Here is a 72089-nt window from a genome sequence, read left to right as displayed (position 1 = left end):
GTTTTTTGTTCTTTCCCTAACTCTTTCCCTAAAGTTTCAGTGGTGTAAACATGGTTCACAGTAAATAACCCAAGCAACTTCCGAAGGTCTTCGTTTGGAGGCAGGACGAAAACTCAAGTTTGTCGGCTGACGTTTATGTTCAGTACTGCTGGGCCCATGCACAGGGAAGGACTTCATATCCTAAAGAAATGTTAATCAGTGTTCCTTCCTCCCCAGGTTGTGATGGCTCCTTCACATTCTAGGGAGGGGGCATACGTATAGAGTCATTAGTTGAAAGGATTGGTCCTCTCTCTGTCCATTTGACCACCTGTAATAGAGTGGGGTTGGGTATTAGTCAAGCTTGAGCTGGGAGTGGTTGGGGGGGGGTGGGGAGAGCTGGGGGGTGGGAGGGGGAGGTACAGGCCAAAAGACTGAGCATTGCCAGGAGAATGTATTCAGGACTCCGAGGCAATCCCTGTTGAGAGACCAAATTTTCAGCTCGATTAGTAAGGGTTTTTATTTGTCCCCAGGGGAGATCATAGGGGTGATGCCTCTGAGGGCGGTGCTTTCTGGAGATCTTTAGAGTGGACATAGCCCATATTGGGATTTCTTCTTCCTGGGGTTCTTGTTTCATCTCCATTTTGAATGCTGGGGGCCCCCTTGGGTTTAATCTTCCAAAGAGGTTAAAAAAAATTAAAACAAATAAAACTGTATTAACAATAGATATAGGTTTAGAAAGTATCTTATGTTGGAATCTAGTGAAGTCTGCTTTAGATAAGGAAGACAGTAGTGTACCTGTGTATACTCCCTTTTAAAAATTTATTTATTTGCAACTTTAGTGTCTGATGTGTTCATTTGTGTAAGTCTTGTGTCTGTGGATTATAAAGAATACCTGTAATATATTTAATAGAAAAAAATTGTAAAAATTGTTTAAAGTGTCTAGAAATATAGACAGGGTATAACATGTTGTGTAGCCTTGCCATGAAGAGGTGCGGCCCAGATAAAAGAGGAATTTGTGTCTATACAGATGTGTAGGAAGGAAAATAGAGGAAGTTCAGGGCGATGAGTTACCTTGTGCGGTGGGTCAAAGATGTTCAGTTCAGTTCAGTCACTCAGTCGTGTCCGACTCTTTGCGACCCCTTGAATCACAGCATGCCAGGCCTCCCTGTCCATCACCAACTCCTGGAGTTCACTCAAACTCATGTCCATCAAGTCGGTGATGCCATCCAGCCATCTCATCCTCTGTCATCCCCTTTCCCTCCTGCCCCCAATCCCTCCCAGCATCAGAGTCTTTTCCAATGAGTCAACTCTTCACGTGAGGTGGCCAAAGTACTGCAGTTTCAGTTTTAGCATCATTCCTTCCAAAGAACACCCAGGGCTGGTCTCCTTTAGAGTGGACTGGTTGGATCTCCTTGCAGTCCAAGGGACTCTCAGGAGTCTTCTCCAACACCACAGTTCAAAAGCATCAATTCTTCCGCGCTCAGCTTTCTTCACAGTCCAACTCTCACATCCATACATGACCACAGGAAAAACCATAGCCTTGACTAAACGGATCTTTGTTGGCAAAGTGATGTCTCTGCTTTTCAATACGCTATCTAGGTTGATCATAACTTTTCTTCCAAGGAGTAAGCGTCTTTTAATTTCATGGCTGCAGTCACCATCTGCAGTGATTTTGGAGCCCAAATAGATAAAGTCTGACACTGTTTCCACTGTTTCCCCATCTATTTCCCATGAAGTAATGGGACCAGATGCCATGATCTTCGTTTTCTGAATGTTGAGTTTATTTCCACATGTAAAGCATCCTTCATTTCCCTTTCTAAAGGCAGCAACCATTGTTTTAGCTAGCATTTGTATCTTCTGAGTTTCTGATCCTAGATTGTGACAAGCCTTCAAATAATCAGTAATAGTCCCTGTCTCATGAATTGGAGCTATAGCTTTTTGACATTCCTGATTTGCATTTTCATAAGCAAGTAATTTCTCTAGTTGCCTTTTGGCTTCTTCTCCAATTACAGTATGGGAAATAGCAGTTTCTAATCTAGCTAAAAAATCAGCATACATTTCATTAGATACCAGAACTTTAAATAAGTGATGAAGTAAAGTAGCAAAGTGATGGGGCTTTCCAGCCATTTTATCCATGTCTTAGTACTTACCGGCCTCAATAGGCCCTGAGGGCACTCTATCAGAATTTGCCTACGTATACCAAGCTCCTGTTCTGGGTACCACTTGTTGGGGTCCATTAATGGACTGGAACCTGGTGGTCCAGAGTCGACTGATAAGAAAGTAAAGGAGAGAGAAAGAGGCTGATATTCCTTGGTTTATGCAGAAAGCCAATAAAGCCCCTGCACAGGGCTTGCCCTGTTCATGAAGCCCTCAAGTGCCCTCTTGATGGGGTGAAAGCACAGAGCGCCTTCTGGAGAGGGTCTTAGAAGCCCAGGCAGGAAAGTGAACACTGAGGACCTCTGCGCTCCAAAGAAAGCCTGAGAGAGAGAGAGAGAGAGAGAGAGAGAGAAAGCAAGACACGGGGACCAAAGCTCTGATGCAGCAAAGGTGTTTTAATCAACATGGTGTGGGTATATATACGGTAGTTATTCTCAGCAAAGATAAAGATTAAAATTCCAGACTTACAAAACATGGGTGATCCATATTAAAGAGAGAGAGAGTTGTAAATAATCACTTTTACCATATGGTTCATAAAAAGGAAGAGGGTACTTATCACCGTATAGAAAAACTAATGAAGGAAATGCCTGGATTCCTCATCCCCCAGAGAGGCTTGCCTCTCCTCTTAATTCCTGAATATTCAGGAATTAATAAGGAACAGAGAATTCCTGACAGATCCAAAACAGCACGTAGGAAGCCTCCTGTTAAATGCTTCCTGACATCCTATCATACATTTTCTCTCAGTATGGCAGGAGTAGTGCAGTCTTCAGCTAAAATTTTGAGTAAAATTCTGTGTTTCTGGCTAAAGGAACAAAGAAAACAGGACTCTTATGGTGAGATGTTATCGAGAGATGGATGCTCAAAGGAAGAGAAGAGGCGCTTCTAATTCTCTGTATAGGAACATGCAAGTGTTAGTCCATACCTTGAGCTACGTCTTTGTGGGAGAGACCAACATAGCTTAACTAAGGCTTAGATGAATGAGAGAATAAAATGACACACACAAATCTTTTAGTGCAGTCTCTGAAGAGCATGCATATGGAATAAATACAAACCAAAGATGGTGAATGCTTGCAGAACTCAACTGAACTCTGCACAAGTATCTGTCTAAATTCTGAGCTGTTCAGCATAAGGCAGATTCAAACCCTCATAGCAAACACTTTGAGAATTTAACCTAATAATTGAGCCTCTTCCCACAGAAGAGAAGACACAACCTAATTAGACTGATTGCTTGCTGAAAGGAAAATAATAATATTTTTCAGAGCACTTTAAAAAGAACAGTGCCCAACAACTTAACATCCACAACATTCAGGGTGTAATCCAAAATTAATTGATTCAAAAACTAAACAAATTTCAACAGTAACAAATAATAAAATGTGACAGATAATAAAATGTCACAAAATTGTAAAGGTAAAAATAAACATATGCCAAGCTTGAGGTTAGTCCAAATGCTGGAAAAATCAGACACATGCTTCAAAACATACTTTAAATTTTATTAATATTTATGTAAAGAAAAATATTTTGAAATGAGTAATAAAAATGAGAAATTGTCAACAGAAATAAGAATTATACAAAGAACTAAATGTGAATTTTAGAGGTGGAAAACAGAATATAAGAAAATTTTTAAAAATGCTAATTGGATCCAATAATAAAATAATGACAAAAGAAGAAAGAGTAAACAAACCTGAGGGTATATCAATATAAATTATCCTAAGGCTAGAGAGAGAAAAGATTAAAAAAGAAGAACAGAGTTTTGGTTTCTTTGAATGTGTAATTGAAGTTCAAAAGAAGGGGGCAAGGAAATTGGGTTGAAATAGTATTTAAAGCAATAACAGTAGGAAACTTAAATTCTTGAAAAATATATTTATAGGTTGAAGATTGGCAAATTTCAACCTAGATAAAACCAAAGAAGATCATGTGTAGATATATTATAAACAGTTCACAACTAAAGATAAAGAAAAATGTTTAGAAAATGGCATGGCATATAGTGGAAGAAAAATTTGAATAAATTTCTCTTTAATATCCTTAAAGCACTGAAAGAAAGAAATAGAAACTCAGAATTCTATCTCCAATAAAAATATTCTGCAGAAATAAAAGTTAAATAAATAAATTTAAAAATAAACAAAATAATAAACTAAAAGAAAATTTATGAAATTCTAGAGGAATTTCTTCAAGGTGAAAAGAAAATGATACAGAGATTAGAATTTTTAGGAATTAAGGAAAAGCAAGAGAAATATCAAATAGCAGGATAAATGTAAAAATTACCTTTACTGACTAAAACAAAAATTAAATTAAAGCAAAAATTAAAACATTTTTGAAATTATTGAGGTATATAGAAGTAAAGAGTATGACAATTGAGACAATTAAGAGATGAAGATGATAGTGGTGGAGAAAAGACCTAATACAGTTGCAAAGATTTTCATTTTATATAAAGTGATACAATATTAAAGGTAAAAGATTAAGTATGTATACTGAAATCTCTAGAGAAATCACTAAAATAATGCAAACAGATATTGACAAACATTCAATAAACAAAATAAACAGGTGAAATAAAAAGAAAGTAGTAAAATTATGGATATAAATCCAATGCAATCAATGATTATATTAAGTGTTAATAGTTTAAATACCTCAATTAAAAAAAAAAGCATAAAAAATTGCCAGAGTAGCTTAAAAAGCAAGAATCCTCTATGTGCTGCCTACAAGAAATATATTTTATTTTATTTTTATTTTTTAAATTAATTTATTTATTATAATTGGAGGCTAATTACTTTACAATATTGTGGTGGTTTTTGACATACATTGACATGAATCAGACACGGGTGCATATGTGTCCCCTATCCTGAACCCCCTCCCACCTCCCTCACCACCCCATCCCTCTGGGTTGTCCCACTGCACTGGCTTTGAGTACCCTGTTTCATGCATCAAACTTGGACTGGCGATCTATTTCACATATGGTAATATACACGTTTCAATGCTATTCTCTCAAATCATCCCACCCTCACCTTCTCCCACAGAGTCCAAAGTTCTGTTCTTTATATCTGTGTTTCTTTTGCTGTCTCACATATAGGGTCATTGTTACCATCTTTCTAAATTCCATACATATATGCATTAATATACTGTTTTGACGGAGAAGGCGATGGCACCCCACTCCAGTACTCTTGCCTGGAAAATTCCATGGATGGAGGAGCCTGGTAGGCTGCAGTCCATGGGGCTGCAAAGAGTGAACACACTGAGCGACTTCACTTTCAATTTTCACTTTCATGCATTGGAGAAGGAAATGGCAACCCACTCCAGTGTTCTTGCCTGGAGAATCCCAGGGATGGAGGAGTCTGGTGGGAGGCTATCTATGGGGTCGCACAGAGTCAGACACGACTGAAGCGACTTAGCAGTAGCAGCATACTGTACTGATGTTTTTCTTCCTGGCTTACTTCACTCTGTATAATAGGCTCCAGTTTTGCCCACCTCATTAGAACTGATTCAAATGTGTTCTTTTTAATAACTGAGTAATATTCCATTGTGTACATGTACCACAGCTTTCTTATCCATTTGTCTTCTGATGAACATCTAGGTTACTTCCATGTCCTAGCTATTGTGAACAGTGCTACGACTGGGGTACACTTGTCTCTTTCAATTCTGGTTTGATCAGTGTGTATGCCCAGCAGTGAGATTGCTGGGTCGTATGGAAGTTCTATTTCCAGTTTTTTAAGATATCTCCACACTGTTCTCCATAGTGGCTGTACTAGTTTGCATTCCCACCAACAGTGTAAGAGGGTTCCCTTTTCTCCACACCCTCTCTAGCATTTATTGTTTGTAGACTTTTTGAGAGCAATTCTGACCAGCATGAGATGGTACCTCACTGTGGTTTTGATGTGCATTTCTCTGATAATGAGTGGTGTTGAGCATCTTTTCGTGTTTGTTAGCCCTCTCTATGTCTTATTTGGAGAAATGTCTGTTTAGTTCTTTGGCCTATTTTTTGATTGGGTCATTTATTTTTCTGGTATTGAGCTACATGCACTGCTTGTATATTTTTGAGATTAATTCTTTGTCAGTTGCTTTGTTTACTATTCAGAGAAGGCAATGGCACCCCACTCCAGTACTCTTGCCTGGAAAATCCCATGGATGGAGGAGCCTGGTAGGCTGCAATCCATGGGGTCGCTGAGGGTTTTCTCCCATTCTGAAGGCTGTCTTTTCACCTTGCTTATAGTTTCCTTCATTGTGCAAAAGCTTTTAAGTATAATTAGGTCCCATTTGTCTATATTCACTCTTATTTCCATTGCTCTGGAAGGTGGGTCATAGAAGATCCTGCTGCTGCTGCTGCTACTAAGTCACTTCAGTCGTGTCCAGCTCTGTGCAACCCCATAGACGGCAGCCCATCAGGCTCCCCCGTCCCTGGGATTCTCCAGGCAAGAACACTGGAGCCGGTTGCCATTTCCTTCTCCAATGCATGAAAGTGAAAAGTCAAAGTGAAGTCATTTAGTCATTCCCGACTCTTAGCAACCCCATGGGCTGGAGCCTACCAGGCTCCTCCGTCCATGGGATTTTCCAGAAGAGAGTACTGGAGTGGGGGTGCCATTGCCTTCTCCAATAGAAGATCCTACTGTGATTTATGTCAGAGAATGTTCTGCCTATGTTTTCCTCTGGGAGTTTTATAGTTTCTGGTCTTATATTTAGGTCTTTTAAATCCATTTTGTTTTTGTGTATGGTGTTATAAAGTGTTCTAGTTTTATTCTTTTACAGGTGGTTGACCAGTTTTCCAGCATCACTTGTTGAAAGATTGTCTTTTCTCCATGTATTTTTGCCTTCTTTATCAAAGCAAAGGTGTCCATAGGTGCATGGTTTTATCTTTGGGCTTTCTATTTTGATCCACTGATCCATATTTTTGTCTTTGTGCTAGTATCATACTGTCTTGATGACTGTAGCTTTGCAGTATAGTCTAAACACAGGCAGGTTGAATTCCTCCAGTTCCATTCTTCTTTCTCAAGATTGCATTGGCTATTCGAGGTTTTTTGTGTTTCCATACAAATTGTGAAAATATTTATTCTAGTTCTGTGACAAATGCCATTGGTAGCTTGTTAGAGATTGCACTGAATCTATAGATGCTTTGGGTAGTATACTCATTTTCACTATATTGATTCCTCCAACCCATGAACATTATATATTTCCCCATTTATTTGTATTATTTGATTTCTTTCATCAGTGTTTTATAGTTTTCTACATATAGGTCTTTTGAAGAAACATATTTTAAACATAAAAATAACATATTGAAAGTAAATAAGTGCAAAAAATTGCCAAGAAAACAGTAAGCCTTACTATTTATAAAATAAAATTAAAGAGTACTACCAGATATAAAAAGAAATATTTCAGTAAAAAAATTCAATATGACAAATGGGATAATTCAGAAGAAAGACATAAAAATTATTAATATACATGTGTTCAGTGATACAGCTTCAGTTCAGTTCAGTTCAGTCACTCAGTCGTGTACGACTCTTTGCGACCCCATGAACCACAGCACACCAGGCCTCCCTGTCCATCACCAACTCCTGGAGTCCACCCAAACCCATGTTCACTGAGTCGGTGATGCCATCCAACCATATTATCCTCTGTCGTCCCCTTCTCCTCCTGCCCTCAATCTTTCCCAGCATCAGGGTCTTTTCAAATGAGTCAGCTCTTCACACCAGGTGGCCAAAGTATTGGAGTTTCAGCTTCAATATCAGTCTTTCCAATGAACATCCAGGACTGATCTCCTTTAGGATGGACTGGTTGGATCTCCTTGCAGTCCAAGGCACTCTCAAGAGTCTTCTCCAACACCACAGTTCAAAAGCATCAATTCTTCGGTGCTCAGCTTTCTTTATAGTCCAACTCTCAAATCCATACATGACCACTGAAAAAACCATAGCCTTGACTAGATGGACCTTTGTTGGCAAAGTAATGTCTCTGCTTTTCAATATACTGTCTAGGTTGGTCATAACTTTCCTTCCAAGGAGTAAGTGTCTTTTAATTTCATGGCTGCAATCGCCATCTGCAGTGATTTTGGAGCCCCCCAAAATAAAGTCTGACACTGTTTCCACTGTTTCCCCATCTATTTCCCATGAAGTGATGGGTCCGGATGCCGTGATCTTCGTTTTCTGAATGTTGAGCTTTAAGCCAACATTTTCACTCTCCTCCTTCACTTTCATCAAGAGGCTTTTTAGTTCCTCTTCACTTTCTGCCATAAGGGTGGTGTCCTCTGCATATCTGAGGTTATTGATATTCCTCCTGGCAATCTTGATTCCAGCTTGTGCTTCTTCCAGCCCAGCGTTTCTCATGATGTACTCTGCATAGAAGTTAAATAAGCAGGGTGACAATATACAGCCTTGACGCACTCCTTTTACTATTTGGAACCACTCTGTTGTTCTATGTCCAGTTCTAACTGTTGCTTCTTGACCTGCATACAAATTTCCCAAGAGGCAGGTCAGGTGGTCTGGTATTTCTATCTCTTTCAGAATTGTCCCCTGTTTACTGTGATCCACACAGTCAGAGGCTTTGGCATAGTCAATAAAGCAGAAATAGATGTTTTTCTGGAACTCTCTTGCTTTTTCAATGATCCAGCAAATGTTGGCAATTTGATCTCTGGTTCCTCTGCCTTTTCTAAAACTAGCTTGAACATCTGGAAGTTCATGGTTCACGTATTGCTGAAGCCTGGCTTGGAGAATTTAAAACATCATTTTACTAGCGTGTGAGATGAGTGTAGTTGTGTGGTAGTTTGAGCATTCTCTGGCATTGCCTTTCTTTGGGATTGGAATGAAAACTGACCTTTTCCAGTCCTGTGGCCACTGGTGAGTTTTCCAAATTTGCTGGCATATTGAGTGCAGCATTTCACAGCATCATTTTCCAGGATTTAAAATAGCTCAACTGGAATTCTATCACTTCCACTAGCTTTGTTGGTAGTGATGCTTTCTAAGGCCCACTTGACTTCACATTCCAGGATGTCTGGCTCTAGGTTAGGGATCATATCATCATGATTATCTTGGTTATGAAGATCTTTTTTGTACAGTTCTTCTGTGTATTCTTGCCACCTCTTCTTAATATCTTCTGCTTCTGTTAAGTCCATACCATTTCTGTCCTTTCTCGAGCCCATCTTTGCATGAAATGTTCCCTGGGTATTTCTAATTTTATTGAAAAGATCTCTAGTCTTTCCCATTCTATTGTTTTCCTCTATTTCTTTGCACTGATAGCCGAGGAAGGCTTTCTTATCTCTCCTTGTTATTCTTTGGAACTCTTTATTCAAATGAGTATATCTTTCCTTTTCTCCTTTGCTTTTCACTTCCCTTCTTTTCACAGTTATTTGTAAGTCCTCAGACAGGCATTTTGCTTTTTTGCATTTCTTTTTCTTGGGGATGGTTTTGATTCCTGTGTCCTATACAATGTCACGAACCTCCGTCCATAGTTCATCAGGCACTCTGTGTATCAGATCTAGTCCCTTAAATATATATATCTCACTTCCACTGTATACTCATAAGGGATTTGATTTAGGTCATAGCTGAATGGTCTGGTGGTTTTCCCTACTTCCTTCAATTTAAGTCTGAATTTGGCAATAAGGAGTTCATGATCTGAGCCACAGTCAGCTCCCAGTCTTGTTTTTGCTGACTGTATAGAGCTTCTCCGTCTTTGGAAACAGCTTCACATGACAATAAATGAAAAATGACAGAAGGATACAGATAAATTCAAAACTATTGTAGCATACTTTAATAACTGTTATTTCTCATTATTTCTCATGAATTAATAAAATTAGATGAAATCAGTAAGAAAATAGAAGACCTAAAACCTCTTTCAAGTACCTTGTTCTAATCAATATTTTCAATCATTGTATCCAATAAGTGCACCTTACACATGGTACAGTCACTATAACAGATCATATATTAGGGTATAAGACAATTCACATTAAGTATAAAAGGATCAAAATCATATGGAGTATTATTACAAAAGGATTAAATTTGAAACCAATAAAAAAAATTTAGGAAAACCCACCTATCTGAAAATTAGACAGCACATTTCTAAATAGTTCATAGGTCAAGGAGAAAATCATGAGGAATGTTAGAAACTATTTTTAGTAAAAATATATGATATCAAACTATGTGTGGTATAATTAAAATATATTTGTTATTTTTAATTATTTTAGCAAAAAAAAGATTCACCTTCATAAGCTAAAATAAGCCAGGTAAACACTTATTTTACAAGAAATGCAAAAGGAATTTCTTCAGTCTAAAAGTAATGACATCAGATATTAATTAAAATCCACAGGAAGAATTTAAGAGAATTTGAAATGATAAATATGTGGATAAATATACAAGATTACATAATTTTCTTCTGTTTTCACTTCCTTCTTTCAAAGGCACACAATTACATAAAGCAATCATTATAACCCAGTATAATTGAATTTACAAGACATAGCAATAATAATACATGTGACATTAACAGTAAAAATAAAGATGAAGGAAATAAAGCTATACTGTAACAAAGTATCTATATCTTATAAGAATTCATCTAATTTGTGATAATATTATGTAATCCATAGAAAATAATTAACCATATGTATGTAATCACCAGTGAAAATGAAAATGGTGATATAGGTACATAAGTGCCATATTGCTATTTGATATACTGTTATTTATAATTTTTGTTTCTTTATCTGTTTCTCCTTTGTAATGATCTTAGCTTTTGTAAATATACATAAATACACACATACATATATACCAAATATATATAAACTATGTATAATACCAAATATACATATATAATACAAAATATATATAGAACATCATATATTATTATAACAAGATTTATATAATTTATATTAAATATGTATAAAATTATATGTATATAATATATAATAATAACAAAGGAGAAAAGGAGAATCTGAGTAACAAAGAGAGACATGGGAGATATTAAACCAAATAGTAACAAGACAGATATAAATTCAGTCACATCAATAATTATATTACATATAAGTGGATTCAGTTCAGTTCAGTTCAGTTCAGTCGCTCAGTCCTGTCCGACTCTTTGCGACCCCATGAATCGCAGCTTGCCAGGCCTCCCTGTCCATTACCAACTCCCGGAGTTCACTCAAACTCACGTCCATCGAGTCGGTGATGCCATCCAGGCGTCTCATCCTCTGTCATCCTCTTTTCCTCCTGCCCCCAATCCCTCTCAGCATCAGAGTCTTTTCCAGTGAGTCAACTCTTCACATGAGGTGGCTAAAGTACTGGAGTTTCAGCTTTAGCATCATTCCTTCCAAAGAACACCCAGGGCTGGTCTCCTTTAGAATGGACTGGTTGGATCTCCTTGCAGTCCAAGGACTCTCAAGAGTCTTCTCCAACACCACAGCTCAAAAGCATCAATTCTTCGGCGCTCAGCTTTCTTCACAGTCCAACTGTCACATCCATACATGACCACTGGAAAAACCATAGCCTTGACTAGACGGACGTTTGTTGGCAAAGTAATGTCTTTGCTTTTCAATATGCTATCTAGGTTGGTCACAACTTTTCTTCCAAGGAGTAAGCATCTTTTAATTTCATGGCTGCAGTCACCATCTGCAGTGATTTTGGAACCCCCAAAATAAAGTCTGACACTGTTTCCACTGTTTCCCCATCTATTTCCCATGAAGTGATGGGACCAGATGCCATGATCTTAGTTTTCTGAATGTTGAGCTTTAAGCCAACTTTTTCACTCTCCATTTTCACTTTCATCAAGAGGCTTTTTAGTTCCTCTTCACTTTCTGCCATAAGGGTGATGTCATCTGCGTATCTGAGGTTATTGATATTTCTCCTGGCAATCTTGATTCCAGCTTGTGCTTCTTCCAGCCCAGCATTTCTCATGATGTACTCTGCATACAAGTTAAATAAGCAGGGTGACAATATACAACCTTGATGTACGCCTTTTCCTATTTGGAACCAGTCTGTTGTTCCATGTCCAGTTCTAACTGTTGCTTCCGGACCTGCACATAGGTTTCCTCCAATACAAATAATCAGCAACTGTCAGACTGATTAAAAAGGCAATGTTCAACCACATGTTGTCTATAAGAAACACATTTTATATTTAATGACACAAACAAGTAGAAATAAAAGAATAGCAAAAGACATACCATGGAAATAATAAACCATGAGAGAAATGAAGTAGCTATATATAAATATTAGACAATATTTTGGACTTTATAAAAAGAAATCCTGCAAGAACTCGGTATTTCTGGAAGATATAATAAATATAACGTATATGTATCTATTAAGCCATGACTCCAGAGCACGTGAACGAAAATCTGATAGAAGTGAAAAGAACATAATCAATGATGATATTTTAATACTCTAATCTCAAAAAAAGAGAGAGAAATCTCCAGTGATATAAAAGACCTGAATTACTATCAACCATTTTGACCTCAGTGACAGTTATGTTATCCTTTATCTGATGACACCACAATATACTCTTTTCAAGGTGGCATAAAATATTCTTTAGGATGGACCATATGTTAGACCATAAAAGTCTCAGTAAAGTGAAAGCACTGAAATAACACAAAGTGTGCTCTTCGATCACAAAGAAATTAAATTAGAAATTAATAACAAAGATATTTGGGAAATCCTCAAATATCTAGAGATTAAATATTCTACTTGGTATTTCAGGGGTTAAAAAAGAAACCACAGGCCACTTAACCAGGGCCGGGCTGCAGCGAGTGGGGTCAGCTCCTCCGGGAAAGAGGACGCGGAGCCGGGGTAGGAGAAAGAGGATGCGCGGTGGGAATCCGCTTCCAGCTTCTCTGTTTCTGGATACCGTGCAAAACACAGGCACCCCAGCCTGCTACCCACTTCTCATCTTTCTCGGTGGATGATAGGTCGCCCATGCATCGAGGCTGGGCCTTGCGGGCTGCCCGGTTGGAGACTCACGGGACATAACACCACTGCTGGATGCCTGGTACATTTAAGAAACCTGACTGCATAAGAAGTGCTCTACATGGGCACAGGATGTTACCTGGAATCAGAACTATTTTTGAAAAAAAAAAAAAAGAAACCACAGGGATAATTAGATGAATATTTTAGATGAATGAAAAAGAAAATGTCAAAATTTATGAAATGAATCTAAAGCAATGCTTAGAGAGATATTCATATATTTAAAACAGCTTTATATATATATGTATATGTAAAACTCAATGTGCAACACCTACCATACAACTTAGCCATCTTGTAGCTCAGTTGGTGAAGAGTCTGCCTGCAATGTGGGAGACCTGGGTTCAATCCCTGGGTTGGAAAGATCCCCAGGAGAAGGGAAAGATTACTCACTCCACTATTCTGGGCTGGAGAATTACACAGACTGTGTAGCCCATGGGGTTGCAAAGAGTTGGACACAACTGAACAGCTTTCACACACACACCCCAATGGCTCAGTGGTTAAAGAATACATCTGCAATGCAGAAGATGAAGGACACACAGGTTTGATCCCTGGACAGGAAGATCCCTTAGATGAGGAAATGGTAATCCACTCCAATATTCTTGCCTGGAAAATCCCATGGACAGAGGAGCCTGGCAGTCTATAGTCCATGGGATTGCAAAGATCAGATATGACTGAGCAACTAAGAACACACACATATTTAATTCAATAATAAGTCAAACAGCCCCATCAAAAATGAGCGAAATACTTGAATCTACTTTGCCAAATAAGAGAGGAGTAGTACTGTATGTAAGCATATGGAAAGTTTAGTCATCGGGGAAATACAAATTCATACTACAATGAAATACAATTACAAACCTATTTACTTTACTGTAACCCAAAAGATTGATTGTATCAAGCATTGGTAAGGATATGCAGAGTTGATATTTCCATATGTAGCTTTGTTGGAAATGTAATGTGGTACAACTACTTTGGAAAACAGTTTAACATATTCTTAAAAATTAACCAACAACCTACCATACAACCTAGCCATTTCAGTCTTAAATATCAGAGGAAAGAAAACCCTCAAATAACATCAACATGTGAATGAATAAACACATTATGTTCTAACCATACAATAAAATAAAATATTAAGCAAAATTAAACGAAAAAAAGAAATAAACTATGAAACACACAAGAATAGGAGACTAAGGATAAGTCTTAATTATTCAGCTGTGTGAACCAAACCAGGCCAAAAAGGGAACATATTGTATGACTCTATAAATGCATACTCTGTATGATTTATTTTTTTAAAAAAGCTAGAACATACAAACAGGAAGACATTTTATGAATGTCTGGGATGGGGGTGACAGAAATGACAGATTACTACAGGTGCTGAGAAAATGTTTGGTGGTGATGGATATGTTCATTATCTGTGGTGATGGCTTCTACAGGAGTGCACTTTTATCAAAATGGATCCAATTTTACTCCTTAAATATGTGTAACTATACCTTAATACAACATACTAAAAATAGATAAGTAAAACTTTTATGGAACTCTACTGTCACCTGGAAAATTTTTTAATTTTTTAGCATGGCATGTGTCAAAGGCCTCCATATTAGCTTGAATTAGTCCTAGCTTTGAGTGGCAGAACATCTAAATGGATGGTGGTCTAATCTCAGGGTCAGCAAGCATTTTTTGTAAAGGGCCAGACAGTGAACAGTTTAGGCTTTGCCGGCCACATGATGGTAACTACTCAACTTTGCCTTTGTGACATCAAATCAGTTATGCTAAGCTGCTAAGTCACTTCAGTCGTGTCCAACTCTGTGCAACCCCATAGATGGCAGCCCACCAGGCTCCCCCGTCCCTGGGTTCTCCAGGCAAGAACACTGGAGTGGGTTGCCGTTTCCCTCTCCAATGCATGAAAGTGAAAAGTGAAAGTGAAGCCACTCAGTTGTGTCCGAGTCCTAGCGATGGACTGCAGCCTACCAGGCTCCTCTGTCCATGGGATTTTCCAGGCAAGAGTACTGGAGTGGGGTGCCATTGCCTTTTCCGTCCATCAGTTATAGATGCTATCTAAAGGAACGGCATTAGTGTGATCCAGTGAAACTTTAATTACAAAAACAGATGGTGAACTGAATTTGGAAGGGTGGGCTGTAGTTTGCCTATCTCCAGTTTGAAAAATAGCTTTTGTAAACATAGGTAATCCAAGAATATGATGATGACTCCATTTTCTTCCTGGTTTACTATCCTTAACGTGTGGTGTCTATGTCATGGCGCAAGACAGCCACTCTAGCATCAACCACATCTGTATTTCAGCAAATGGGAGAAGAAAAGAAACAAAAAAAAAAGCATGCCTTTCTCTTGGAATACTCCTAGAAAGTTATGCACACTTTAATTTATATTTGTCTGTCTTGAAATTAATCACATGGCCACACTTAGATACAAGGGAAATTGAGCAATATAGTTTTCATTCATGATGACTAGGTATCCAGATAATTGTCAGGGTTCTACTACAAAGAAGAAAGTATTAGGTAAAAATTCTCTTCTGAATTTTTCTAAATATAATATGTATAGAATCCATAATTATATGAAGGAAGCAAAAAGGAAAATATATTTTTAGATAGAAATCACAAGCTTTTATTTTGTATCATTTTTAAATATTGTAAGAAACATGCTTAAAGGATATTTGTTTATGTAAAGAAATATGATTTCCTTAATGACATAGAGATGACGTCAGACAAGCTTGTGTGTTGGATTCAGATGAGCCTGGATGAGAATTCTGGTTTTCACTTATTGTTTATGAGAAAGTTAATAAATGTCCTTTGAATCCTAGTTTGAGAATTGAAAGTGAAAATATTAGTCGCTCAGTCATGTCTGACTCTTTGCAACTCCATGGACTGTAGCCTGCCAGGCTCCTCTGTCCATGGGATTCTGTAGGCAAGAATACTAGACAGGGTAGCCATTCCCTTCTCCAGGGGAGTCTTCCCAACCCAGGGATAAAACCTAGGTCTCCTGCACTGCAGACAGATTCTTTACCATCTGAGCCACCAGGGAAGCCTAGTTTACTAATCTGTACAGTGGGCAGATATAGTTTATTTAATATATTCACATCTATGTACGAGGACAGGGAGAGTACTGCTTATCTTTTCAACACTGTAGTTATGATATTACAAGTTAGGATGATTTCTAGTGTCTGAAAGTGAAAGTGAAAGCTGCTCAGTTGTGTCTGACTCTTTGAGACCCCATGGACTATACAGTCCATGGACTTCTCCAGGCCAGAATACTGGAGTGGGTAGCCTTTGCCTTCTCCAGGGGATCTTCCTAAACCAGGGATCGAACCCAGGTCTCCTGCATTGCAGGCGGATTATTTATCAACTGAGCCAAAAGCGAAGCCCAAGAATACTGGAGTGGGTAGCCTGTCCCTTCTCCAGCAGATCTTCCCGACCCAGGAATCAAACTGGGGTTTCCTGCATTGCAGGCGGATTCTTTACCAACTGAGCTATCCAGCATCTACATTTTATTAAATCTTCATAGGCAGAGCACAGAAGAATTTGAGGGTCTGAGGATCTTAGGTGTGCCATAGACATTTTTAAAATTCACATTGGTGTATATCACTCTAAGTAACTGATAATATCTCACTTACATACAAACTGAGCCACTCATCACAATGCCATTCCTGAAACCTACATGCCAACAAATCTCCAGAAAAATGCTGAGGCCGGGGTCTTAATTTTTAGCCATTCTGAAACTCCAATACTTTGGCCACCTCATGAGAAGAACTGACTCATTGGAAAAGAACCTGATGCTAGGAGGGATTAGGGACAGGAGGAGAAGGGGACAACAGAGGATGAGATGGCTGGATGGCATCACCGACTCAGTGCAGATGAGTTTGGGTGAACTACGGGAGTTGGTGATGGACAGAGAGGCCTGGCATGCTGCTATTCATGGGGTCGCAATGAGTCAGACACGACTGAGCGACTGAACTGAACTGAACATTTGTTGCTAAGAAAGGCATTGCTATTACATATTTAAATAAGATTATTACCAGCTTGTGTTTTGAAAACAATTTGCAACTATCACTGTATTTTATTTTAAGACAGCTTAGTTTGGTAATCTTTGTTTGACAGATGAGAAAGCCAAAACATAGAACAGGTACCTGCCTCATAATAACAAGCAGATGTTTATTGCTGAAGCTTATTGCCATTGGGGGAGTATAAGGAATATAAGAAATACTGGGTTGGTTAATTTTAAGAAATTATAATCAGGATGGTCCACCCCTACCTTTGCGATACACAGGTGCTGGCTGTCTTAGTGGCTTCAACATGGGCACAGCATTGAAACACATTTGCCTTCAAATTCTAGACCCTTCTTGTCCACTCGCAGGTTTAGTTAACTATAGAACCTACAGGAACTATCTGTCTCGTGCGTAATCTTGAGGAGTAAAGATACTAAATAAAGTAAAGATCAGATTAGATCAGTTGCTCAGTCGTGTCCGACTCTTTGCGACCCCATGAATCGCAGCACACCAGGTCTCCCTGTCCATCTGAATGAGTGGTGTAGTCATACCTTTCTCTCGCCCCCCAACTGGTGGATGCAGATTACAGACCAAGAACAAAGCAAAATCTGGGGCAAACTGCCCACCACCTCCAGCCTGACCACAAGCTCCCTTGGAGATATATGACCCTTGTCTGCAGTCATCCCAACCACCTGCTCACCCTCAGCCAGCAACTGGCAAGCTCCAAATTTACATTGGGAAATTTGAAAAAGTATCAGCTCCCGACCTCATAGGCTTCCCAGGTAGTGCTAGGGGTAAAGAACCCGCCTGCCAACGCAGGAGATGTAGGAGATGTAGGTTCGATCCCTGGGTCGGGAAGATCCCCTGAAGGAGGAAATGGCCACCCACTCGAGTATTCTTGCCTGGAAAATTCCATAGACAGAAGAGCCCGGCAGGCTATAGTCCATGAAGTCATACACAGTCAGACACGACTGAAGCTTAGCACCAAGCCTTGGACCTCCAGAGGTTCTGACTTAACTGGACTGGGATGGAGCTTCGATTGGTAGGTTTTAAGAGTATATTGTCACCCTACTTATTTAACTTATATGCTGAGTACATCATGAGAAATGCTAGGCTGGAAGAAGCACAAGCTGGAATCAAGATTGCCAGGAGAAATATCAATAACCTCAGATATGCAGATGACACCACCCTTATGGCAGACAGTGAAGAGGAACTAAAAACCCACTTGATGAAAGTGAAAGTGGAGAGTGAAAAAGTTGGCTTAAAGCTCAACATTCAGAAAATGAAGATCATGGCATCTGGTTCCACCACTTCATGGGAAATAGATGGGGAAACAGTGGAAACAGTGTCAGACTTTATTTTTTGGGGCTCCAAAATCACTGCAGATGGTGATTGCAGCCATGAAATTAAAAGACGCTTACTCCTTGGAAGGAAAGTTATGACCAACCTAGATAGCATATTCAAAAGCAGAGACATTACTTTGCCAACAAAGGTCTGTCTAGTCAAGGCTATGGTTTTTCCAGTGGTCATGTATGGATGTGAGATTTGGACTGTGAAGAAAGCTGAGCACCAAAGAATTGATGCTTTTGAACTGTGGTGTTGGAGAAGACTCTTGAGAGTCCCTTGGACTGCAAGGAGATCCAACCAGTCCATCATAAAGGAGATCAGTCCTGAGTGTTCTTTGAAAGGACTGATGCTAAAGCTGAAACTCCAGTACTTTGGCCACCTCATGCAAGGGTTGACTCATTGGAAAAGACTCTGATCCTGGGAGGGATTGGGGGCAGGAGGAGAAGGGGATGACAGAGGATGAGATGGCTGGATGGCATCACCAACTCAATGGACATGAGTTTGGGTGAACTCCAGGAGTTGGTATGGACAGGGAGGCCTGGTGTGCTGTGATTCATGGGGTCGCAAAGAGTCGGACACGACTGAGTGACTGAACTGAACCGAACTGAAGAGCATCCCAGGTGTTTTTAAGGTGCAGCTTAGGTTAAGAACCACAGCTCAGGGGCTCCCTGGCTGGGACTGCGGGCTGCCTCACCTTTCCCGTGGATTTCAGACTTGATCTTTCCTGTTGCTGTCTGGCCTGCTCTGCCCGATTCTCCGTTCAGAACTCCTGCCTAGTTCTGCACTTTCTGGTATTTGTGTTGTCCTCATTCACTGGTGCTTTTCCAGCTTCCGGCTAAATGCCTGCTCCTCGCAGGTGTGTGTGAGTCAGACCCAGGCTTTGCCTCGGCCTCTTGCTGCCTGGGTCCTGAGTCTGCTCCTGACAACCACTGTCCAAAGCTTAGCACAGCCTCCAAGACTTTGCTTCTTTAGGGATGCTTCCCTGAGGCTCCTCCTAGCCAGGGACGCCCTCAGAACAGATTTTCCCAGCAAAAATACTGGAGTGGGTTGCCATTTCCTCCTCCAGGGGATTTTCCTGAGCCAGGGATCAAACCTGCATCTCCTGAATTGCAGGCAGTTTCTTTACCTGCTGAGCCACTGCGGAATGCATACTGATTCTGTTTAATATTCTCTGATGTTCCTTTGCCCTGAGAGAGAACGGGAGGGAGTGTGGTTGTGGGGGTGGGGGAGTGGAGGGTGTGGGAGGGTGTAAGGGGTGTGGGAGGGGGTAGGGGGTGGAGAGGTTGGAGGAAGGAGGTGTGAAGGGGAGCAAAATTCCAGGACATATTTCCCCAGTGAGTTCCCCATTATTATTAAACACAAATAATTAAAGTTGATACATTTTATGTTGTCTAGTACATTTTTCATATTCTATTAAGCCTAGTGTATTTTTAGCTTTGTATTTAAACATTTAATATTTATTACTAAAGGTATAATGTAAACCATTTAATATAATTTAACTGCAGTGCCTATATTTTTTGAGGAAATTTAAAGGAAAAACTATTAGCTACACAAAACTCCAAGCTTTGATCTTGTATTGATTGAAATTTGGGTCTGTAACTCATAACATTGTTTGAAAGAAATATTTATTTGATACCTGTTATAAATAAGAGAAAGAAGGGGGAAAGCAGTCACTTTTCACACCTATAACAATGGGAAATTTTATATCTTCTGCCAAAGTATTCATCCTACTCAAAGTTACTTGAGAAGAAAAGCTGGAGTTAATTGTCATTTATTTATATAAAGCTACAAATTAATAATGACTACTTGTTGTCTTCCCCTTCGACTCATTCAGTATTTCCCAAATGGAGTTAACTGGGAGTAAGAAACGAGGCATGGGAGGGAGTGACTCATTGACTCAGATTACTGTCACCTGTTTTATCATCTTATGGGAAATAGTAAATAGATAGATGCCTATTTATTATTTTATCTCAATTTGCAATGTCACGAATGAGTCTTATTATGCAATGACTGACATTTACTCAAAATTTCTGAGATAACATTTCATTTACATAATTTCAAGATAAATCATCTAAATATAGTAGCCTGCCCTGTTTCCTATCAAAAATTGATCAGAATATGAAAATATCAATTGATTGCTTCCAGTTGATGCATCGTCTTGTACTTAATCATTTGTCTATGATTTAACATTGAACTAATTTTTTTCATTCTATTTTTCTTTTCTATGCTGATATCAATAACATTGCAGTGAATGACTCTGTGTTATTTCAAAATAAATATTTTGAATTTATTCTTTTGTATAGATTTTACACAGGTCAAATATCGTTAAACTTCTTAGTCTAATTGATAAGCCTATCGAATACATCCAGTTCTCTAAGCTTCCTAAGGGGATGCTGCTGCTGCTGCTGCTAAGTCACTTCAGTTGTGTCCGATTCTGTGCGACCCCATAGACGGCAGCCCACCAGGCTCCTCTGTCCCCAGGATTCTCCAGGCAAGAACACTGGAGTGGGTTGCCATTTCCTTCTCCAGGGGATCTTCTTGACCCAGAGATCAAACCCATGTTTCTTGCATCTCCTGCACTGGCAAGTGGATTCTTTCCAACTGACCCCCCTGGGAAGTCCCATATATAGAGAGTACACAGTGTGAACTATTAAGGCGATTCATAAATTGGCAAGGGGAAATATGTGATACAACTGTCTTTCTTGTTTGGGGACATCTGCTCTTTGACCTTTTCCAACTGGTCACTGTGCCCCGTGGCTGTTGGGCTAGGTTGGGTAACCAAAGGAAGAGCTTTGCAACAGGTGTTCTTTTACAGGTGTTGCTATGGCCTCTTGAGGACTTTTTTTTTTTCCAGTTAGATATCTATCAGACTTTGTGGTTCACATTCTCCACTCGTTATTCTCTCAGCTGTGATCAGCAGACTCTGAGATACCAGGTGGAGCTTTCCATGTGGTACTGTGGCACAGCTTCTCCATGTATGTCTGTGCTACAAAAGGATGGTAGATGCTTTACCAGCAATCATGTTATTGGCTCTGAAAGGAGGTTTGATCTCGGTTCTAGTAACCAATTAGAATCTACCCCTCTTCAAAATTTACATTGTTTAATTCATAACTAATCATAATTATTCTTCTGTTATGAAACTATTCCATGTTTTAATGGCCATGATGAACTTCTTTGTGGTCATTGATTTATTTTTTTCTTCTCACTCTCTCCTTCTCTTCTTCTTCTTCTTTTTTTTGTTCTCATCACATTTACTTCCTTTGTTGATTCCATTTGCAAAGGTTGTTCCTCTGTTACTTCCACTGGGAGAGATTCCACATAGGTGATTTTAGGCAGGAGGTACTACAGCAGAATTTAGTCCCTGAGTTTGACTGAAGTAGCCAAAACTTGTTATGTTGCTGTTGTTGTTTCTACAAATTCTATCCCCTCTTTTCAAAATAAAGGATACAGTCACTTAAACTTTTCCAGCCAGGCTCCTCATCTCCACAATGACATTCTTCATGCCTGGGGTGGGGGGTAGAGGGCTCTTTATTTCCCCTCTCCACAGAGCATGGTCCCAGCTGTGTGGCTCCCTTCATGAATATGCATGAAATCAGATATGACATTGCCCTGCTCCCATTAATAATCTTGTCATCTGACTTGTGCTCCAGAAAGCTCCAGCCCTGGGCTTCTCAGAGCAAATGTAGCCTGAAGAAAAACAAGACAAAACAAAACAAAAAGACCCTATCTTTTTGTTTATCTTTTTATTTTTAATTTTATTTGGATTAAGTATTCCAACATTTGGGCAAGGGCTTGTGAGAGGAACAGAGGAGGCAGGAAGGGAGAGAGGGAGAGGGCTCAGAGGAGAAGTCGGCCCCCGTGTGAATGGCGTGGCTTGTTGGGAGTCGAACGCGGTGGGTGTAATGGCATGCGAAGTGACCTTGAATACAGGCACTGTGGGTAGCCCCAGCTTTTTTGTAAAAGAAGCATTTGCAGTGGAGGTTTGGGTTTCAGGCCTCCCAGTCATCAATCATCTCAGCCCATTCTTCTCTTTGACAGCTCAGTACAAGGCCTGACATTTGACACCCAAGACCCCAGGACTTGCACACAGACACAAGCTGATGCCCTAAGGGTGGGGAGGAGGGGAAGAGAGAGAAAAAAAGCTTATTTTATTTTTTAAGCAGCAAACAAATTCTGTCACAGTAATTCTGCAGAAGAGCATCACGTTGAGTTTTGCCACTGCTTTGTGATTTTTCATGCTGCCCAGGGTTCTTAAAATAGCTTTGTGTGGACAGTTTGGGGTAAATATCTCAGCCTGGCGGGCCACTTACCATTTGGCCAGATTGAATCCAACCTCAGCATTAAAGGATGGATTGGTGGACAAGGGGGTTATCACTTTCTGGACAATGGTCCATGACATTGTGACCTGAGTGCCATTACATCATACTGTCACTTCGGGGGGAAGGCCACCCTCAGGGTACTTTCCCTTTGGAACACTGGAAAAATAAAAAAGAAGGATAATAACTCAGGTTCAGATATGAGCTCACTGAAGTCTGGGGTCAACTAATGCAAGGGTTTCAGGGATCAAATAATGGTAATTGGTGTTAAGAATTAGGTAATTTATGGTGCTAACTTTGAAAGAGTCTAAAAGGTTTATAACATGCAAGTCCCAGGATTTCATGGGTGAAGGTCCAGGTGGCTGTGTTTCTAATCCCTGTTCATCGACAGTCAGTTAAGCTGAGTGCCAAGCCCTGAGCATGTGAGGCCAAGGGTATGCCATTAAATTCTTACCCAAGTCTGAAATCTGACAGATCAATCTTTCAATGACTTTTGACAATGACTATATGCCCAGCACTATACTGATATCATAGAAAATGCAAATACTTTAAGAGACAATCCCAGCCCCCACAAACACTACTAGACTATTTGGAGAGATAAAGCATATGTTGATAAGATAGTGCATAGCAGGATAGTAAAAACAAATGTATTCTGATAAACAGTGAGACTGTCTCCAGGATTACTCAGCACATCTTTCATTCTGGAAACATCAGCACCTCACACAGACTTGAGGAAAAAAAAAAACATGGTTCTTCTCAGTGTAAATTTAGAAAACTATTTTGGGGACTGCTTAGGAAATATAAAAAGCTTCCTAACAATTATTAGCAGTATAGGTTTCGGGGTCAATATTAGGTATGGTTCAGAAAAATTGAGCAGAGACTAATAACAGCAGTGAATGGTGTGGCTGAAGTAGAAGTCATTTTTCTCTTTATCTTTAATAACTTTCCCAATAATTAATAATGGATATGAATAACTTTTATTAATAAATAAATGTTATGAATATTGAAAACAGTAGGGCTATTCAGTTGGTCCCTAGAATCATATATCAGCTTCATTTCATTCTATGGATTTTCTCATAGTGTGGAAAGTCTGTCAACATCCTCCTTTCATTCCCCTCCTGGAAATAGTTAATAATGTTCATGCTTCTGCAAGAGCAAAGGTGAATCAGCCTCTGAACCTGAGGGAAGCTCTTTAGAGTAGATGGGGGCTCCTCGTCTCTATTTCCACAATGCCTTGTGCACTTGAATAACACTAACAATTTGTATTAATTTGGGAGTGACTTTTTGACCTTACTCATTCAACTGGGAGCTTCTTGAGGGCCAGACCCTGTCTTTGTCAGGCAGTTTACACATGTTTATTCCTCCAGAGGGCAGGTCCTTACCAAAAGAGGCATTCGATGTCCTACTGAAGACTTAACAAGTATATGAGTAAAAATCTGCTTCGATATCTCCTTAGACAAGCTTTATCACTATAGATTTAGGGCACTGATTTGTCCACCTGTAGGCAGTCACACTGGGGGAGGAAATGGCAACGCATTCCAGTATCCTTGCCTGAGAAACCCCATGGACAGAGAAGCCTGGTGAGCTACAGTCCGTGGGGTTGCAACCAAACCAGCACCACCACCAGGCAGGCACACATTCCTTAGTCTTTGAGCTTTCTCTGTTATCACTTTTGGCAGTAAACAAATTTATTTTTCTGACTTTTCCTGAGCTTCTTGTCAAGAATGGATGAAGAAAAACTTACCAGACTCTCATCTACTTTCATTGAAAATTGCCTGTGCTTTTTCGCTCCTCCTTTAACCTTTCTTTCCTTGTCCTTAATTTTTTAAAGTATGTCTTTCTTTTTTGAAAAGCTTTTAAATTCTCTAAGGAATAATACTGTATTTTTTTTGCCTTTTTAATTCTCCAAAATAAAGTGTCATTTATAATGATGTAAGTTTCACATAGTTAATTCCTGTCCAAAATAGCTTTTATTCCCCAAGTTATTTATTAATTTTTTCAAGTATCTTGCTATTCTATCAGGGTATTCATCTAAGTTTGGACAAATCTGTGGTACTTTTATTTGGTGAGCTTCTTTTTCCCCTAGAAAACTTCACCCACTGCTGTCAAGAATTTGAAGTCCAAATCATGATTTTCCCCCCAACTTTGTTAAAGAAGTACAGAATCTGCAATATTGCAAAATGAAAGGTCTTAATCTTGAGGGGAATTCTCTGATCCATAAAATAAGAGCTTTGCTTAGCCATGAGCTTGTAGAAGTAGTGTTTTTCATTCTGTACAAAAGATCTACAGTTAGCCTGAAAATGTCACACAGTGGAGATGATTAGTTATAATGTAAATAGAATGTACCACTGAAAGCAAACTCAGGACAAATGTCTTGGTTTTTTTTTTTTACAAGTTAGCTATTTCCCAGTGTGGGCAAAAAAAAAAAAAAAGTAATCAAACATTTGTAATTAACAATACTGACTACCATCATTTTAATACTTTCAAACTATGGAGACAGCTGACATTCAGTGCAATCAGGGTGAAGACTGCATTGTTGGGTGGAGGAACTCCATGGCCATTTTTCTCCTATAGGTTCACCATGTGTCACTACAGAATTGGAATTCAAGAGGTGAGCCTGTATTTCTAATCATGTTGATATTTCCCATGTAGCTTCTTAGTCAGCTCCTTGAATTCTTCACACAAAACTATAAAAAGGTCATCAATTATGAGGACCTTATGTAAATACTGGGCAGTTTTGTGATTCTATTCTGAGCAACGTTTATATACATCTGCTCAAATAAATTAATTTTCTTGTCCCAAATGACTCATTTAGTGGAAATAGAAGTTTTCATGCCAGTGCAAATAGAGAAGGGAAAGAGGGCACAGGGAAATGAGGAGAATGGGAATTCACTTTGTAATCTACCAGTTTATGAGTGTTGGCGCATAGTTTTTAAATGGAAAAGCATTAAGCAAATATTTATTAATATATGGGGAAGGAAAAGAGAGAGATAGGATTAGGAATCTAATCTTATATGGAAAGTAACCATGTTGAGGGTTTGGTGTGCATTACAGACATGCCTGCATTCTAGTCCAGTTTGTACTGTTTTCCTGGCTTGAGAATCTGACTCACTTCAGTTAATTTTTCAGAGCCTTATTTCTATATATGCAACATCATAATGTAGTTTTTCAAACCGTGATCACTGGCAGCTAAACGACACAACACTTCTATCTTCTGTAGGTGCTGGGGCAGGTCCACGTGTATTGGGCATCCCGTAACAGATGAAGAAAGGCTTGCAAACTTTGCTCAGTCATGTTACAGGCTAAGGTGAGTCTGACAGATCTTTGAAACTCCACCTGAGGTCTGGAGTCATGGCCATATGGATTTTAATAGCAGTTTCTTTCCTGCCAGGAAACAAAGTTTCTCTACAAAGCTTCCACCATGTTTCCATCAACCCATTGCAATGAGTCATTTGCTATGCTATGCTATGCTAAATCACTTCAGTTATGTCCGACTCTGTGCGACCCCATAGACGGCAGCCCACCCGGCTCCCCCATCCCTGGGATTCTCCAGGCAAGAACACTGGAGTGGGTTGCCATTTCCTTCTCCAATGCATGAAAGTGAAAAGTGAAAGTGAAATAGCTCAGTTGTGTCCGACTCTTAGTGACCCCATGGACTGCAGCCCACCAGGCTCCTCCATCCATGGGATTTTCCAGGCAAGAGTACTGGAGTGGGGTGCCATTGCCTTCTCCAAATTAGTCATATAGACTGCTCCAAAAACTATATTTTCTTCCTATCACTTGTTAGATCTCAATAAACTTCCTCTTCTGGCATTTATACCCTCCCCCCCATCATCTAGCATTGATTATCCTAGTTTTGTGGTATTCACAGACACTGTCATTTTATGAATTATCCATCCCAACCTTATTGCCAGCCCTTTGACATCTCTTGAAATTTCTCCCCCTTTCTACATGACCTTTTTAGAGCATTGGCATTATCCTCCAGCTTATGCCCATGATTATTTTTTCAAAATTCAGTTCATCTTTCTCCATACAAGAATCTTTCTGAATGAAATTTAGCTTCTTTGAATTGTTACTTTATTTTGTGTTCCTCAACTTTTCTGCAGAATGGATGCGTTTATGTTTTTCATACTTCTTTTCCCTTGCCATTTCTTAAAGCTTTTCTTTCTTTTCTATTGAGAATGCAAACTCGTCAGGAGCTAGCATTACATTTTTAAAACATATTGTATTCATTATATGGCCCAGCAGAGTTCCTTATATAAGATAAAAATTTTAATAACTGATTCTTGAATATAATTGCAATTAATTGAATGCTACTACAGATTCCCATTAGCTATTACTATTATTTTTGCATGCATTCTGCTTTTTCTATCTCCCTTCCCTAAATAGGTAGAAAAATTGATTTATTGATTTGCATACAAGTATTGGTATTCATCTATCTGTATTTTTAATTATATCATGGCAATGCCCCTGAAAACAAAAGTTCATTTTTAATTGTGGCATTTCTTGGTCCTAGAATGGGTCCTTACATATAGATTCAAGGTAACACATTTCTAATGGAAATTAACTAGCAGAATTTCACTAGCAGAACTTCAAGTTTCACACCTTTGTCTTTTCTAATTCCAGTCCTAGAAACCTAGCTGTATCATGTGCTTCTGGGTATTTGTCCAATAAGACCTCAATCCAGGTTCAAGAAATAAAATAGTATTATTTCAGTTGTATTCTTATAATTCTTAAAATGCATTATTATTGTATAGATGAGTGAGTGACTTGATCTCTACTTCACTAAGTAGACGAGGGAGTTTGCTAATTCACTCCAGGTCTATTCTTTGAGTCCCGCTACACAGTTTTGAGCCCTTAAGTATAAGGATAGCAAAACTTGGATAATAATGAAGAAAGAATGTACTATATGCTTTGAAAAGGAGGAAGATAAACAATAGAAGAGAAGATTAGAAATACTGGTTCTGCAACCACAGTATTTGGTTTGAAAATCAACCCACCACCACTTGACTCTCTGTTTCAATTACCTTATCTATAAAATGGAAATGAAATGCAGGTTCATGGGGTTATTTGGAGGATCCAATGGTATATGGAAGTAATGTGCTTATACAGTCTCTGGCAGAATATGGCTTTTATTCCATCCATGCTAGCTATAATTTTCATGATTCTGACCATGAATTCATCAGGTGGATAGTCCCCGTGCTTTTGCTGTGGGTCATTCCACTTGGGTGAAGCCACAGTCAAGCGCATGCTTATTAGGCAGCACAGGCTCCCAGCTTCCAGCGCCATGTTTCTTAGTTCCATCTGTGTGGGCTGAGTGTGAAGGAGGATGGAGAAACTGAAGAGGAAAAAAAAACAAGGCCCCTGAGCATTAAACAGAGTCTATTCCCCACGCCTACTCCAAGAGATTAAAGAGACGGATTCTCGAGCAGTTCTTCAGACTGACTAATTTATATGTATATTGAGGACTCAGCCAGAGAATTTTTTTTAAAAGGAGCTGGGGGAAAATATGATGCTCTCACAGTCCCAGCGGTGTTGCCACATCCATTTTACTAGCGCGTTTATCCTTTAGTACTTCCACGGATTGACATGAGGGAGGAATCCGCATGTCATGGGAGATAACATCTCACTGTTGCCAAAGGAGTCTATTCAGACATGCATGTTAGTGGGTTGATAACTTATTCGGTATTGCAGAGGACTCAAAGATAGACATTTCGCCTTTTATCTCCATCTCTGTGCTCCCTGCATACTAAAGATAGTGCAAAACAGCCAGATACATCTTAACTAACCCACGCAGAAAAGAGGGACTTTTGCTAGCCTGCTGCCAGGGCTGCGAAGTGAAAGGGACAAGGTGTCACAGGGCCTAATGACAAATGAATTAAACATGTTTATGTCCCAACTTGAGTGGTCTGTGAATGTATTTTTAAAGCTCACACCTAGTGATAATTTAGCAAGAAGAGGTGTAAAATAAATGGGATGCAGACATTTTGCAGCAGTCTGGGGTGGAGGGGTGGGTGATAAAAAAGCAAATAGTGAGGTTGTGATAAAAAAAAAAAAGTGGGTAGGTTAACCCATATGGATATTTATACTAGTTGACACACATTTTTGAGGAGAAGGAAAGAAAAATGAAAACTTATTTAAACAATGGCTCTAAATATGTATTAAAACAGAAACCATTCTAATTGCCTCTGTATTCTCAGGAAGGTAAAGATGCAGGATTCTCTATTAGACACTGTACAAAAGGAACATCTATCTTTTTGTCAGCACCAATCATTGAGTATTTATCCTTTACTCAAATAGTATGTGTCCTCTCTCAATTACCTATGGGTGGTAGTAAAGTGGGATCATTTAAGATAATGTTCAAGATAACATTTCAAATATACAAGGTGAAGTTGACCGTGAAGATAGTGATTTCATTATTTTAGACCAGCAAGATCACAGCAACTCTGACATGATCTGAAAACTGAAGCCCAAAAGTGAAATTTTGGTCAAATTTTCTAACTCACTTTTTGTGTTTAGCTAGAATTTATTGCTATGCTATTAATATAAAATATAATTATCTAAACAAAAATTAATATTTTAGAGAAAAGTGAAACACTTAATGGTCACTGTTGCTCTGCGTAAAGAGCTTGAAAAATGATTCAAAGAATATGAACCAAGATGATAAAAAGTAATTCAGCTGGAAGATTTTAAGTGATTTTTATATTTTGCTTTCTAGCTCTTTTCCAGATTTTCCAAATATTCAAAACTTAGTATGTATTTTTATAACCAAGAAATGTGTAAGTGCTTCTTAAACATACTTTATTTATTAAAACCTATTGTTTGTATGATCCATATGGCCCCCAATTATTTATATATATATATATATATTTCAAACATATTTTATTGAAGTACAGTTGATTCATAATGTTGCATTAATTTCTAATCTAGTGTTCTACTTAACATTCTTAAATGTTCCTTTGAACATCTTTGAAACAAAGAAATGCTATATTTGAAAAAGTTCTCCTCATGCACACAATATTTAGGAAAATATACCATGTTTTTCATAGTCAAGTAGATCAAAAGACAATTTATTTTGAGATCTTACCAGGTCTTCAGTAGAGTTCATTGAATATACAGAAATGGGTTCAATTTTTTTTTCAAATGAAATTTATAGGTGGCTCAGATGGTAAAGAATCTGCCTGCAATGCAAGAGACCTGGGCTCTATCCCTAAATCAGGAAGATCCCCTGGAGAAAGGACAGGCAACGCACTCCAATATTCTTGCCTGGAGAATCCCATGGACAGAGCAGCCTGGTTGAGCCGCTAACACACTCACTTCTCATCTGTAAGTACAGTGTGTGTGTGCATGTATGTGATGCATGCTCAGTTGTGTCTGATTCTTTGAGATCCCATGGGTTGTAGCTCATCAGGTTCCTCTGTCCATGGGATTTCCCCGGCAAGAATACTGGAGTGGGTTACCATTTCCTACTCTAGGGGATCTTCCTGATCCAGGGATTGAACCCATGCCTCCTGCATCTCCTGTATTGGCAGGCAGGTTCTTTACCAACTGGGCCACCTGGGAATACCACCTGTAAGTAGAGTACAAGGTGTTATTAATATATATAACTTAAAATATTATAGACCTAACAGCATGCAATCTGTTCACACTTTTTGGAGGGTTTGTGTTGGTATTATGAAGTATATGAGCCCTGCCTCCCCTTCCTAACTCCTGTTTTCAGTTGATTTTTAAAAAAATATGTTTGTACCTCTCTACAAATGAAGTATAAAACAAGTGTTTTTATTTTATTTGATCATTATAGGGAACAAAACTGAAATTCCAGGCACCTATAAACTTGTGTAATCTCATTTAGCTACATGTGCTAAGATAGAAAATGTTTACTCTTCAGCTTTGTGTCGTGTAGAACTAGAGAACTAGCTGATCTTTAATGGAAAGTTCCTTTGTCTCAGTCCTAGTACTTTCTATCATTTTCAAGATGGGCATAAGATTTCTTTCTTTCATTTTCCAGTGTAACAGTGAATGAGTTCTGATTGGTCAGGAGCTTCATTGAAATCCTTGAGTGCACAGGGTATTTCACTAACTCAAGAACTATTTAAAAATAAACTATAACTGTAAATGCAATTTTATAGTAAGGCCATCAGCTTTGAAGATATAAATCTATAATATTTATATATGGGCTGCCATTGCACAGAAGTCATAACCTCCCATGAGAACGTGTGTGTGTATGCCTCTGCATCCCACCTCGAATGATTTTAACTTTTAGCCTTTCTTCATGAGCACCCAGATTAGTGTCTGTGACTTATGGCTGCATCAATTCATACAGAAATGCATTGTACCACTGCAAGGGAAGTAGTTCATCTTCTACATGACAACACTTGCACATCTCCAAAACCTGAGAGGACTCTAGACATGCAAAGTCAGAATGGCTTTAGAAAGAGTTCAGGGCCTAATTATAAACCTGACAAGCAGGAATTTACAGAAATAGAACAGAGCCACGCTGGGTGATATGTCTTTGTTGATATGTCTATTTATAAATTGACATTGGACTAAAACACTGAATACTTGGACCTACCCAAATACATGAGTATATTATTAACTAATATTCTACAAATTCAAAAGTCTATGGATTTGAAAAACAGCTGGTTAATAATCATTGGTCTACCAAAATTTTGCTTTGAATTTTCAAATTAATTAGTGGGTTTGAACACAATAGCATCAATATGTTCAATATTTTAGTTTTGTATTTAGAACTAATGTTTAAGTTCCCTGAACATACAACATTAGAAATGATTCCTCTGTGTAATTACTCTTATTTCCTAATCACTCATTTGCAGTTTGTTTATATTTATAAACACATAGAATTTGAAAGTACCAAAATATACTAATTCAAAAGAAATCCCCTTTCATGGATAAAGTATTTATGAATATCAATCATATGGGAATTTCTTTGATATTTCTAGTAAGATCCAAGTGCATTTCAGTTCAACTGTTAGTTGTATCAGGATGAAAATAGCCGTGTGTTATGGTCAACTTCACATCCAAAGAATTGGGTCTATAAATTTACACTTTCTTATACCTCTGGCTATAGATTTGATCCTGATAAATGTGACACCATTGGAGGTTCATTAAAAACATGGCCCACATTAGAAAACATCCATTAGATAATATTTTATTCAATAGCAGTTAATTGTATCTTGGTTTAAATAGCTTTTGCTTATGATTGAGCAAGAAAGAGAGCAAACAATACTTGCACGCACTTTAATTTTCAGTAGATGATTAGTAAATATTATTCAATGAAATATTTTTGTGTCATTCTCCACTAAGGCATTAAGCCACATAACTTCAACTAGAGTCTTTATGTAGCTAATTCCCAAATATAAATCTCCAGCTGCCATATTTTTAATGAACTGTTTGAATTCAACTGCATGATGAACTTTCTGTATGGATGTTTCTCCAGGCTGGCGATATCAGCATGTCTCTTTCGAGGTTCTGCCTTCTCTTGTGTGCCTTGCACATGTGAAAGTCAATACCCCCGCCTTCAATTGTTAAATCCTCATTGGTTACTTTCTCTTTTCTTCTCTCTACATGCCATGAGAGGCAAACTAAGTTTATTTGGTCTGTCTTTACAGTTCTTCCCATGCCCACCTTTTCTTTCTATTTCCACTACTATTACGTATGCTCAAGTTCTGAACATTTCCTGTACAGACTTCAATAACTTTCCAGTTGATCTTTTCCTTCTACCATCTCCTTTGATCTTAGCCCACTTTAGTATAACTACAAATTAATATCTCTTTTGTGTATACTTGGGATATTACAAACTCTTTTTTTAAAACCTTCAGTTGTTCTCAAACCCAAACTTCCAGAATAAACCTTTCCACAATTTGGCTCCGAACTTATTTTCTAGGGAATTCTGCTTTTAGCTTTGACATAAAAAGAACATGGAAATAGTCACTCCCAGATTTCTAACAAGCAAAAGCTGGACAAGATGAAAAGCAACAACTTTTCTTAGACCCATCAGAGAACTGACATGACAAGGGAAATTCCCATCCTGAAATTTGAAGACAATGAGACATCTTGAGAGGCATTAACGCAGATATGTTTACCAGGAGCAGAAATCTCTGGGTCCATAAGCTAAGAGGAACACAAAAATGGTAATGTGACAAATTACTGGAGTGAGAATGTGGATTAGTAGGAGGGAAAATACTTAGAGGTTACAGTCTTAGAAGGTACTGACACTTGTACTGGGCTTTCAGTCCAGGAATGCTATGAAGATCCAAGAAAGGCACTCCCCTCAGAGGTTCTGGCAGAGGGAAAAGGGAACAGAGAACTTTATGATACATATCCAGAGTCTTTTCCATAACAGAATTCTGCTCTTCATGGAAAGGACTTTGCCAGAGCACAGTTCTAAAAAACAATTCTGCTAGAATAAGGGAATTCCTCTGTACTCCAGCTCCATACAGCCTTCCCGTTGGACCTAAAGTGGGAGGGGGTGGATTACAGGCAACTGGGGACTGAATCAGAAAGTTATACAGCATTTCTACCCTCTGTACCCTATCACCACACCAGTAAGGATTCAGGATACTCACAGTAGATTACAGCTGAAGGGGCTGTGACACACAGATTCTCTCTGAGAAGTAGTACATAGGAAAGTCCCAAAGTCAAGGTAAAGGACAAAGTTAAGGACTAGAGGAATATGAAAACTCTGAAGCCTAGAAGTACAGAAAACGTGAAACACAGCCCAACTGTTAGGCAGATTAATGTAAATCCTCACACTAAAAATCTGTTTACCTCAGTTCCTATCCCTGATACTACATCTGCAAACTTATACATAAATAAATATTTATATTTATAAATTTATAAATAAAAAACCTTATAAATAAATAAAGCAAAAATAATAAATCATACAGTGAAAGTGAGTGAAGCCGCTCAGTCGTGTCCGACTCTTTGCGACCCCATAGACTGTAGCCTACCAGGCTCCTCTGTCCATGGGATTTTCCAGGCAATAGTACTGGAGTGGATTGCCATTGCCATTCCCTTCTCCAGGGGATCTTCCCAACCCAGGGCTCGAACCCGGGTCTCCCGCATTGTAGACAGACGCTTTACCATCTGAGCCACCAGGGAAGTCAAATCATACAAGAGGCAAGGAAAAAGAGGGTGAAAAAAAAATAAGCCATCAGAACACAGACTCATATATGATACAGGTGCTGAAATTTTCAGACAGGGAATTTAAAATTACAGTTTCATACATTAAGGTTGCTAATGAAAAAAAGTAGGCAATATACAAAGAGAAAATTAAAAAGGAAACCAAATAAAACAAAAATAGACAGACACTGAAAAAAAGAATAAAAAAGAACTGCTAGAAATCAAAAACTTTGTGTTAAAAATGAAGAATGCCTTCAACAGGCTCATTAGTAGACTTGACATAACCAAAGAGAGAATTAAAAGACTTGAAGGTGTAGCAATAAAGACTTCCCAAACAGAAAAGTAAAAAACCAAAAATAATAAAGAAAACATTTAAAAACTGAATGTAATGACAATACGAAAATGTACATAAGTGGAGTACTACAAAAAATGAAAAGAGAGAATGAAACAGCGGTATTTGAAGAAATAGTGGCTGAGAAATTCTAAAATTGACGGACACCAAACCACAGATCCAGATGCTCAGTGAACATCAAACAGCATAAATACCAAACACACACACATAGACACACACTCACACACACACATTACATTCAAATTTTAGATAATTAGATACACAAAACTGAAGGAAGCTGGAGGAGGAAAAAGCATCTTAACGTATAGGAATAAAGATAAAAATTACATCAGACTTCTTTTTAGGAAACTTGCAGTCAAGAAGAGTGTGATATATTTGTGATATATTTAAAGTGTTGAAAGAAAATGTGATATATTTAAAGTGTTGAAAGAAAACACTATCAACCTGGAATTACACATCAAGCCATATTATCCTTCAAAAAGGAAGGAGAAATAATGACTTGCTTAATAAAGAAAAGCTGAAAGAGTTCATTGTGAGCATACCTTCTCCATAAGAAATGTTAAAAGAAATTTTTAAGCAGAGGAAAAAAACTATTCAATACATAGGTCAGAAATTGGGATCAATATAAAGAAAGGAAGAGGATAGAAAGAAAATTTATTATTACTATTTAATTGATCAAAATGACCAGTTAAATACTAAATTAATGCTAAAATAATGACTAACACTTAATTGAGTAATTTTAGTATATATGCATACACACACACACACACACACACACACGAGTTACATCAGTAGTCCAAGGGATAAGAATTGGGAATACTGTATTATAAGGTATCTATGAAACATGTGACGTACACAGCCTGTACTTGAATGTGGACATAGATTATTCCAAAATTTGTATTGTAAAACCTAGGGTAAATCACTAATTTTAAAAGAAAAGCATAAATGATGTGATAAAAGAGAAGATAAAATGAAATCATATAAAATGCTCATTTAAGACCAGAGAAGGCAGAAGGACCCGGGGCCAATAAATGAATTCAACAAGAAAAAAGTGGAAAGATGATAGATATTATTCCAAGCATATCCATGGGTACTTGCTCTCAATGTGAACAGTCTAAAAACATTTAATTTTTAGAGTGGATTAAACAAATCTAATAAATAAACCCTCATTTCCATCTTTTGGACTTACCTACTCCTATTTTAAATAGAGTAAACTATGATGTTAGAAAACAAAAATATAAATGGTAATCTCCTAAACTCTGCCCACAAATCAATTGTAACATGTAGATTGAATTTGACTGATTGATGGAGAAGGAAATAGCCACCCACTCCAGTATTCTTGCCTGGGAAATCCCATGGATAGAGCAGCCTGGTGGGCTATAGTCCATGAGGTTGCAAAAGAGTCAGACATGACTTAGTGACTAAACAGCAAACAGAACTGGTTGAAGTGAGTAGATATTTTACATTTATTTGTAAGCATTTAGGAGTAATGTTTTCTAAGATTGAGAATTAGGTCAACAGAAAACTGAAAACTAGTCTATTATATTCTGCTCATTAAAGGTTTTAAGAATGTATTTATAAAGGTATGCTGTCTGAGACATGTTTGCTGTAATGATAACAAATAAAATATCTAAAAATATAATTTATATCCATACTAAATTTTATCTTTTTAATTAATATGAGTAATGACCTCTTTTTGCATCTAAATGGCAGGTAAAATTATTGCATGTTGCTGTTTGTTATGGCTTTTCTAGAAAATGCTAGTTAATAGTAGTATAATCCTTGAAAACTTCCTCCCACAGTTTGTAGAGGTCTGGGTCTCCCTGCAAAAGACACATAGGGTACATGTTAGGTGAGCTTGTAAAGACTTTGAGAAAGCAAAGATGGAGAATAAACTCTATTGATGTACTTCTGCTACAGGTTTTGTCTGTTAACCTCATGGAGAATTTATTTGTAATTAAACTACCAAAATCTTTCTTGGTCAACGTGTTCTTTATTTTGAAAGATGAACAAAAACTGTCAAATAATAGATTTTTGAAATGCAAAAAAGAAGTACTGTTTTTATAACTCTATTCAATATACTTTTTTCCCTTCTAAATAGGTCATTATACTTCAAGCATTTCTTTAAAAAAAAAAAATCTCAGCATAATCAGCAGAATTTAAATGACTTTATTATTTGCATTTCAAATTACAGTTGAAGAAACTGAAGTTGGTTTTATAAAGCACATCAAGGAAAGGGAATCAACAAGGAAATCAGTTTTACCTGAACCATTTTTTTTAAATTTATTTTTTTATTGAAGGATAATTGCTTTATAGAATTTTGTTGTTTTCTGTTAAACCTCAACATGAATCAGCCATAGGTACTATTAATTTGTAATCCCTTAAACTCAATGTAGCCCCCAAAATGTACATTTCTGTTCTCCTTTGAATTTAGAAAAAGAATGAATAAATTATGTAGTCAAGTTGGAGTGTATGGACTCATGCACATTCTTCCACAGAAAGAAAATAAATACTAGGTGATTGTTTCAGCACAAATATATTGATACAGCTACTCATTTCAAAACGCTAACTTTATCTGTGAACAGCAGATGCAGACAAGTATGGGTACCTGATAACAAGGATGCAAGATGGATACAAATGTTATCAGCAATCTCTTGTGCTTTAGGAACGTGAATCCATAAGGCTGAGTTGGCATCATAGGGTAAATGCAAAATTTTCCTTTCTTCAGATATTTTTCAGTCAAACTCTGGTTTTCTTCTTGATATTCTGGATATCATTTTCAGCTATTTTTTTTCAAATTTGAATGTTTATATGATCACTTGGCAATCTTGTTAAACGCATGTTCTGAATCAGTAGATTCTAGGTAGAGTCTAAGAATTTGCATTTCCAGCAAGCTCCTAAGTAATGGTAATCCTGCCCTTCTTAGGACCGCACTTAAAGATGTAAGTTTTTAATTTATTCTTTTAAATTTATTTTTAATTGAAAGATAATTGCTTTACAATATTGTATTGGTTTCTGCTATACATCAACGTGTGAATCAGCCATAGGTATACTCATGTCTTCTTCCTCTTGACCCTTCCTCCCACCTCCCACCCCTCTAGGTTGTCCCAGAGCACCAGTCTGAGCTCCCTGAATCATACAGTTAATTCCTACTGGCTATCTATTTTACATATGGTAGTGTATATTTCCATGCTACTCTCTCCAGGGTTTTAGAAGATTACACATTTAAGAGGAGCTTAGTAACGTACATATCGTTATAAACTATTATTTTATATTAAATAGCACTTTTTGCTCTTTGGATACATAATAAAATTCACTATGACTTCCTCATTTATATTTTGGTAGCTTTTGATACTGTAGATAATAAAAAAAATAAATCGCTTTGTTTTGGTCACTTAGGGGATTTTTTCCCCTTTGCAATGATTTAGATCAACCCCCTTTGTAGCGAATCAGATTTGGATTCCCAAAAGTTAAATTCTGTGTTTATCAGTAGAGGGACAATCTTTTCCATTTCGGCAAAATCATTTTTGGATCTGTCTCTTCACTTTGCTTTCACTCCTAAGTCATCATCCTCTGTTACATGTGGAGGACACAAGATGCTTTAGTAAGTAAGCAAGTGTTAATTTCAGAGTTAATACCTCACTATATTGCAAAAACAAATACAGCTTATCCCTGACTTTGGGGCCGGATGATGCAGCCAAATCATTTCAAAGTCGTTTTTGAAATAATTAAATATGTAGGATACTCAGAGGGAGAAGTGATCCGTTAGTTATCCTCTAGTTAGAAGAGAATCATGGAAAGCTTAGTGAAAGAGGCTGAGCAAGGCTTAGAGGGCTACGAAGGACTTGACCATCTAGACAGGGCTGTCAATGACATTGAAAAGGAAATCCATGCAGTATTCTAGAAGTCTGTGAAAGTCTGGTTGGTTAGAGGCCGTGCAAGTCATTTGTTACTGATGAGACAATCAGTGGAAAAGAAGGCCAAAGGTAGAAAGGGAACAGGCTACAAATAGCGTCAGGCAGTTGCAAGTTTCTGTGTTTTATCCTGGCAATAGGAAGTCATTTATGATTTTAAGTAGGGTAATGATGTGAAAAAAAAATATTTTACTGTGAGTTCTTTATCTTCTCTTCAGTGTTGTGCAGAACAGACTTCTTCTACAAAATGTAAGTTTCTACCGTAGCCTTTTCAGAGTTTAGTGCTTATTAGACTCTGCACATATACATGTACATTTATATGCAGAAAAGAAAGTTAAAGTGTTAATCACACAGTCATGTCTGATTCTTTACAACCTCATGGATTGTAGTCTGCCAGCCTCCTCCTGGCCATGGAATTCTCCAGCAAGAACACTGGAGTGGGTAGCCATTCCCTTCTCCAGGGGATCTTCCTGACCCAAAGATCAAACCTGGATCTCCTGCATTGAAGGAAGATTCTATACCATCTGCGCTACCAGGAAGCCTGATGTAACTACAACTATGCCGTATACAAATGTCTAGGTTTTACCTCAGTTGTTTTGAATCTTAATTTAAAAAAAAAAAAAACTTGCAACCTATATTTTTAAAAAAGATCAAAGTGTTAATTCATTTAGAAATTACTAAAATCCTGTACTAAACCCTGTACTTTTATTCATAATCTCTTTAAATGTTTTCTTTCTAAGTTACACTTTTACAGGTTATTGCCTTTGGACAAAATCACAAAACTTTCTGCTATGTCTAAATTAAACTTTACTAAGTTTAAAAAAGCAGAATAAATGACTTTATTGTATTCTTTAGAAATTATTCATATTAATTATAACAGAGTCTAGCAATGGGTCTGCAAAGAAAACATTAGAAAAATTTTTCACCAAGTTTTTTTAAACAGGTTTAAACATACATAAATTATACAGATTTGTATAATAAATATCTCAATACCCTTTATATAGATTCACCAGCTGTTCTAATTTTTCACATTTGTTTTTTCTACACACAATTGGGTCAGGCTGAAGTATTTGATAATAAATTGCAGGTATCATAACACATTCATTCCTAAATATTTCAGAATGAATCTCCACCAGATAAGTAAATTCTCCTTCAATAAGTACAACAGTGTTGCTGTAACTAAGAAAAGTAGTAGTAATAACAATACTATAATAGTACTTATAATGTCCTTTAGGAAGTTAAGGTTAGGGTTAGAGTGAAGAATAGAAAACTTTTCTACTCTCCATACCCAGGTAAAAAATTTGATTCTGCAGAAACAGTAAAAGTTAATGCATATTCACTTGAGGGAAGGATATGGACCTACCTTGAGCTCAGGATCCTATACAAATAACAATCAGAGACTGGATAATTCCAGGATATGGATAGAACACTCTCCTGCTTAAGACCCTCTCCAGATACAAGACAGAATGTGGTTGCCATGGGAAGAAAGGCAGGAATACTGAGAAAGAGTCACTCTCAAGGTAAACACGCTCTGCATAAGGGTGACGCTCAACCAGGACAATCAAGAACGACTTTTTTTCCCCATAGTGAGCCCAGTATTGAGTAACAAGCAACAGCAGTCTACTAATAGTAGGCAAGAACTTGGAAAGACCCCTCTGTGGAAATTAATTATGTGCAGGAACTACTAAAATGTTAGAGTGGAGCTGGGACATTTAGGAAAAAACCCCATGTCACCCCTAACCCTTCATTAAGCACAAGGTGCTAACATTCCACCACTGCAGGATTTTGAAATCTGTGGTCCCTTAAAGATAACTTGAGGAGTAAAGCCCCAGTTTCAGCTTCTTGTCTTACTGTATTTCACGATAATATTTCACACTAAGAGCCAGAAAAAAAAATGTGCCTGATTATGGTTCTAAGTATTATTTACTTTAGTCTCTACATTTTTATTTATAATGTCTCCAGTCTCATAAAAACTATGAGACAACTAAATAAAGCAAGGGAAACATAATCATTCACTTTCAAAAGAAAAAGAAGTTAGAAATAGACCAAGAGAAAACAACAACTTTAAAATAACTATGAATAATATGTTAAAAGATCTGGTGTAAAAGTTGACAATATGAATGAATAAATGAGGTATTTTAGTAGAGATATGAAAGCTATTTAAAGGCAAATGGAAATGCTAGAAGTTAAAAAAATCAGAAATGAAGCATTAGTTTAACAGACATTTCAGCTAATTGGACAAAAATGAGGACTGGATGAGTTAAGTTAATAATGCTGCTGCTGCTGCTGCTAAGTTGCTTCAGTCGTGTCTGACTCTGTGCAACCCCATAGTCAGCAGCCCAGCAGGCTCCCCCGTCCCTGGGATTCTCCAGGCAAGAACACTGGAGTGGGTTGCCATTTCCTTCTCCAATGCATGAAAGCGAAAAGTGAAAGAGAAGTTGCTCAGTCGAGTCCGACTCTTCGTGACCCCATGGACTGCAGCCTACCAGGCTCCTCCGTCCATGGGATTTTCCAGGCAAGAGTACTGGAGTGGGGTGCCATTGTCTTCTCCAAGTTAATAATAGATAAACAGAAATTATCCAATAGGATCACAAATAGAAAATAGAGGGAAAAATAAACAAGAAAAATATGTAAAAGCCATGAGAAAATAACAAACAGTCTAACAAAAATCTTCCTGAAGGAAATGGGAGAGATTTTGAGCTAAGAATATAGTAGAAAAGATAATAGCTGAGAATACTCCAAAATTAAAGAAGGGATACTAATCATGGATTGAAAGAATCCGAGAGAACCCAACTGATATAAATACAGAATGTATCAGAAGAAAAAAAAATTTCTAATCCAGTTGCTGAAAACCAAAACTAAAGTGAAAAATCTTAGACAGCTAAGGTCACGTATATTTTAGAGCTTAAGAGAAAAGTACATTATATTGACCTTTTCTGGCGCTCCACCCTCATTCTTGAAGTTATAAGTTTCCTCTGGTATTCTCAGTCTGAAGGATTTCCTTTTAACACTATTTCAGGGCAGATCTGCTGTTAATTAATTCTTTTAGTTTTCTTCATATGAGAATTTCTTTTTGCTGTTGTTCCCGAAGGATATGTCCAGTGGATATCAGAATCTGTTTTAGAAGTCGCCTTTTTGTATGTGGGGGGATGGGAGGGCACATTAAAGGAACTCCACTCTCTCCTGGTGTTCATGATTTCTGGTGAGAAGTCCTCTGCCATTGCTCCCCAACATATAACGTGTCTTTTTTTGTCCGTTTTTCTGATTTTCTCCCATATCTTTGGTTTTCAGAAGCTATATTACTGTATTTGTGGGTATGAACATCTTTGACTTTTGTTGTTGTTCAGATTTCTCTAATCTTCTTGAGGGTCTAACATATAACCTTTGCCAAATTTGGCAAGACTTTCTGCTGTTATTTTGTTATGTATTTTATCTTTACCAATCCCTCCCTTCTTTCCTTCTGGGGTTCTAATATTACGAATGTTAGGCCTTTGGGTATTATCCCATAGGACCCTGAGGTTTGATTTAAATACTTCTTTGTCACTGTTCTCAGGTCTTTGGGTTGGATCATCTCTGTTGATCCATCTTTAAGTTCACTGAGTCATTCCTCTGTCATCTCCGTTCTGCTATAAGCCTATACAACATTTTAAAATTTTCAGATATTTTGTTTTATAGCCCTGTGACCATTTGATTATTTTTAATAGTTCTTTCTTCTATGCTGAGAATTTATACTTTGTTTTCAATTCTTTAAATGCTTACCCTTATTTTATGGAGAATGGTCACATTGCTGCTTGTTGATTCCAAAATCTGTGTCATTTGGTGATTGGCATCTGTTGATTATCATTGTTGAGGATTGTTCAAATTTTTCTGGTTCTTTGTATGCTGAAGAGCTTTGTATGCCTCCTAGGAAATCTGAATAATATGTTGTGAGGGTTTTGGACACACTGAAATCCTCTGGAGAATTTTGAATTTGTCTTTAGGAGCCAGTCAACCCAGTCAGCTCCATATCATAAGTTCTGTTTCATCTTCTGTGGGCAGTTGTTAAAGTATCTGTTTAGTCTGAAAGGATTTACCGTGCTGTTTGCAGCTATCCCCATGGATGTACCACCAAAGACTCAGGTAGGACTTGGGCAGTACTTTGCATCATAGTTCAGCTCTAAACATGTTTGCTGTGCTTCTTGGGTGTGTTCTGAGAATATACAGCTTGGAGAGAAAAGGGGGCCTCCTGCCAGCTGATACACATAATTAGGGTATTTTCTCTCTCATTCTCAGTATTTTCCCAGTATTCCCCGCTTTTCAGCCTTCTGGCTAGGAAATCAGTGTTTTCCTCTCAGAATTTTAGCCCCTGCACTGATACTCATGGGGAGAAACACCAATTTAAAAAAGTAATGAGTATCTCCCCCATGTTCTTCAAATAACATGAGTCTCTTTTCCTGTTTCCTCTATACAGATTGATAAGTTTTTTCTGCAAGGTTTTATGTGTCACATCAATCAGCTATTTCATCCAAATGAGCATGAAGTGATCAGAATAATTTATATCAATATTTACTCTCTTTTCATCAGGAAATCAAAATGTAAGAGGCATTTTATTTATCTATCTTAAGCTACTTATAGAAATGTATTCCCTAATTATAGAATTCTGTCTAGGCATATCCAGAAATTTCCTACCTATGCTATCAGGATTTGCCTCAATGTTTAGTAAGTTCTTCCTACTTAGGCTGTCTAAAATATATATGAAATAGGACATTTTTCTGTATTTTTAAGAAATATTTAGAATTTCTTAATACGTTTTATTTTAGGTGGCTTAAAGATCAATATACCATTTTGAATTAATGTTTCATATAGTGCTAAAGATTTTCCATCATATATTTCTTATGTTAATATTTATTTTTGCTAATGTAGTCCAAAGGTTGTGCTAAAAACCTAATTTGGATGCTCTTATCCATCATGTGAGAGTGATACAAGAGCACATTTTTTTTTGCTACTGAAATTAAAGTGTCTTATTATAGGGTATTTATGCTATGGATGTTCTTAGTAAAGTGGAATTTTTATATTATGTCATTAAAATGAATATTAAAATGATACAATGGAAAATATAGATTTTCATATTTCTTTGGCATAGAGAAATTCTAATGTGAAGTACAAGTGGCATCTTGTAGAAAGATCTAAATTTAAGTCTTTAATTTAAAAGAAAGGCTATATGATTTTTAAAAGATCTACTTTAAATTTCCTTAACTATTTCACTAATTAAAGTGATTAAGGAATAGAGTTTCTATATACCATCTTCTTATGTTTTTGCAAATATTGTATTCATGAATAAAATTAAACAGCTGGCTGCTGAACTCGGACACAAAAGAATACCAGTCTAGGTATTACACCGTACTGTTGGTAATCCTAGATTTTTTTGGACATATCTTGTTGACTGGATGTTACCTATTCCTCTCCCTTTCTGGTAAGACCACTCCAGATCACTTTTGGGAAACCAAGCTCTTTGATATGGTGTGATCTGATTCCTGTATAGGGGAATTGTTCTCAAACTTCAAGTGTACCAGGCATACTCAGGGTACTTGATGAAGCACAGATTTCTGGTCCCACTTCCAGAATTTCTGAGTCAGTAGGTCTGAGGTGGGGCTTAAAAACTTGCATTTCTCACAAGTCCTTAGGTATTGACAATGTGGCAAATGCAGGGACAACACTTGGAGAAACTCTAATCTAGGGTGAATCACTCTATTTTCTCACTGCTGGAAAGTAGTTCCACTGGTATCAGCTGAACCATCATAGCCTAGATCATTGTACTTCTCTCCACACTGAACCAAAAACACAAAACTATAAACTTGGTATATGGCGGTGTTGAAATACAAGTATGTTGTTTGTTAGAAATCTAAGCTTAGTCAGTGTGTGCTGTAGTCAGAATCACAATGATAGCAAATGATATAATGTCCAGTGAAATAAGTGATATATTCCCATCTTTGTTAGGAGGATAAATCAGAAGGCCCTCTGTTCGCCTTGCTAACATCACTTCACTCAAGTCTTCCTTGGTCTAGCCATTCATCAAGATGGGTTATAGATCATTTCTTATACAGCCATCAAAACATTCTGTGAATATATCTATCATTGAACTTTACATTTAAAAAAAATTATCTTTCTATGTATCTGTTTTCTTCATTGGACATTTGGTCTTTGAAGGCAAGGGTCATTTCTTATTAATCTTTTAACTTCAATGCTTGGGGCAAAATCTTGTGGGTGGTTGGACCCTAATAAATTTTTTGTTGAATAAAAGAAGAGATTCATGATGGATGATGAGTGAAAGGCAAAGTCAAAATACAACCTCTCCAAAATGATTTCCTGAGAGACTGAGTGTTTGCATTTCTTCATACACTCATGCAAGTCTGTACACGAGAAACTATTGTCCCCATAACAGTCCTTTACTCTTTTCTAGAAAGTGTCCCTGTGCTTGTGACTTGTACAGAGAATGACAAGTAAAATCCTCAAGTCTATCACCAAGAGGTGATAGACTGGAAAATTTAAATTCTAGATGGCAAGGCACAAGTTGAAGGAAAACATGTCCTAAGTTTAAAACTCACTGAAAGCATGGGTGGGGGAAGGTGGATTTAACACACAGTAAAATAAGCTAGAATTGGGTGTTTTCATTGGGATTTAAGAAACTATGTTACCACACCTTAAAAAAAATATTACTATGCATTGTGATGGATACAGAGCACATTCATCATTTACTTACATTTTTGTACTTTTAGAACATTCTCCCCCTTTAAATACGAAGCCATATTTCAAGACCCACTAGCAGTTTCTAGAATTCACCTATTCCTGTTCCCACCTGCAGTGATCTCTCCCTCCATTGAACTAATATAACAGACGCTTTACTTATCAAAATTCTGTCATAATATACATGAGCATCTATGGACTACGAACTGTCTCTGACGAGATTGTGAGTTCTTCGATGTTGTACATCAGGAGTGACAAATTGAATGCAATGTGCACGCGGCTTCTCACCAAACGGCAACATTTCCCTGAAGTCCTGGGATAAGAATAATGCTGACAGTGTGTAATATTCTCCCAATCGTACTTAGAATGAGAAAATGTCATTACTTATACAAGATGTGATATTGTCTGGAAATTTTGAATTCCTAAAAACTGGTAGGGCAAAATTTGTAGCAGAGAAGGACCAACAATATGTAAAATGAAGAAATTAAAAAGAATGTAACAGTTACTTAATTACTAATATAAAATATATGTTGAGATTTAAAAAGATATTCAAAAAGTTCAGTTAATTTTATTCCTAAATAATAGATTTATAAGAAATATTAATGAACTCATGGGTGCACGTAATTAATTTGGGGGGAATATATTCTCCACCAATATACTCTTTGTTTGTAATACCCAAAATAGAACTATCAGGTCTTTACATATGTATTTAGGTAAGCAAAAATGGCTCCAAATAAATATTCAACTTTAACCTGGAAGTTCTGGACAATATCTTTCTGTAATTGTTTTCTATTATGCATAATCTATTATACAGCTATTTTTTTAATGAGGAATTTATGCTATAATTGATGGACTATTAGAGTTTAAAATGGGAGTGAATTTAATAGCCTATCTCATATATTTAATTCTATATTCACAAAGGACTTCAGAGCATGCAAAAGAAATTTTGAATTTACTTTGGTGATCTTAAAATCTGGACAGTATTGACTGTTAACCCAATAGTTGATTCATCTTTTTTTTTTTTTTTGAGATAAAATTAATCTAGGGAACTCCCTGGTTGTCCAGTGGTTAGGACTTTTCATACTCACTGCTGGAGGCCCAGGTTTGATTTTGGTCAGGGAAGTAATATTCTGCAAGCAACATGGTGTGGCCAAAAAATTAAAAAAAACACAAAATTAATCTAGTTGCTCTTGTGATGGAAATAAGAATTCTTACTCATTTTCAGTAATGAAAAATTCCCTCTTTTTATAGATCTCAGTGACACCTGATTAAAACATGAGTGGGCAATGCTGTTAAATTCATTTTTCCCCAGAAGTAAGAACATCATGATTACCCATGGGCTTGGACTCTTAAACCCTGAAAGTCTCTAGTATGTGCATAAAAGAGAGCTCAATTGTTTTTACTTCTTCTGAATGATGTTTTTAATTGCTTTGTCTTTCGTTAGTTCTTATCCATACATGTGTGTTCTCAGCTTAATGTTTATTACAGTTTTTCTCTGTGCCAGACATTTTTCTCAGTGAGGAGCTACACAGATGACAGTGACGTAGATCATGCACTCAAGAGATCATAGACTATTAGAAAGAACAGATAAGTAAAAAGGCAGTTAGACTAAAATTGAAGCATCATGATAGAAGTGTTTTGTAACCCTTTAATCTTTTGTGTCTCTCAGCATTTAGGGCCCCTGGTATCAATACAACCTGTATTCCTAGTTAGATTTTCTTTTTTTTTTTTTTTTCAAGTTTTTATAGTTCAACTTTTTTTTGCCTACCATCTTTTTCACAACAACAATATCTCATTCTTGCTGAACATCACTGAGTTTAAAACCTTTAATTATCCCTCATGTACAGTACCTACTTCTTTGATGTAGTGATAATAGCTGTAATGAGGCATGTGAGCAGACCTAAACAAACGCTGTATGTCCCTTCCAGGGTCTGGATTAATTGATACATTTAAAGCACAAATTACCTGTGAAGGAGAGGTACATAGGTGGAGTACAGTAACTGGCTCTGATTTAAGACTATTATAAGCAAGATTGTTCTGATTCAGTCACATCCTCAGTGTCTCCCCCTGGATGTGCCTGGCTCAGATTAGGGGACAGCCTCCTTCTCCCTACTTTTGCTATGTAGCTTCTCATTACTCAGTCTGTGTTTTGTCCTTGTACAAATCCAGAATGTGGGCAGATCAAGTTCAAATGGATGGAAATTAGGCAAGCATTTGGCCGCCTCATTTCCTAACCCTGAAAAATGCACCAAACTCATTTCAAGATCTCTGATTTCTGTAAAAAATGGGGGAAGAAAATGATTCAGAGCTAGCGTGTTCTGAAAAACATATATTTGACTGAATAGTAAAATCTTTGGGCGGGCTAAAAGGAGAGACATTTTGTGATAACAGCAAACAGCATGCACTGCTGTATATTCTCCCTATAAATATAGGCCTTGTAATTCTAAGTAAAAGTGAAAGGTTGAGAGCATAATATACTTGATCTTTTGTAAATTTTTGTTCATTCAACAGTATTTCATGTTTTTTATTGTCTGTACATTCTATATGATGAATATTTTTCCCACAGAATAATCAGTGCATCTTTCCCATATTAATATACATATTAATGATTTAATCCATTCTCTGTTATACATTGAGTTTGTTTAATTTATAATATTATTTTTGAAAAAGATAAATATTTTGTACATCTCTGGCTACCTCTTTGAGTAAACACCTTTAAAAGGAATTATCTTTTCAAGTACAATTTTTTTTTCAATTAAAAAAATATTGTCATATTTTCATTCAGAAATGTTATTTACATTCCCAATAACCATCTCTGATTGTCCTAAAATGTTAGCTATTTATAAAGCATTCATTAGGAATTTAGAAAAATTAGAGGTCTACGTTATGTGCTGGGGGTATTTCAATAAGGTGGGGTTTTCAACTATGTTTTCAAGTTTCCTAGTAGTTAAAGGACTATGCTCATTGTCTATTTCAGCTTGTGTCAGTTCAAATTTATTAACAACAACATATTTGTAATATCACTGCCTGATCATTTTAAAGTCTCAGGATCTATAGTGATGTGCTTTTTTTATTCTTAATATTTGCAATTTTTGTCTTCTCTATCTTTATTGACTTTTCTAAAAATTATTTTTTGACTTTGCTTATCTCCTCTATTGTATGTCAACTTTCTATATTATTAATTTATGCTCTTATATTTATTATTGCCTACTTTTGGGGGATTCATTTTTTGTGCTTTTCCTGTCTTTCTGTCGTACTTGACACTTTGGCTTCCACCCTTCTTTTGAACTATAGACCTTAATGTGAAAGATTAAACAATAAAACTAAAATTATAATGTAGCAATATAGAAGTAATAGAAAAGGATTCTTAAACAAAAGCCAAAAACTTTAACCCCAAATTAAAAATTGATAAAGAAAAGTTATTACATTAGCTGAATTGTGTTTATATTCTTTAAAAGAAACCATCAAGAGTGAAAAAGGGAGGTACAGAAAGGAAGAAGCTGTTTAGAATAAACATAACTAACAAATAATCTTATTTGAAATGTATTAAGAACTACTAAACATCAATCTAAAAAACAAAATAATATCAACTATGGACAAAGAACTCAAACAGGTACGTCAAAGAAGAAACTACTGAAATACTTAATAATCATATAAACATTTCTTCATGTGTTAGTAATCTGAAATGTCAATTAAAATGACAGTGAAATGAATAGTTCACATTTACCACAAAGGCTAGCAAGATTGACAATTTTACAATAACCATAGTGTTTGTAAAAGGAATTATGGATGTTATAATTATTGAATGGAACATACCTGTGGACAGGATATTTTCTGGCTTTTTTCACCTCCTTGGCACAGGATGCTGAGTTAAATACATGGCATGGTGTTTTGCCAGGAGTGAGAGATTTAATTCCTTGAGAACTTTAATTGTGATGATCTTGTACTTCATCAGCAATCCTGTTTCCTTTCCTGCTGTTTTTTTGGAACTCTGAATGAAATGCAGAAAGACAGAAGAGGAAACTTTGGGCCTCAAAAGGTATCATTTGTACAGAACAGGTATAGTTATTCCGCATTCTTCATGGAACAAAAACTGGAGTTCTGAGATGGGAAATAGATGGTATGGCATCTGTAAAAAGAGGCTTTGATTTATTTTAGGACCACTGGTGGTTCAGACTGTAAAGAATCTGCCTGCAGTGAGGGAAACCCGGGTTCGATCCCTGGGTCCGGAAGATCCTCTGGAGAATGCAATGGCAACCCACTCCAGTATTCTTGCCTGGAGAATTCCATGGACAGAGGAGCCTGGCGGGCCACAGACCATGGGATCACAAAGAGTTGGACACGCCTGAGCAACTAACACTTTCACTTGTTCACTTTCATGATCATGAGACAAAGCATGAAACAGACAATTGTTATTTTTCCCAGTTCAATCTAATTGAGTTTATAACCAGTAGAAGTTCTTTCCAAGATATTGTAACAAGTTTTTGCTTATTTGTTTTAGTTTTTAGTTATTCACATTTTGACACGTGTTGATGTTATTTTGAGGCATCTATTTTTCACCTATTGTAATAGTAATACTATATGACTGAAACTATTTGTCTTTTTACCAGACTCTTTAAGTTCCATCAAGGTAGGAGCTATTAATATGTTTATTTTCTTGCTTATCATAATTTCTAGGCACAATATAGATACTTGACTTTATTTATGAAGGAATAAATGAATCAATCATACATTCAATTTTATCATGAAGCTTCAAGAGAATTAATCCATATTGATATTATATTCTAAAGTTATATTATTAATATTCTTGGCATTCAAAGGAAGCACTCACATATAGCTACATATATTACACACTTATAGTTGAATAATGTACAATATACTCTATATATTGAAGCAAAAACATTGTATATTGAAGCAAAAACATTCAGGGTTTAGTGAAAATGGGAAAAGGTACACTACGTTAGACAAATGATAAATTATCTATCTTGAATGAACAAGTTCAAAAAGATTCAAAATATATAATAAAAGCTTATGCGTGTGTGCCTCCTAAATCTCTTCAGTCGTGTCTGATTCTTTGCAACCCTATGGAATGTAGCCCTTGAATTTTGGACTATAAGTTATGGGCTTATTAAGCATAATAGAAGGCTTCCCTGATGGTTCTAGTGGTAAAAAACCCACCTGCCAATGCAAGAGATGTAAAGGATGCAGTTTCAATTCCTGGGTTGGGAAGATCCCCTGGAGGAGGGCAGGGCAACCCACTATGGTATTCTTGCCTAGAGAATCCCATGGACAGAGGAGCCTGGAGGGCTGCAGTCCACAGGTTTGCAAAGAGACATGACTGAAGTTTCTTAGCAGGAATGCACGCAAGCATGATAGAGTAGTCAAATTTGTTTTATTAGGCACTGTTATGACTTAAGTAATATTGCAGGGAGAATTAATATCATAGCCATTAACATAATAAATTATGACTAGGCAGGAAAATGGGATGAAGGGCTTGTAAGAAAATAAAGAATTGGCAAAACATCAGAGAGAGCTTCCCTGGTGGCTCAGTGGTAAAGAATCTGTCTGCAATGCAGGAGCTGCAGGAAATGCAGTTCCATCCCTGGGTTGGGAAGATCCCCTGGACGTGATCCCATGTTAACCCACTCCAGTATTCTTGCCTAGAGAATCCCATGAACAGAGGAGCCTGACGGGCTACAGTCCCTAGAAGTGACTGAGCACACACGCATAGCCTGAAAGATGTGGAGGAAAAGAAAAGAGGAGTTAAATATGGTTCTTGACAAGTAGATCATTGAGACTTAGAAAATTCTCTCTGCTAGGGGTTCTCTTTTAACTTTCCAGCTACAACGTGTATTGTCTAAATATGGGGATTTATCTTCAGGTCTCTCTATCTGTCCTCATCTGTTCCTCTCTCTCTATTCCTCCAACTTCCTCTTTTTCTAATTCTTTCACACTTTCTTCATCTCTTTTCCTTACATTTCTTTATTTTATTGTATATTTTTCTCCTTCACTTGCCCCTTTCAATTTCAACTTAAGGTTGAAATTCATCCATCTTTCCTTCATTTAGTCAACAAGTCAAAAAAATTAATTACCTATAACTATAACATGCCAAGGTTCTAGTTAATTAGAATGCAAAGATTAATAAGACATGATACCTTGCCTCAAGAGATTTTACCATTAAACAGTGATAAACATTCATTCATTTCTCTATTTATTCAATCATTATTTATTTACTGGGGATATATGGTTGAATAATACATGATCTATATTAGCAAGGAATTCCAAGTTTGATCTAAGAATATTTAAAATACTTTTAGTCTTTATCATGATAATATGTGGAAGAATATGATACACAGGGCTGCACTGATTCCAAAGGATAGGGTTAGAGGTGGGGAAAGGAATATCATTATTTTTCATCCCTATACCACTTTTAGGAGAAGGCAATGGCACCCCACTCCAGTATTCTTGCCTGGAAAATCCCCTGGACGGAGGAGCCTGGTGTGCTGCAGTCCATGGGGTTGCTGAGTCGGACACGACTGAGCGACTTCCCTTTCACTTTTCACTTTCATGCATTGGAGAAGGAAATGGCAACCCACTCCAGTATTCTTGCCTGGAGAATCCCGGGGAAGGGGGAGCCTGGTGGGCTGCCATCTATGGGGTCACACAGAGTCAGACACGACTGAAGCGACTTAGCAGCAGCAGCAGCATACCACTTTTACCTCAATGAGAAGGTATCATTTTATAATTTAACAAATATTATTAATAAAAAGTCTCAAATACAAAGTTATGATTCTGGATGTTTGTGTCTTCTCATTTCTCAGGGTCCCTTTATTTCACAGTCACACTCAGTTATTATTAGTTTTATTCCTATGTACTTCAGTTCAGCCTTTCACCCTTTGATTCAGGGTCTATCAAGAGGGAAGAAAAAAGTTTTGTCTGGCAATTTTAGTCTCATCATATTTCTACTCTCGCTTAAAAATTGTATTGTCTACGAAAAATTATCATATATCTGCTTTTTTACTATGCCTTTATTTAAAATTTGTTCCAAAATTATTGCTTTGGTGATCAAATTAATCTTTTTTATTTCTTGTATCTTAGAAATTCTTTGAAATACAATGTCCTTTTACATAAACATTTCAGTCAATAGTTAATAAGTTTCTTTTACATTTCTGTAAATTCTATGTCACTGGAAACAATTGGTAAAGAATCTGCCTGCAGTATGGGAGACTAGGGTTTGATCCCTGGGGAGGGAAGACCCCCTGGAGGAGGGCATGTTTACCTACTCCAGTACTCTTGCCTAGAGAATCCCATGGACAGAGGAACCTGGTGAACTAGAGTCCATAGGGTCGCACAGAGTTGGACGTGACTGAAGTATATAAGCAGCAGCAGCTGGAAACAATAAGCTTTATTCAAGAACTCTGTACATCCTCTTCTCTCCCAAATACTTTTCATCTCTAAGAGAGACAGAAGTTTATCTTGATAAACTTAAGCTCTTGACAAGAAACCTGTCTAGGTTGAATGTGCAATGACTTCGGTCACATCTTTCCTTTTCTTTTTTGAGCAACTGCCCCTGAATTTCAAAACTGAAATACAAACACATCATAATAAAGACATGCATTTCCAGGTTTCTGTGGGACTTCATGGCAAAGAATGTGTCTTCATAAATGTGTTGTGGCCTTACAGACAAAGCATTGCTCTCCTTGTCAGATCTATAAGCTTCTCCGGCTTTGTCACCTCCCCAGTATGGCAAATAGATGGGGAAACAGTGGAAACAAGAGGCTGACTTTATTTTTCTGGGCTCCAAAATCACTGCAGATGGTGATTGCAGCCATGAAATTAAAACACCCTTGCTCATTGAAAGGAAAGTTATGACCAACCTACATAGCATATTAAAAAGCAGTAATGCTCAAAATTCTCCAAGCCAGGCTTCAGCAATATGTGAACCGTGAACTTCCAGATGTTCAAGCTGGTTTTAGAAAAGGCAGAGGAACCAGAGATCAAATTGCCTACATCTGCTGGATCATAGAAAAAGCAAGAGATTCCAGAAAAACATCTATTTCTGCTTTATTGACTATGCCAAAGCCTTTGACTGTGTGGATCACAATAAACTGTGGAAAATTCTTCAAGAGATGGGAATACCAGACCACCTGATCTGCCTCTTGAGAAACCTATATGCAGGTCAGGAAGCAACAGTTAGAACTGGACATGGAACAACAGACTGGTTCCAAATAGGAAAAGGAGTTCGTCAAGGCTGTATATCGTCACCCTGCTTACTTAACTTATATGCAGAGTACATCATGAGAAATGCTGGACTGGAAGAAACACAAACTGGAATCAAGATTGGCGGGAGAAATATCAATAACCTCAGATATGCAGATGACACCACCCTTACGGCAGAAAGTGAAGAGCAAATCAAAAGCCTCTTGATGAAAGTGAAAGAGGAGAGTGAAAAAGTTGGCTTAAAGCTCAACATTCAGAAAACGAAGATCATGGCATCTGGTCCCACCACTTCATGGGAAATAGATGGGGAAACAGTGGAAACAGTGTCAGACTTTATTTTGGGGGGCTCCAAAATCACTACAGATGGTGACTGCAGCCATGAAATTAAAAGACGCTTACTCCTTGGAAGGAAAGTTATGACCAACCTAGATAGCATATTCAAAAGCAGAGACATTACTTTGCCAACAAAGGTTCGTCTAGTCAAGGCTACGGTTTTTCCTGTGGTCATGTATGGATGTGAGAGTTGGACTGTGAAGAAGGCTGAGCACTGAAGAATTGATGCTTTTGAACTGTGGTGTTGGAGAAGACTCTTGAGAGTCCCTTGGACTGCAAGGAGATCCAACCAGTCCATTCTGAAGGAGATCAGCCCTGGGATTTCTTTGGAAGGAATGATGCTAAAGCTGAAACTCCAGTACTTTGGCCACCTCATGTGAAGAGTTGACTCATTGGAAAAGACTCTGATGCTGGGAGGGATTGGGGGCAGGAGGAGAAGGGGACGACAGAGGATGAGATGGCTGGATGGCATCACTGACTCAATGGACATGAGTCTGGGTGAACTCTGGGAGTTGGTGATGGACAGGGAGGCCTGGTGTGCTGTGATTCATGGGGTCGCAAAGAGTCGGACACGACTGAGCGACTGATTGATCTGATCTGATTACTTTGCTAACAAAGGTCCGTCTAGTCAAGCCTATGGTTTTTCCAGTGGTCATGTATGGATGTGAGAGTTGGACTATAAAGAAAGCTGAGCGCCAAAGAATTGATGCTTTTTAACTGTGGTGTTGGAGAAGAGTCTTGAGAGTCCCTTGGACTGCAAGGAGATCCAACCAGTCCATCCTAAAGGAGATCAGTCCTGGATGTTCATTGGAGGGACTGATGTTGAAGCTGAAACTGCAACACTTTGGCCACCTGATGGGGAGAGCTGACTCATTTGAAAAGACCCTGATGCTGGGAAAGATTGAGAGCAGGAGGAGAAGGGGACGACAGAGGATGAGACGGCTGGATGGCATCACCGACTCAATGGACATGGTTTTGGGTAGACTCTGGGAGTTGGTGATGGACAGGGAGGCCTGGCGTGCTGCAGTTCATGGGGTCGCAAAGAGGTCACATGGGGACACGACTGAGCGACTGAACTGAACTGAACTGAACAGTAACAAATGGAATAGGCGCTGAGTCAAGCACACGGTTTGCTGTTAAGTGACACTGCACTGGTTTTCTTTACTCTTCAGGAGGATCCTCCCATGCCAAGTCAGTTTGTAATAGATTGAATCTTTCAGCAGTCCTTTGCTCTGACTCCAGAGTCCTTCTCAAATATCTTATGAGGGTGACCTGTTCATGTAAACGTCAATATCTCAGAAACCTAACCTAAAATCCAAGAGGCTTTTTCAGCATCTGAACTTTATTCTTGGCGCTCTACATACTGTTCTTTGAATCCATGAACGGACTACTTGGTAACTTACTGATCTGTGATCCAGTTTGTTTGGAAGCTTTGGCTTATAGTCCCGCACAAGGACAGACACAAAAGCTTGGATGATGAGAGGCAGATGCGAGCTGGCAGTGCTACGGCATCCAATTAAGATTTTTAAGTAAAAAGGCGGGAAAGAGAGGAACACAAGGTGTACAGTGCCAAGAATGGAAATCAACAAATAAAGGGCAAAACAATAATCCAGCACTTTCTTTGTCATAGTTAAAGAATCCCAAATGTGGAATGAATGTGGTAGAGGTTGTTACAGATGTGGGTGGAGGTAAGTGAAATGAGGAGACCATGATAACCAAATGTTTCTAGAAACAAAAATATATGTAAATTCATTATAGAAAATTCATGAATTAAGAAAGACACATTTTTGTTTTTTTAATACTTAATACTCTTTAGGGTTAAACTATCTTAATATTACTCTTACCTAATGTTATTTTCTAGCCCACTTTTGGTTTATCCGATCTATATAAAAGTGAAATGCATTGATCAGAATTATAATCTTCTTTTAGACAATAACATCAATATTTCTCTGCTTAGGGTGACTGGAAAGTAGTAAGATGTAAGAAAACCTTTTATCTCTCAAGAAACTTACTCTCTAACGGGAGAAAAGCCACTTCTATATTTAAAAATAAAAGATAAGAAAGATATAAAAGCAAGATATATTCACTACCACCATTGTTTATAGGTTAAACACATTCATGCACATGCACACATGCATGTGTGCACACACACACACATTCACACCCCTCCTTTCTAGATCATCCTGATTGTCAGCATTGTCATTGTTTGCACCCCCATATCTTCAGTAATATTCAACATTTCCCATTTTCTTCTTTTAATTAGTAAACTTAATTTTTAAGAGCAATATTTTAGGTTTACAGAAAAACAGAGCAAGAGGGACAGAGAGTTCCCATATATGCAGTCCCAATCCCCAAATGTTCCCTATTACCAACGTTTTGCAATAGTGGGTTACTTTTATTACAACCAGTAAACTAATATTGATATATTGTTACTAAACCAAATCCACAGTTTCCACTAAGACTCACTCTTCGTATTGTAAATGCTATGGATTTTAACAAATGAATAATATCACGTGCCTAAGATTTTATAAAACTCAACATTCAGAAAGCAAAGATCATGGCATCTGGTCCCATCACTTCATGGGAAATAGATGGGGAAACAGGGGAAACAGTGTCAGACTTTATTTTTCTGGGCTCCAAAATCACTGCAGATGGTGACTACAGCCATGAAATTAAAAGATGCTTGCTCCTTGGAAGAAAAGTTATGACCAACCTAAATAGCATATTCAAAAGCAGAGACATTACTTTGCCAACAAAGGTCCGTCTAGTCAAGGCTATGGTTTTTCCAGTGGTCATGTATGGATGTGAGAGTTCAACTGTGAAGAAAGCTGAGCGCTGAAGAATGGATGCTTTTGAACTGTGGTGTTGGAGAAGACTCTTGAGAGTCCCTTGGACTGCAAGGAGATCCAACCAGTCCATCATAAAGGAGATCAGCCCTGGGCGTTCTTTGGAAGGAATGATGCTAAAGCTGAAACTCCAATACTTTGGCCACCTCATGCAAAGAGTTGACTTATTGGAAAAGACTCTGATGCTGGGAGGGATTGGGAGCAGGAGAAGGGGACGACAGAGGATGAGATGGCTGGATGGCATCACTGACTCGATGGACGTGAGTCTGAGTGACCTCCGGGAGTTGGTGATGGACAGGGAGGCCTGGTGTGCTGCGATTCATGGGGTCGCAAAGAGTCGGACACGACTAAGTGACTGAACTGAACTGAAGATTTTATTAAACAGAACAGTTTCACAGCCCCAAGTAGCTTTTTTTTTTAATTAATTTTTATTGGAGTATAGTTGCTTTGCAATGTTGTATTAGTGTATACTGTACAGCAAAATGAATCAGCTTTCTGCCCCTTTTTGAACTTCCTTCCCATTCAAGTCACCACAGTGCCTTAAGGAGAGTTCCCTGTGCTACAGTAGGTTCTCGTTAGTAATCCATTTTATATATAGTATCAATAGTGTATATCTATCAGTCCCAATCTCCCAATTTCTCTCACCCCCTTTCCCTCTTGGTATCCGTATGTTTGTTCTCTATGTCTGTGTCTCTATTCCTATCCTGTAAATAGGTTCATCAGTATCATTTTTCTATATGCCACATATATGCATTAATATATAATATTTGTTTTTCTCTTTCTGATTCACTTCACTCTATAGGACACTCTCCAGGCCCATCGACATCTCTACAAATGGCTTCTTTATAAGCCATTCTTATAAAGCCATTCTTTATAAGTTTTGCTTCTTTATATAGAAAAAGCATTGTTAAATGTATCTCCTGTGTGCAGTGGAAGTATGTTTCTTATAGTAGGTAGTCAACAAGATGTGGAATGGCTAGGGCACTGGATATGCCCTTTAAGAACAATTTTAATGAAGACTGCATGTTTTCTCCAAAACAGACACATGAGTCTTATACTCTAACCAGCTGTTTGAGAGTATTTATTTCCTTTTGCTGTTTCCAATATATTACTAAATTCTAAAATTTTTGCCAAAGGCCTATCTTTGTTCAGCTGGCATTTCCCCCAGTTACTGGTAATATTGAGCATCTTTTCATATGTGTAATTGACTACTTATGTTTCTTTTTATGGTAATTGCATTTTTTGTATAATTTGTTGATGAATTGGGGTTGAGTACTTTGTAATTTTCTTATTAATCTTTGGGTTTTTATATACTCCAGATATTTATCCTTGACTGTTAGGTAAGTTGAAATATTACATTTCAGTTGTGGCTTGTTCTTAACTTCACTTACGATGCCTGTTATTGCACATAAGTTTGAGTGAAAAATAAAGATAAAAAGGAAGTCTAGAACCTAACATAGTAAAATGGCGAGTGGTTGGGAGTGGGGGATGGAAGCCAAGAAAACAAAAACATATGCTACGGTCCTAATTTGGCAAGAAGCCCATCCTTATTCTGGTGACTAGTTTTCTCTGGATTTTCTGAAGATCTTAAGCCATATACCCGCCCTTTTTCTTCTTTAACTTTCTGCAAGTGAATTTCATATTCTTTTTCTGCCACCCAACCATATCATTCCATGAGAAGTGCCTCTGCTGTTCAGATTTCCTCATTCAGAGACCCTGTCTTCTGTGTTTGATGCTCTCTAAAGAACTTTGTACACTCACAGCTCTCTATAAATAATTGAAAGAGTAATAATTTGCATATACAGTGGCCTGTAATTGGTTGTGATATACTCACTGGTAATTTTGCATGAGGGATGCTCCAGTAAAATAAATCGTGCTTGTCTGTGTTTACTTTGGACAGGTGAAGTACTATATGGCATGCTGAATTTTTATATCAAGTTTTAATTAGGTTATCTCGCTTGAGTTACCCAAATAACCTGCTCTTCCCAATAATGAGAATGGAATTTATTTAGAAATGAATATCAATGACTCATCCTATATTTCAGATTAGGAAAGAACTCTTCTCGGTAATAGATTCAAGTTAAATATTTGGAATCCTAATCTAGTCAGGCTTACCGATTGATTCTCTGCCAAGAAGAGCCCCTGCCAAGCCAGAGAAGGGAGATATTGAGGTCAGGACTCTGTTGCATACCCAAGAGAGCACATGGAACCCACTCGGCAGGGATGCAGGGAGTGATCAACCCTCTCCTTTTCTGTAAATCCCGCTCCAGCCAGCAGTAGGTCAGATTGAAGGAGAGCATACTTCCCGCACCATCTCACTTTTGGCACATCACGTTTTCACTAGGTGATCCTCTGTTTCAAAATGACAGACTTTTCCTTTTTTTTCCCACAGAATAGAACTTTACAAAGCAAATTCTTTGAAGCTTATTATTTTCAGTTTCAGTCATTCAGTTCAGTCAATTCATTCGCTCAGTTGTGTCCGACTCTTTGAGACCCCATGAACTGCAGCACGCCAGGCCTCCCATCACCAACTCCCAGAGTCCACCCAAACCCATGTCCATTGAGTCGGTTTAATGCCATCCAACCATCTCATCCTCTGTCGTTCCCGTCTCCTCCTGCCCTCTATCTTTCCCAGCATCAGGTCTTTTCAAATGAGTCAGCTCTTCGCATCAGGTGGCCAAAGTATTGGAGTTTCAGCTTCAACATTGATTATGGTGGCTACTCCATTTCTTCTAAGGGGTTCCTGCCCACATTAGTAGATATAATGGTAATCTGAGTTAAATTCACCCATTCCAGTCCATTTTAGTTCGCTGATTCCTAGAATGTCAGTGTTCACTCTTGCCATCTCCTGTTTGACCACTTCCAATTTGCCTTGATTCATGGACCTAACATTCCAGGTTCCTATGCAATATTGCTCTTTACAGCATCGAATCTTGCCTCTCTCACCAATCCCATCCACAACTGGGTGCTGTTTTTGCTTTGGCTCCATCTCTTAATTCTTTCTGGAGTTATTTCTCCATTGATCTCCAGTAGCATATCGGGCACCTACCGACCTGGGGAGTTCATCTTTCAGTATCCTATCTTTCTGCCTTTTCATACTGTTCATGGGGTTCTCAAGGCAAGAATACTGAAGTGGCTTGCCATTCCCTTCCCCAGTGGACCACATTCTGTCAGACCTCTCCACCATGACCCGCCCGTATTGGGTGGCCCCACACGGCATGGCTTAGTTTCATCGAGTTAGACAAGGCTGTGGTCCGTCTGATCAGTTTGGCTAGTTTTCTGTGATTGTGGTTTCAGTCCGTCTGCCCTCTGATGCCCTCTCTCAGTGCCTACCGTCTTACTTGGGTTTCTCTTTGGGAAAGTCAAAGCATGGAGGATGATAGGAAGAAGTCATTTTAAGTTACACTAATACTTTTTATTATTGTGATCATGATTTTTAACCTCACAAAGGACTTTTCTTTTTATTCTTACCCCAGTCTACCAAGGCAAACTCCTCCAAAGAAGCAATGATCACAATATTGTTCAAAACGCTAAGGTACAGTTTGCATGTGACTTGAGGCCTAGCCTAGTCATTTCATCTCTGAAATGACGTGTCTCTGAAAGATGTGCAAAGCACACCCAGCACACAAAGAAATAAGAGAATGTACTCTCAGTGCTTTATAATATTAATCAGATTCTCTGAGAGACATTCTTTCATGGATATAAGACAGGAAGGCGGTATCCAGATTAAGAAGTTATTGCTACCCAGTAGCTCAGAATTAACTCAGTGATTCTGCCTTGAAAATGTGTTTTCTCATGGAAACAGTAGGTATCAAGACTTCCTAAGCTTTGTTGAATCTATGACTTTGCCCTTGAAATACAGCCACCAGGTTAGGAAGGTGATGAGAGTAAAGTTCCATCTTTTTCCAAGATAAGAGTAAGTTCCATCAAAAAAATCTCCAGCAGACATGATTTTGTAGATATTTGTACCAGGAGTTCTGGCAAACACTGGTCAGGTGGAATGAGAGCTGTGAAGGAGAGAAAGGTGGGGTGGCTAACAAGAGGATTGTATGTAAGAAAAAATGTGATGCAGAGACAGGACATGTGCAGGAGCATTCCCTCAAATATAAGAAGGATGTTCCAAAGCTGCTGGGCAGACAAAGGATAACAAACATCCTGCTGCTGCTGCTGCTAAGTCGCTTCAGTCGTGTCTGACTCTGTGCGACCCCATAGACGGCAGCCCACCAGGCTCCCCTGTCCCTGGGATTCTCCAGGCAAGAACACTGGAGTGAGTTGCCATTTCCTTCTCCAATGCATGAAAGTGAAAAGGGAAAGTGAAGTCTCTCAGTCGTGTCTGACTCTTCGCAACCCCATGGACTGCAGCCTACCAGAATCCTCCGTCCATGGGAGTTTCCAGGCAAGAGTACTGGAGTGGGGTGCCTTTGCCTTCTCTGAACAAACATCCTACATGAACCTAAATATCCCTGAATATAAAAACAGTTACATAAACTACATGTAAGTATATTATGTATAACATATTTACATATATAACATATGTATAAATAGATTATATACAGATAAGAATAATTAAATATATAGATTATCTTATACAAATTATATATAGATTATATTATATAAATTACACATAGACTTGGAGAAGGAAATGGCAATCCATTTCAGTATTCTTGCCTGGAGAATCCCATGGACAGAGGAGCCTGACAGGCTACAGTCCATGGGGTCACAAGAGTCAGACACAACTTAGCAACTAAACCACCACCACCATATATAGACTATATTATATAAGTTATATATATAGAAAGAGAAAGATATAGATGTGTTTCCATAGGATATGGGGTCAACTAAAAGCCACATTTTAAAAACATTTACTAGCGTGATTCATGAAAAAATACATGTCAGCATACAGATATAAAACTACAAATATAGAATGATTCCTTTTTAAAAACATGTAGAGAAAAATATTAGAAAATACAATAAGACACTAAACATGGATAAAAAGGTGAAGTGTTTACTTTCATTCTTTTTTGTGTTTTATACAATTAATACACATCACTTTATAATGAAAGTTGCTGAAGAATTGATACTTCCCAATTGTGGTGCTGGAGAAGATTCTTGAAAGTCCTCTGGACTGCAAGATCAAACCAATCAATCCTAAAAGATATCAACCCTGAGTATTCATTAGAAAGACTGATGCTGAAGCTGAAACTTCTATACTTTGACCACTTGATGCGAAGAGCCAACTCATTGGAAAAGACCCTGATGCTGGGAAAGACTGAGGGCAGGAGGAGAAGGGGGCAACAGAGGATGAGATGGTTGGATGGCCATTCAATTCAATGGACACCGATTCAATGGACACGAGTTTGAGCAAGCTCCGGGAGATAGTGAAGGACAGGGAAGCTTGGTGTGCTGCAGTTCATGAGGTCACAGAGTCAGACAGGACTTAGACACTAAATAACAATAACAAAATTAAAAACCTAGCTCCTTATGGGTTTATAGGTATAAAAAAGTTATTACATTTACCTGGGCAAAGCAAAACAAATCTGCTTGAGATGCTCAGCTCTGACCACTGCCAATAAATACTTGAAAAGGGAGAAAAGCATCTGCTGCCAATCTACCCGCATGTCTGGCTGCCAAGACTTTTTATCCAAACTTTTCTTGAAAAGAAATTTTATATTCGGTAGCCTCCATATTGTTGTCTTTTTCATCTTTCAACACTCAACAACCCACTTTCTGCTCTTACTGCTCTGTGGAAAGACCCCTCAACCAACTACCAAAATTGGCAAATAAAATCTCTTTTCTCCCACTTCTTTAACTGCACATTCTTTTGGTGTTCTATTTTTCAAAACCTTCTAAGGGTATAAGATGTAAGCTCTACTTCCATGTTTCTGTGACATCACACTTTCCAGGTCTTCCTTTGACCCATTTATTCATTTTTGTTTGTAAGTGCATGCTTATTTGGGGTTCTACTATATTCCAGATTTATCTGTGAGCAAGCCTTTGCGCTAACAGAGCTTACCTGATGGGGAAGGTGGAGAGGAATGTTAAAAAAGTAAGTAAAGATAGAAACCAAGCAATTTCATTTCATATTTCTGAACCTATCTGGTGCTGCTTACAAAGGCCTCTCATTTACCCTTAGTATTTTCCAGGGTTCTCTCTTTATGTCTTGTCTCATTCTTCACACTTTTCTATCTTTTCTCAGGTTTTCTACTAATCTGTTTAGTCTTGATCTCACCCCAGTGTTCATGTATACAACTGTCCATCCACAGATAACTCTACCTACACATCTGGCACTTGTCAAAAATCAAGAAATGTCAAGATAAATTCATCATCTTTCACTTTAAACCTGTCTGTGCGAGGGTATCTCCACCTCCGAGCAGTCTACCTTGCCTGAGGACTACAGGATAAACATGGAGAAGGTCAGTGATGATCGTTCCTGGTGTCTCTAATCTCCCAGGGTACCAAATTAACTTCTTTCAGTAAAGATAATTTGGCTTTCACCTCTGAAATAATCCAGAGCATAAGCACCATGACTTCTTTATTCTAAAATATATACATGAACATATGCAACATGAGCTACACACAGATACACAGCCAGGCTCCCCAGGTGGCACTAGAGGATAAGAACCCGCCTGCCAATGCAGGAGACATAAGAGATGTGAGTTTGATACCTGGGTCGGGAAGATCCCCTGGAGAAAGGAGCAGCAACCCACTCCAGTATTCTTGCCTGGAGAATCCCACAGAGAGAGGAGCCTGGCAGGCTATAGTCCATAGCGTCGCAAAGAGTCAGACATGACTGAAGCGACTTCATATGACTTCACACACATGTACACTAAATTCTTTGAGGTCAGGTCAAATTCATATATTCCAATCTAATTCTATTAATTTGGAGACACAGGTGTTCAAAATAAAACGTTAACATCGGAAATCTTGGTTTTAGATCCCCTCCCACCTATACTTCATTTCCAGTTACTATTGGGTTCTGAGCACCATGGCGTCTCACTTAGGACCAGATGCATACCAGACTCACAATCAGTGTTTGTATTAATAGATTAATTCTTCTGTTTCCTGATAGATCCACTGTCGTGAGGCTACTGGTGACCTACTCAAGAAAGAAAGCAAGACAGATAACTTGTTTTCTATTTGAACATGCTGCTGCTGCTGCTAAGTCGCTTCAGTCATGTCCAACTCTGTGCGACCCCATAGACCGCAGCCCATCAGACTCCCCTGTCCCTGGGATTCTCCAGGCAAGAACACTGGAGTGGGTTGCCATTTCCTTCTCCAATGTATGAAAGTGAAAAGGGAAAGTGAAGTCGCTCAGTCTTGTCCGACTTAGCGACCCCATGGACTGCAGCCTACCAGGCTCCTCCGTCCATGGGATTTTCCAGGCAAGAGTACTGGAGTGGGGTGCCATTGCCTTCTCCGATTTCAACATAGGGTTTTGCATGTTTTTACTGGGAAGTAGGGGATGGATATATGCCTTTGAGTAAACATTATGTGATGTATTTTCTGCACTTACTTCTTGCCTTTGCTATTGTCAAAGATGATTTAAGATCTCTTTTTTTGTTGTTGTTTGTTTCTTTGCTTTTTTCTTTAACGGCTATTTGGCCATCATGGGAATGTATTGTATTTTCCATGGTCTAGTCTTTACCTTTCCCTTTCTTAAAAAAATTCTAGTTTAGTGCAGCAGCCTAATGGGAACTGGGCTGACACTGGCACCCCAGTCCAGCTGGGCACAGGTTTTCCATCCAGCACCCTGGCAGCCTAGCATGTCCGTGATCTGGATGGATCAGCTGACAGTCCTTCGTGCAGCTGAATCTGGCTGAGGGGAGATGCACTCCGTTTTCAAGAAAGCAAAGGTAAGCCTGCCACAGTCCATGGTCCTTGTGCTAGCCAGATACAATATGTACCCTGGTGAGAACTTGCTTTATCCTGTTCTCCGAAACTACTTCTTCTCTAGCTGGAGAATGCTTACAAGGTGAAAGGTGAACTCTATGCATATTTTATAGAATAGGTTTATTACAGCTCTTAGAGTCCAAATCCAATCTGTATCATCACCTTCCCAAAGCACTTCTGCTCTCCCCTGCAAACGTTTGCATCCACTTTCACTCTGATCAAGGTGAAACTGAGGCTTCCCAGGTGGCTCCCTGGTAAAGAATTGGGCTGCCAATGCAGTAGAGGCCAGTTCAATCCCATGGTCAGGAAGATACTCTGGAGAAGGAAATGACAACCCATGCCAGTATGCTTGCCTGGGAAATCCCATGGACAAAGGAGCCTGGCGGGCTACTGTCCATGGCATCGCAAAAGACTCAGACACGACTTAGTGACTAAAACAACAACGAAAGTGAAACAAACGCCCCAGTCCTCTCACAAACCCACTCTGTTTTCTCTTCCCACAATCTCCTCTCTGTTTTCATCCGCATCTCTGTTTTTCTCTCTCTCCTCTCCGCAGCCAGGAGAAGAGAGGCTTGGAAAGGAAGGTGCGAAACAAGTCTCATCTCCTTTTACTACTATCAGAACAATAAAAGCTCTCACAACAACACCCACAGTAATGAAGAAACCAGGCCAGAAAAAACCTCTAACTTACATTCAGGGTGTTTTAAACCCTATCACTGATCAGAGCTCATTGAGAGATGGGGATGACAGTCACACGCACCAATGAGGGTAAGAACTTTTGAAAGCGTTTCTTTAAAAAAAAAAGAAAGAAAGAAAGAAAAAAGAAATTCACAGGTTCCGACAGAAATTCACAAACACAGGAAGTGGAGTGGTGATTTGCTCAAGGTGTTTTTTATTTTTTTTTCCTCCATCACTCCCATTTTGGGGAATCACTGTGTACCTACGGCAGCCCCAAACAAAAGGAACGGGGCAGGTTTTAGAGGCTTTGGAACGGGGGGAACTGAGAAGGCGAGGGAAGAGAGGAGCATGATTGATGGAGTTCTGGTTGGCTTATAAAGGGCAGCCGGGAGTGCAGAGAAATAATCAGGGAAAAGGGCGTCCCGTGCTGGCTTTCTCAGAGGGGCGAAATGAATCCGGCTCCTCTGCATTATTAAGTTGTCAGGCGGGCTGATGATGAAAATCTGAAGGTCAGGCATAACAAGAAGCACCTTATGGGGGGGTCACGACCTTTCTGGAAGTGCTACACTCATGTTTATCTGCACCTAACCCTTATCCACAATTCTTCATTTGATAAGAACATTGGAGGGGGGAGGCTGGGAGGGGTGTCTCCTCATATGTATAAGCAGTGAGCGAAATTAGGCTTCCCGTGAAACTGATGGTGGAGGCTCAATTCACAGTGAAAGATAATAAAACCTAAAGGACACACGAGGGATGCAGGCAGAAATTGTTCGCTACAGTGGAACTCAATAAAGGGAACAAGAGCTTCCCTAAATGACAAATTTGGTACAGTGGTGCTAAAATCAGGATTCTCCCCGGAATTGAGGCAGCAATTCACGCCCGGCAGTACCACTTCTTATTTACTTTGGAGATCCTAATGGCCTGGGGAGGGGTGGGGGGGAGTGTTTTGGGGGAATGTTTGTTTCTTGATCTGCTTGTTTTAAATCAAAGACATGAGGTGAAGGACGATCAGACAGAAATACTCGATTTGATTTGTAATTTTGTTTGTTTCTGAACTGGCAACCGAGCCGCAGCTCTCGGGCATCTTGTCTGCATGTGTTGGGGCTGAGAGTTTGTAGTTTTCGCTGAGTCCCCTCCCAGGTGTCCTCCATTTCTCGAGAACTGAGGAAGTGCTTGGGATTCTCAGCTGGGACTCATAGACCAAACCTCTCACTGATCACAAAAATAAACATATCACTTGTAAAAATAACACTGGAACGATTCACAACCTACAATGCAGGCTTCTATTGACACTTCCAAATCGAGCTGTTTATCCCTGTCTGTAAAAGGAGCATTCTTCAGATTTAGAGTCTTTGGCAGCTGTGTGTGTAAAACACAGCATTTGAAAAATCCCTTCTAAAATGCAGATATATTTGAAATTGTACAGAAAGGGGAACACTTGGTAAAATGAGAGCGGAAGCAGTTTACCTGTGGAATAAAAAGTGAATCACTCTGAAAGTCAGCTAAGGACTTTACTCTTTCCAGAAAAGAATTCTCTAAAATGTGGAAGGAAGGAATATTTTCTCTACTGCTCTTATGTATTTTTTGCTTATATCTCTTTTAAGGGGTAAAACCTGATTTTCAACAAGGTACTTTGAGATAGTTCATTTGACAAAATAAGTAGATTGTGACTTGAGTGGATGATATTCAATTTGGATTTACATTCTTAAATAAAAGGAATAAGCTAGTACTTAAAAAAAATATATTTTGGTCAGGTTCCTTAAGTTATCTCCATAAGCTACTTGCCATCCCTTCTGCCAACTCATATGTACAGAAGCATTATCCCAATAGATAAACCACGGATAAACTAGGGAAAAAAATCCATTTTAGTTTCTCAATTCTAATCTTTTATTTTTTTTCTTTGTGGTGCTGTGCGGCATGTAGGATCTTAGTTCCATGACCAGGGATCTAACCTACATCTAACCTTCCTGCATTGGAAGTGCTGAGTGTTAAACACTGGACTGCCAGGTAAACCCTAGTTTCTAAATTCTATGCAGGGATAAAAATACAGGTTATATATATAACTTGACCTGGACATTACTCACAGCCTATACATTTGAAGATTATATCTGTGCTTTTTGCCTCACAGGTACCTCCCCTGTGTAGCAGAGATAAAATCTCTACCTTCCTGCAAATATGCATATGAATGTTTGTTTAAAAATTGGATTCCCTCTATAAAAATAACATCACAAAATTAAGGGAAATAGGAATATTCAGTAGTAATATTACACTCAAACATTTTTTTTTTCTTTTCTTTCTCATTTTTTTTTATCCTTTGTCCAGAAAAAAGAAAAAAAAAACAGGCTTGTAATTGATGAGATGCTTTGGTTTAGGCAACATTGACCCAGAAACCAAGATAATAAAGTGAGCCCATTATTGCAGGGTGGCTGCCACATTAGGTTACACCAAGGCATGACTTTACTTGCAGAATGGAACAGGTGCTAAGAGATGAACCCACAGGAATAGTCCTTCTGCAATTGTTTAAATACAAAATAATCTTTTTTGTTCTTTTGTAGGCTAAAGTAAGTGTACCATCTGGAATGTATTTTCTATTAATACCGATTAGAATATTAACATTACTGGTTTGCAATTCAAACAAATCTTTAAAAAGTCACAGTTCAGCTTGCCATGAGCTCCATTTATCAGAATGCATCCGTATAATGAGCCAAGATGTCTTTAGAGCTAAGGGTGAATTTTCCAATAACTTTGTCAATGATCAACCACCCAGTGACAATGTGAGTATGTGGAATGTCACAAATATTAACAACACTTTTGTTTTGCAAGGAAGAAGAATAAATTTTTATTTTGTGATGGTTTCGTTTTTCAACCTATGGATTTCTTTTGTAAAAAAAGCAGATTTGAACTTGCTTGCAATAAAAGATATGTACGCATTAAACATAATTAGATCAAAAACATCAACAAATAAAATTGAACATACTGAAACTGATGTCATTATCAGCTGGTGACTTTGAACAGTTAAGAAGAGACTGGATCTCCACCTCCTGGCCGTTGGTTTTCTTTATGAGTCTCAGCTCTTTCTTGCTTTCACTGACTCATGTTTGCAGTACGTTTCATCTGACCTCAAAATATCCTTTTGATCAGATTGTATCTGTGGTTCTGGAGCCATGATTTTCCATTCTCCTAGGCTTGGGCCTAGATTTCTATGACATTCAGAAGTTTGTTTTAAAATGAGTGACATTTGATTGAAAGGAAGGGGCCCAACGTATTAAACCATGGTACTCAGGGTACTGTCTATGGATGAGCAGCATCTGTCCCTCGGCTGGCCACAGGCACCCAGGCTTGTTAGAAATAGAGAATCTAGAACCCCTCACTCAAGACTGGCATTTGTAACAAGATCTGAAGTGATTCATAAACACATTCTAGTTGGACTGAAGTAGATGCTATTTGGCATTTGGGGGCCTCACTTGGCTGAATCAAGGGTCAGCCTCACCTTGATGACATGGCAGTTCCAAATGCCTGCTGCCTCCATGGCACAGTTATCACCAGGGGCCAAGACTGACAAATGCATGGACTTTCTCTGCTCGTCTTCCCCGGTAGAGAAGAAAGCATCAGAGTTGAGGATATGCCGAGAAGAGTTCTTGGGGAATCACAAATCCCTAGAGAAGAGAAGGGCTCCATTTCTCATAACATGTTTACTCTGAAGGTAATTAATAACACAGGCTTCCCAGTTGGCTTAGTGGTAAAGAATCCTCCTGCCAGTGCAGGAGATGTGGGTTCAATCCCTGGGTTGGGAAGATCCCCTGGAGGAGGAAATGGCAGCCCATTTCAGTATTCTTGTCTGGGAAATCCCATGGACAGAGGAGCCTTGTAGGTTACAGTCCATGGGGTCACAAAGAGTCAACATAACTGATCAAATAAGCAAGCACAAAAGCAGCTAATAACACATCGTCCAATAGCAAATACCTGTAGGAGGGTAATAGTGTTAGTCAGTCTTGTCCAGCTCTTTGCAATCCCGTGTACTGTGGCTCTCCAGGATCCTCTGTCTGTGGAATTCTCTAGGCAAGAATACTGGAGTTGGTAGCCATTCCCTTCTCCATCAGATCTTCCAAATCCAGGGATCGAACCCTGGTCTCCTGTACTGCAGGCAGACTCTTTACCATCTGAGCCACCAGGGAAGCCCCCAGGAAATACCTGTGCATCAGGTTAATTGTAAGTTGTAATAACAATAATAAAAACAAAAACTCTTTCTTTGCATCAGAGATGCTCAAAGAATAATGCCTTCTGTTCTCATGATACCTATTATTAGCTGCTTTTTCTTTCTTTAACTTTGCAGAGGGCAAAAATACTCTCTGTGTTTTTAAAGATACTGGAAGTGATTGCTACCTCTCAGGGTATCTTTATTTTATTTTCACCTCTGCGAGCTGACTCTACTGTGACTTTTTATTGCTGCCTTTTTTATCCATTTGGAATTTCATAGGCCAATCGATTCAAATCCATTTTAAACCTCAATGGGCTGGAGCTTGGCATGTGAGTTGGTTGGCCAGGTGCAAGTTTCTCTTCATAATATGACAAAAGTCATGGCTGAAATATAGAGCGGCAAAAATGTAGGAGAGTTTTGCCAAGTTGCGGCTAAACAAGGCTGACTGTTATTAGCAAGGGGCAGAGGGGCAAACAGGGGAGGAGGAATGTGGGCAGTGTTCCATTTGCATAATGATCAATCTAGTATTTTTTTTTAAGAACACGCCACTACCGTTCATTCTTTGAGCTTTTAAAATTTTTACATTAATAAAAATATAACTCAAGAACTAGCAATGCATTTAACAAATAAGAGAGATAAGAATGGAAATGTTTTAATGATCTTCAGCCCAGTGTTCGATCCCTTAGAAGTTCTATCCCAAAGACACCCCCAAATTCAGTTTCCACCACCAAAGCATGAAGCCTGACTATGGCATTTGCAGTTTATGTACCACTGAGCAGATGCTGCAAAATAAGGATGAAACAGTTTCTGGTTCGTCTTAGATAATCACGGCAGATTAAGCAGCAGTTTCGTTACAGTGTTTTTACTATGCATTATTTTTACTAGGCAGCGTCCTTCGAAATAATGGGAATTGATTTCACAGATCTTTTGCATATTACTGATGCTCAGTAATGTTGCCGAGTAAAACCTTTTCCATCCTGCCGCTGTGAAAAGGCACTAATTGGGGAAGAAGAAGGTCCCCCCCATGGAAGGCTCTCTTCTTCCGCAGATTTGAAGCTGGGAATCAATTGAGCCAGGGAAACTATATGTGGGCCTTTGTGGTTTTAGCAGCTGGAGCTTTGTGTCCTGATTTAGCTGACCTAAAATTCACACGCTCCCAGATCACAGAGCATCGGCTGCACTGCCCTTGGTTTCCCCTTCTTGGCCCTCAGCTTCCCCCTCCCACCACTGTATTTCTCCTGCTGGATAATAAAAAAAAAAATGGAGATGAACTGCTGGTGAACCAGGAGGCCAGAGAGTGAATGCAGAGACAAAGATCACCAGTGTCTTCTGCAGTCAGACACAAATCTTAAAACGCATCCGATTGTTTACCTTGACTTTGGGTCCCTGGGTGTGCATTTCATCTCTACCTGGCTGTTTGGCTTATTTCCCCAAAGAACTTACCTGCAAACATTCTCTAACAGACATGTGGACAGAAGATAGAACTTCTTTCTTTCCAAAGTCGTCTCTCTCACTGGTTGACTTGCCAATAACAGCTTCATTCCTTCTAGAGATGATTTTTATTGGAAGCCTCTATTTTTTTTTCCTCCTCTGAAGCCTTCGTCCCTAAGTCATTTCCTCTTGCTGGGATTGTGAGATCTTGTGTGTTTGGGAAAAGAACAGTGAGAGGAAACAGGCCATCTGGCCTCCACTGCAGTGCCTTATCACAGTTAGCTACAGGACTTAGGCAAGACAGTGAACTTTGCTTGTACCTTGCTTCCTTTCTGTATAACTTTCTCTTTCAAGTGATTAAGGCCTCCTTCACCTTCATCACTCTTACCTTTGAGGAGTTCCACTATAAAAGTTAAACTCCCATGTAAAAATTAATTTGCATCACATTATCCACACTGTATTCAGGCCAGGCTGTCCTGAGCTGAACATGTTAGGAAGAAGCTGGAAGATTTATTCATTTTATCTGCAAAATTCTGAAAAGAGGACATGGCAAGGTTTTTTTCTTCCATTTAGGATGCGAAAATATTTCAGCTGTGAAAGTATATAACACATGAAAATGTTTTAAATGATAAAGTTAGATGGATTCAGTAGCAAACATTCTAAAATTATTTTAAATATAATTTGAGTGAGAGAAATCTGTTTCTGTACACTTCAAGGATAAAATGATCAGCAAAGCCCCAGAAGTATCTGTTGTCCCATAAGGTTTTGCAGGGAGTTCAAAGTCGATTAGTTCTATCCAGGGTTACAACTGCAACAGCTCAATAATAGCTATGGAAATTTCCCAAAATATGCTCCTTAAAATACTAAGTCAGTGAGATGTTAATGGTTATTCTAGACACACATGTTAATGCGCACGTGCGCACGCACGCACACACACACACACACACACACACACACACAAAGTTTTCATGGTGAAAAACAGTTTGGAAGAATTTGAGATGAAATATACTTAAGATAGTTTTTTGATTGCAGTATGTTCAGAGCTTTTTATCTGCAGATGTTCACTATGAATCTCCTTGAGAAAGATTGCCCTCACAGCATCTTTATAATGTACATGACCATTAACTCTTCGTGGGGAAACACCAGTTAATGCCTTAACCAAACCATGCATCTCAGAACACCATTTATTAAACACAGATATAAATTCAGCCTCTTGGAATTCAATAGAAATACAGATTGAATGGGACTCCTAAACACTGCTTTAAATAGATGAAATTCAAACATCTTCACCAATTTTTTTAGGCAAAATCTCTTATTTACTATTTTATATCATTGTCTTTCTTGGTAAGGAAAGGCTGTCTATAGATAACAGCTTAGTGATGGGCAGTTTTAAGAGGCAAATAAAGATGGTGTATGCATTAACTTTTTGGCATAACTCTTATGAGTTATTATAGTATTCATAGCCTGTCATGATGAAACACCACTATATCATTTCAACCAAACCACCTATTACACATAGATCAGTCAAAATTTTAATAATGTCAAAATATTCTCCATTCTCCAAATTTCACCATGGGCTTCTCTGTTGCCCTGCCTTGACTTACTAAGAGGTTTCTTCTAAAACCCCCTTCACCCTTATGGCCACTTTTTCAAATCCTC

General features: G+C 38.3%; 1 long non-coding RNA gene across 3 annotated transcripts; it reads right to left on the bottom strand.

Moving 5' to 3' along the window:
* Positions 1-22115: 22115 nt before the first annotated feature.
* LOC147349786 (uncharacterized) lies at positions 22116-70822 on the bottom strand. 3 transcript variants are annotated; one of them, XR_015150518.1, is made up of 4 exons: positions 70443-70822; positions 68765-68992; positions 48651-48825; positions 22116-22492 (listed from the first exon to the last, which is right to left on the bottom strand). It is a non-coding gene; the product is annotated as an uncharacterized LOC147349786 (long non-coding RNA). The 3 variants fall into 3 exon arrangements; XR_015150521.1 differs by lacking the exon at positions 48651-48825; XR_015150520.1 differs by lacking the exons at positions 22116-22492; positions 48651-48825 and adding an exon at positions 67611-68457.
* Positions 70823-72089: the final 1267 nt, after the last annotated feature.

This window comes from Bos grunniens, chromosome 21, assembly GCF_055505025.1.
Source record: "Bos grunniens cultivar Pamir isolate PY7600 chromosome 21, Bosgru_T2T1.0, whole genome shotgun sequence".
NCBI lineage: Eukaryota > Metazoa > Chordata > Mammalia > Artiodactyla > Bovidae > Bos > Bos grunniens.
Note: the sequence above shows the minus strand (reverse complement) of the source record. Positions and strands in the feature narration are given on the sequence as shown.